The sequence below is a fragment of the Psittacula echo genome (genome assembly GCF_963264785.1).
Source record: "Psittacula echo genome assembly, chromosome: 8".
Lineage (NCBI taxonomy): Eukaryota > Metazoa > Chordata > Aves > Psittaciformes > Psittacidae > Psittacula > Psittacula echo.
In genome coordinates this window covers 10306665-10378088 of record NC_137744.1, presented here as the reverse complement: position 1 = coordinate 10378088, position 71424 = coordinate 10306665, and the positions used below count along the sequence as shown (strand labels likewise).

The window sequence follows — 71424 nt, the reverse complement described above, 5'->3', positions numbered from 1 at the left end:
GCGGTCGATGATAGCAGCACAGCGTCCCTCAGTGCTAAGGCCATGTGCTAAAGATAAGGATTATTTCTTCAATTACGCCACTGGGGAGCTCAGCACCAAGAAATCCCTGAGGCTGCAACCACAACAGCTTTAGAGCTGCAAACAGCCCCAAGCCATAGTATTTTTCTATGGACAGTGCTGTTTCACATGATGGGAGGCAGGTCTCTAGGGCACTCGAATGATGAGAAATAGTAGTGTGGATGTGGGAGCAGAAACAAAAACCCACAGAGCCACATCACTGCTGGGAAAATAGCACTGAGGGTGCAAAGTTAGAGAAGGGAATAACCTGAGTATAGCCCTGCTGTTAATGTGATGTTCATCAGGTGTGATGGGAGCTTGGGTGTAGAGGTTTCCCATCTGCGCTACTGTCCCTAGAGCGCTCCCTTCATCCTCTAGTCCAGGCTCGGGGCAAGCTTTTACTCCCCTAAAACCAGACTGTGTCAATGGAAAATGAGATCATGACTCCCTTGCTGGCGGGGTGGTGTGAAACAATGGTGATACAAAAGAAATAGTAATCTCTTTAGAGAAGAAAGGCCTGGTCTCGCTTGGCAGGTGTTATTTATTTCTCCTAGCACAGGGAGCAAGGAGCTGTGCCTGGACTCTCTGCTTGGCTTCCCGAGGTACTACTGTGACATTTTAATGATCTAATTCCCCTCAAAGGTGGCATTTTCACTTGTTCCCCTGACCTATCGCTGTATATCTGCTGTGAAACAAACTATCTGCTATCAGCCCTGACACCTCAGGCTCGGAGGAAAGGCAAGGCTGAGATACTAATGCGATGACTTCTCACACTGTTAGTCCTTGCGAGGGTGTAGCTGTCTGCTTTCTGCATGGGCTCTGGGGCCATGGGCTCTTTTGGAGTATGTCAGCATCACACCATTTACCTTTGCAGTTCCTGCCAGCACAGGCTATGGCTCAGGGTTCATCCATGTCATATTTCCTGGTCTGTTTACACTCTGCCTGCACAGCTAGAGGTGATGCTTATGCTGGTGTGACCCTTTTCTCTCTCTGTAGCATGTCTCTGCCGTGTTTGGAGGAATCGCACCAGGCTGGAGTGTTGTCTGGGATAGGCATGGCTTGGACAAGGTGACCTGCAGAGGATGTGGCTTGCAAGGTGCCCTGCCCCATAGCCTGGCTCTGATCTCTGTTCTCTGGAGATAAACTAGTTCATGCTGGTGTAAAATGTGTGCAATGAATAACACAACTACGGAAAAATAGTTTATGTAAAGCACTGATGTGGGAGAAGTTTCATAAGAGGTTTTCATACCTCAAAAAGGCCTTTTGTCAAAAATAGAAGCATTTTCTCTAAGAGAAAAAAAATCAAGTTCTTGCACAGAAAAAATCAAGTCTTACTTACTGTCATGCTAGCGCTGTTTCTAGCTGCCATGGAGACCTTTTCTTCGAGAGCAAGAGATGCTGTTGTGGTCCTTTTCCAAGCAGGACACAAACCAGGGGCAGCCCTTTCCAGAGTGACTGTGCTGGGGACATTTTCTTCCAACCACTGGAGCAACTGGCCCTGCAGCAAAGCCCATTGAGGACTGAGCTCTTTGGGAGGCTGGTTAGGGGACATGAAGAGGGGCTGCTGTGTAAGCCAGTCTGGTAGGAAATAGAGAGCCCATGGACAGGCAAGCTTCTGATGTGACCTGTAATGGAACAGAGATGTGAAACAGTTTATGGGGAAACATTCACCTCTGCCTTGAGACTGGGGCAAGTAAAAGCAGCTCGGGGGGTGTGTGTGCTGCTAAACTGCAGGTGTACACTGGCATCCAGCATCAGTGTTCTGGTTTCTTCCTCTGGGGAGGAAACAGATACAGCAAACCCCCCAAACTAGGTGAGGCACTGGTGCTTCCACTCCAAAGAGGCTACAGGGATGGGGAGAATCCAGGCAGAGAAACCAGGCCATGGAAGTCAATGCAAATGACTTTGATTGCAGAATTTCAAGCCCATTTGCTCTGTAGGAAGCAGGGATGTCAGCAGGGATAGTCAGTGAGAGGGGTGGGATCTCACAGCTTGCAAGATGAAATGAAGAATGTGGCAGATGCCTTTTATTTTTTTTCTAGCTTCAGAGAGCCCTTTGCAAGAAGCCCTTAGCATTGCTTCAATGAACCAAAAAGGAATGATTTCTATCTCCAGCCCCATACCCTTACCCTTTTCTCTTGTTGTAAGTGGCAGTACAATGGTCAGCGTTAGTACCATATCTGCCTGGTGATGGGGACAGGGAGTGATGGGCACCAGATAGGGCTGGTGATGGGGAGGCAGTGGAGCCCTGAAGAAGCACCTCTTCCTGGGGCACAGGGAGCCTTGGTGCACTGGTGACCCGCAGAGCCAACCAATGAAGCAGCAGAGCCCCTCCATGAGAAAGAGCCAGCAGTGTGGGAAGGGAGGCTGCTACCTCCAAGCAGGCTCCGTGCCCTGCAAACCGCCCCTGGGGAGAGCTTGCATGGGGAGAAGCTCCAGTTGTGTCAGTCATCATTTCTAGGAGCTTTTAAAAAGAAATCCCTTTGGGGCAGAGGCTCTATTTTCATTCAGAGCTGCATGTGAATGTGCCTTTGCTCTAGTTTCTCAGTGCCACTGTTGTTGTAGGTTAATTATCGTTAGTAATTAATCATCACCGCTCACAGAAAGACGTTTCCCTGCTGGTCAGGAGGTGCATGGAGCATTAACAGTTCTTTTTTTCCCCCTGCAAACACAGCTCCAGTTTGGCCCAGGGACTCGTCCATCCCCAACAGCTGCCTCAGAGCCTGGCAGACCCTTGGAAGGTGGTTGGGGGGAGTCTTGGTTGCTCTACCAGGTGGCTTTTTAGTTATTTACATATAATTTAAATACAGCTAGCTAAAGTCTCCCCATGCTTGTGCAAAGCGTTGTACAGGGTCTCCTAGGCTAAGTCTTTCCGACCTTTTCCTTCTTTTAGAAGTTTTCCAGATGCATCTGGAAAAAAATCAGTGATAACACAACAGTTTTCAAAGATGTAGATGGAAAAAACCAATAACTGTAGTCACTGCTTTCACTATCCTTAGAAAATGGAAGAGAAGGAAGGTGGAACTGGGATGCTTCTGTTAGGGCCACCCAGGGAAGGAGACACCCTGGGAGACCTGCTGGCCTTAGGGCCATGCAGACATGGGCAGAGCCATGAGGTCTCTTCCTGGTGGTGCCAACTCTAGCATTGGACTTGGATTCTGGGAAGGCACTCTTCATTAAGGACTGTAGTGATAGGACAAGGGGTGATGGGTTCAAACTTACACAGGGAAGTTCGGGTTAGATGTGAGGTAGAAGTTCTTTACTGTAAGGGTGCTGTGGCACTGGAACAGGTTGGCCAAAGAAGTGGTAAATGCTCCATCCCTGGCAGTGTTCAAGGCCAGCTTGGACAGAGCCTTAGGTGACATGGTCTAGTGTGAGGTGTCCCTGCCCATGGCAGGGGTTGGAACTGGGTGATCTTAAGGTCCTTTCCAAGCCTAAGTATTCTATGATTGGACTTCTCACAGCACTGTGGGTTGGGAGTTTTCCTTCTTGCAGCTCCTAAAGCAGGTCAGGCATATGGGATCATGGCATGAGCAAATTTGAGCTGGCTCGAGTTCAGGCTTATAAGGAACTCGGTTGCCTTTTTAGCTCAAACCAAATCCCAAACACAAATTATGGGAACCGGGCGCTTCCTGGCGCCTGCAGCTGCTCAGCAAAATTGACTTTTCCGTCAGCGCTGCCGCTCATAGCGCAAACCTGGCAGCTGAGCGCGGGGCCCGGCTGGAGCCCTGCGTTTGGATTCAACAAGAGTTCAGCCAACTCGGAGCGTTCCAGACTCAGCGAATTATCTTCTGACACACAAAAATGCGCTGGTTTATTGGGAAATTTCCGGCTGGCTCTAATTGGGACAGCTGTTAAGGTGGCAGTTTTCACAAGAACTAAGAGTCGCTTTCAGATGAGCACAGCTCTTAAAGCGGCTGCTGCTTTGATAGCTGCTCGTTGCCTTTCTTGTCTGATTATTGAGCTTAGTATCTCCCTGCAAGCTTAAAGAAAAATCCACTTTGCCTGTCTCCTCTTTCTTCTCTTCACCAAATATCTTCCGCTCCTCCTCCTCCTGCTTCAAGAAGACTTGGTTCAGATTTGACCCCGAATTTGAGCTTTGCAAAAATTAACGTGTGTAGCATTTCAGATTAAGAGAGTTTATCTCCCTCCTCCCCCGAGCTTCCCAGGATTCGCGAACACTGTTGGAAAGTCAAAGCAAACATTTGCCTTGTTGCTTTTAACATGGGAGATCCTGCCAAGAAAATTAACGGGGCCTATCTCCACAAAGGGAACAAGCTCATCTAGTTCTGATGGTGGTACTGAGATGTGCAGCTTTGCTGGCTTGCTGTAATGACTTGGGTTTTAATTTAATTGTTTTTCCTTTCTAATCCCACATACATTTTTTGCCACCAAAGCAAGGAAGTCGAATAAAACATCTGAAGGTTCCTAAATGGCTCATACAGTCCCAGAGCCTGTGAGCTGGAAATTTTATATCCCTAGGGAGCTGTAAGGGCTTGACAACAGCCCTTGATAAAACAATATTATGAGTCTTAGCTCAATCTGCTGGGAATTCTCACCAAACCTGCCTTGCCCACCATGTGACAATGGGAAGACCTGGATCTCCAGAAGTCCCTGGCTTTACAGTTCTTGCAGGAAGGATAAGAGCAGAGATGTGGCATCCCTGATTATAGCCCAATAGTCTGGGATGGTGGCAGCTGCTCTTGCCTGGGGACAGCAAAGTGTTCCCATGTCAGCCAGGGATGTGCTGGGCTTCCCATGGGAGTGGGGCTGGGATGTCCACTGCTCCCACTCTGCCCTTGGCCATCTCACTGCCCAGGAATCTTAATTTGTGCTGGAGTTTTACCACCAGTGTCGTTATTTCTCTCTCAAAGCTCTCTCCATGCTGGATACTTCATCACTGCTGAATTGCTTGAGCAATGGCTTGGAGCAATGACTTGATCCCCTTCATGCCAGCTCTGGACATGCATGGGGCTGGGGTTTCAGCAAGAGCAGCTCTCCAGGGAATACACATTGCAATATGGAAATTGCTGTGGAGCAGAGTGAGGGATGTATTAAACTTGGTTCAGATTGAATCAAAACATCTTTTTATTATTTATTTATTTTAATATGGCTTTCCAGTGAAACAGGAAAAATGAAAAAGATTCATCTTGTCATCCCAGTGTGTTGTTCAAACCAAAGCAGTGGCTCTTTTTCTAGCCTTTTTATTTAAAGGAATTCAAGTTTTAAACGAACAATGGTGTGCTGAAGTGGAAAAACTTGAAGCATTTAATTTAGAAAATGGATCGATGAAACATTTCGGCATTCTTAAGCAAAACATTTTATTTCAAAACAAGGTGAAGAAAAAGTGCTTGGGTTGCGGCTGTCCTTCCTTGGAGCGTGGCTTTGGCTTTGGTTTCCTTCTCACTTAAACTAATTGCCAAATTCTGCCCAAATTTGCCAATGGTTTAGACGCCTCAGATTGTTGTGTGTCAGATTTGTGGCTCATTTAAAACGAGAATCCTTTGACTCCAAATCACACATAAACAAGGAGAACCCTGACTTTTGGGTCCTGATGTGCAGTTTCCTGCAGCTAGCACTAGGAATGGCTACCTGGCAGCAGCACATCCTGTAATTCCCCTATAGGCAATCCCCAGTGGAGTACAGCTTGCTCCTGTTTGTAAATAGGCTGCCTGGAAACCCTACAGTGCCAATGCTGTCCCTCTGGGCTCTGTGCTAGCCCCTGTGCTGCTCCCTGGCCCATTCTCCTGGGAGAAGAGCCCAGCAGCCCCTCTGGGTTCCCAATCCCTCCTGGGGCAGGGAGAATCCCTTCTGCAGGACTTTGGGACCTATGGAATGCATACAGTGTCTTGCACCCAGTTGTTGACCAAAGTCCTGCCCTTGGGTGACAGAGAGAAGGAATTCAAATGGAGTGAAGTTTATATTTAGAGCCGGAGGATGCTCCTTCATCAGATTATGCCAGTTTTAAGTAGGTCACACGGGAGACCCAAGATCCAAGTCTCCTTCAAAGGCATCCGTCCGGCACTTATTATTCTAGGCATTTCCCTTTCACTCTGCCTTCCTTTCACAGCCCTGGCCCTTTGTCACTGCTTCTGGGCTGCATCAGCCCTTGCCATGCTTCCCAACACTTGCTCCTTTCATTGCCTTTCCTGGCCCTCATCCCCTTCTGGCTCCAATACAGCAGTGGGGACAGCAGTGGTCTCAGCCCTGTTATTAAGCTGGGGGGGTGCTTAAGGACACCCTTTTGGGATGCAGCCCAGCAGCTGTGGGCCAGAGGGGGGCTGCATGCATGGACCCTCCATGTCTGGTGTTTTAACCTGAACACAAATGTTTTTAGGTGAAAGCAAGCAATGAAAACCTCCAAAATGCAAAAGAATCTCCCAAACTTCCCCATTTAATCCTTTTATTCTGAGAAAATAATTGCCTGCCCTGATCAGCCTGCGAATGCCTTGCCTGCTCTGCCCAGCAGCATCAGCACCCAGGCATCCATTCCAGCCAGTTTCTCCTGTAATCAATCTTAATAATAAAGGCTCTGGGCACATACAGGACCCTTCCTGCATGTTTCAGGCTGCCTCACAAATGCACAATAAGAAGGAGATCAGCTCATGGGGTCTTGTTGCATGGCTCAGACATGTAACCCTGTCGCCTTCATTACCCAGAAAGACTTAAATCCCCCTCTCCTTCAGCATGGGCAGGTCTGACAGGGGCAAGGGGGTGGGTATGGAGCAGCCCCCGAGGCTGATCCTACAGCAGAGCACTTCAGTGTGTATTAAGTCATTTCTTGCCAGCTCACTGGGGCTATTTGAGTGCTCCTGATTACGGGCTTTGTAGGGTCTCCACAGGGATGTTGCACCTGGGAGGAGCTGGGCTTTGCTGCCATGGGAAGGAGCCCGTAGCCAGGATGGGCAGGTCAATGGTGCCTGTGTGATTCGGAGTGGGACCAAGGATGCTCTGGACCCAGAGCATCAGCTGCACTGGCACGTTCCCATTCCAGAATCACCAGCAAGTAATCCCAGCTTGTTTTTGCTGAGCCATTTTCTTTGCTCCCGGCCTATTCCATTTCCCAGCCCTCGGTGGAATTCCATTTTTTCCACATTCAAGGCCATCTCGGGGCTGATCACAAGAGAACGCTGAGTGCTTGTTTTTCATACTCTGACAGGTGCTATTTTGCTATTTGCTTGTGATGATTCAGGACATTTGCATCTCTTTGTCCTTAATTAAAAAGCACTTCACCCTTGCTGCAGGGGTATGGCAGATTTCTCTTGATCTATTCATTTGGGGGGACTTTTAATCAACAGATCCACTCTATTGGTGCGGGTGCATTTCTGACAGTGGAGTGAAGCTTAGCACAGGGTGGAGAGCTGTGTGGGTGTAATTATGGCTTGCTCTTTGAGGGGGGGGCTGAATTTGGCTGCTGTAGAAAGGCATTTTCTACCAGCCTCCTAGAAGACAGCAGTCCTCTGACCACCAAACGTACGGACAATGACAAAGGCAGAATTTGCTGCAGAGCCTGGAGCTGAGAGCCTGCAAGACAGGCTGCCCCCACTGTGCAGGACCCAATTTAGATCCCACTCTACTTACATGGACACAATGTGGTTCAGTTTATCTACATCTCTGCATTGTAATCCCTTCTGCAAACAGCCTGGGCTGGGCACATCCCTCTGCAGAGCATGGGGTGAAGGTGTGCGTGCTCAGTGTGCTGTGTTGGGGTGCATTTGGAGTATCCAGGGAAGATCCTTGGTCTCTTACACACACACACATCCTTTTGCAAGGCGAAAGAGCAGCGCCTTTCATCACTGGGACTTCTTTAATGGCAACATGTGCTGCTTTGGGCTGTCAGAGAGGCTGCAAGTACCTGTGAGCTGAGAAGGGGATTCAGCAGCAGAGACAAGTACATAGTCTGGAAGCAGCTTCCACTGCAAGAAACCCCCAGGCCTCAGGGGAGGATACGAGGAGAAGGGAGATGCCTCCATGCATGTCACTTTTATGAGGGCGAGAGGGTGCTGGCATAGGGCTGGCTGCAGGATGCTGCAAGGCAATCGGATCCAGAAGGGGTGAGGCAGCCCCAGGCTGGGTGGTGGGAGCAAGGTGCTGTGTTGCCCTGGCTCCTTACCCTCCCAGCCCAGGTGATGGCCAGCAAACACCCTGCCTGGATGTAGCCCAGTAGGGAAATGGGAATGGGCTTTGCCTTGGGGACCTAAGCCTGCCAAGGATGGGGTCCCAGGGGAAGGGGCCAACCCCTATAACTGCTTTCTGATATTCCAGCTTTAACTCCTCTGCCCTCTCACAAAATACCAGCCTAAAAAACAACTCCAGCAAGGCTCCCGCTGCTGTTCTCAGTATTTATCTGTTCCTCTTTTCCAGGCCGGAGCGTGAAGGCTCGTGGAAGCTTTGAAGATTATTTCTCTTCAGTTTTCTGAAGAGACTTCATCCTCCTCTTTTTATTTTACCTCCTTTCAACGCACCAGCCCGACTTCTCTGAGATTTAACAGCGACAAACAAGATTAAGGTTGGAGCTTAGTGAGTATTAGGAGATCTCTCAATCCTGATGCGCTGGCAATCACCAGATCCTAGTGCCAGCATCTCTCTTCCAGAGGGACGCTGTGTGTGCAGGCATTTCTGCTCTGATGACTTTGGGAGCACAGAAGCTGGAGGGCACCGAGTGTGAACCGCAGCTCAGAGTGTCGGCTTCTTTGCACTTCAGCTGCCACTGATTGCTTTCGGCAACCGGAGGGGCTGGATGAGGGGGGAGAAAACCGAGGGTGATGGTGGATGTTGGGCACTGTGACACCGGCTGTGTTCCTGGTCAGGGGCTGGTTTCCCACTCAATGAGGTGTGAGAGCTGTGCAGCTGGAAAGTATAATCCCAAAGAGGGGTACCTGAGTGAGGTTCACCGTGCCTAGCAGCCACAGCAGCACAGCCCGAGCTTGTGTGTGTGCAGCACAGGGTTGATCTAGGTCAGTGTTTCATGGGAGATCCTGGAGCTGAGGAAGGGGGCAGTGCTGGCATTTCTTCACGCGTGCAAGCAGAGGCATCATGGGTGCTCACAAGGCTGCGGAGGTGGAAAGGGTGCAAATGGCAGTACCAGCAGCAGAGAGCAGCTGGCTGCTGGATGTAGTAGCACTGGGAGAGCAGCTCTGCTCTGAGATGGACTTGAAGGGAGTCCTGGTGGCATGACCATGGGGGGCTCTCAGAGCAGCCATGGGGGCCAACTGCCCTGCTGTGTCACATCTGGGCCAAGCAGATATGGAAGGAGAGGCAGTGCTGCTGCTTCCCCCCATCTGGGAGTGGGTAATAGCAGCACAGAGGATGCTCTCTTCCCCGTAAATGAATGATGCTTTGGGCCAGAGGTGGAAGAGAAGCTGATGAGCTGCTTCAGGCACATAAAGATGTACCAAGCCTGTTCACCTCCCCAGTGAGCTTTTGCTAATGCAGCCTTGTTGGAGCGGCACCAGGGACCGCAGAGCTGCAGTCCCAAGCACTGCCTCCATAAAGCACAACAAAACCCAGCCCCTCCAAAATGTGTCCCTTGAGTTCAGGCACTTGAGGGAGAAGGGCATTTTCCCTCCTGCTGGGGAGACACCAGAGCTTCACAGGGGAGGAAAGCAGAGACCCTGGAAATGTCTTGTAGCTTCCAAGAAGGAAGGAGGTGTGAGAATATGGGCTTGCTGCAGGTATCTGTCCTGGGGCTTCAGAGTCAGTCCCATAACAGACAGCAAAGCAACATAGCTTATGTAATCCAAGATCATCTGGTACCTGCCACAGAAGGGATGCTCTGGGAGAAAAGCTTCTTTCATAGGTTCCTTCACTTGCCAACTGCTCTATGTCATCCTCAGGCAGACAAACACCAAACCACCAGGCAAACCGCAGAGCTGGGACAAGAAGGGTGCAGATCAGCTGCTGGAAACAGTTGTAATTGCAACAGCTAAACTTGACCACAGATGGGCAGTTGCCATTATTTACTGGTGTATAAACATTCCCCAACCAGTGAAGAGAGCAACTCCATACCTCTGGACAAAAATGCCTATATATATATATGGGTATAACTACAAGGCAACTTTGCCTCCCTCTCTCAGTCTCTTACATCCTGCTAGGGAGGCCAGTGGGTGGTGATGTGCCCTCATCTGTGCATTCAGAGCTGCAGTATGGAAAGGGTCAGGCAGGTCCATCCATGGGGTTTTTGGCTGTGAGCACCATCTTCTGCATGTGTAGGCTCTGCTCTGAATCCTGGCAGGAGAGAGCCCTGAGACTGTATTTCCAAGCCATTGATCACCTCTGGGAGGAATCACTGTTTGAGATACAGTTTGCATCCCAATGACAGCTTTTGTTGCCTCCATGACCTTCCTGTCTCCTTTTCCTCTCCCACGAGCCACCGTGGCGTGGGTTGACAAGGAGCTAGTGCGTCTCCGTCCAGAAGCAGCCACATTTCTACAGTGAAGAGAAGCAGCTGCTCCTGTTCCCGCAGCTGCATGTCCCCAAAGTTTGTGTCAGCAGTTAAACGGTATTTAAAATATGGATGTACTGCCTGGGAGTTATTCTGGGGATGACACACCAAACTGCCAGCTCATGGTCCTGTACTGGATGGATGACATCAGATGGCATAGCTGTGAATTCCATTTGAAATAGTATTGAAACACCTGGTGCTCAATTTGCTGAGATTTTCCCATTTTTTTGTCAAATGCTGCTAATTCTCTTCCCCTCCCCAACCTTTTCATAGAATCATAGAATAGTTAGGGTTGGAAAGGACCTTAAGATCATCCAGTTCCAACCCCTGCCATGAGCAGGGACACCTCACACTAAACCATGTCACCCAAGGCTCTGTCCAACCTGGCCTTGAACACTGCCAGGGACCGGAGCATTCACAACTTCCCTGGGCAACTCATTCCAGTGCCTCACCACCCTCTCAGTAAAGAACTTCCTCCTTATATCCAATCTAAACTTCCCCTGTTTAAGTTTAACCTGTTACCCCCGTCCTACCATTATAGCCCCTATGTATGTTTTGTTTTTTCCTTTTTCATTCCCTAGGAGGAATATTACATGTTAAACCCCGAGCTGGGGAGAGTGCCAGAAGAGCAGAAAGATAAAAACATGAGAAATGTCATCTTTCCCATATCCAGGATGACAGCGAGAAACATCCTGATGCACAGGATCAGCTCACCTATCAGCTTGGTGATCCCTTCCCACCAAGAAACTACTTCTGAAGAGGGACTATCCACAGTGGAAGGGATGTGGAGACTCCTTCAGGCCTGGCCTGACGTAGCAGCAGAGGATGAAAGTAAAGCTCTTGCTCCTGTCAACACTTTCGTCACCCTCTGGGACAGTTTGCACCAGCTCTTGCTGCGGCCCATGCTGTCCTCCCACACCCTTCATTCTCCTTGGGAAATGTTCACATCATGTTTGTTCAGGCTTCAAACACACTTTTTTTATCTGTTAGCACCACAAGTCCGCTCCAGCATCTAAAAACTAAACCGTGTCCTGCCTGCTTCATATATCATCGCTGTCCTTAAAGGTGGGAAGCCAGAGTCCAGCTGGAGCAGTTATTGATGCAGCATCTGCTGCTGTGCCCAGCCTGCCCAGTGAACCTGGAAAAGACAAAACCTTGGCTATGCTGAACAAATGCCTTGGTACAGAAAACAAATGTTTCTCCCATGCAGGACATGCCCCAGCTCAGAGAAAAGGATTGAGGCTTATACAGGGTTTTTCATTCTCCAAGTTGTCCACAGGGGCCCTGTATCCATCTGCTCCTTGAATGTCATTTACAGCTCCCATTCCAGACATGTCAGCATACTCAGTCCAAGGATGCCGCTGTAGGAGACTCACAGCCTGACCTTCTGCCAGAGTCCTCAGCTGTTCTGGGCAGGGGGAGGAGATCCATGGGAAACCTCAGCCCGTGAACCTGTGCTGCTCCCGGAGGATGCTCTGACTGTGTAACCGCACAAGCCCCGCATCGTTACCAGGAGGAGAGTGAGCATCAAGGGCAGCGGCTCTAACGGTGCTCTGTCCTCAGACAGATGACGTAGAGCAGTGATGGGAGGAGGGGAAGGTGAATTCACCTCCATGCAGCCCTTCAGAACTGTCTGCTGCATGGCCCTGGCTGGGGCTGCCTGCGGATACCCTGGCAGCTCCTTGTCCTGGCGTCCCCAGCTCTGCCAGCAGTGTGCTCAAGCCTGATCTGTTTCTGCAGAGCCCTATGGGATCTATCTCTGCCCAGGATCCTCCAGTCCCTGCTCCTCCAGCCCTTGAAAGATGTGTCTAAGGAGGAGTTTGCAAATGCCAAGAGCCTGAGTTTTCTCAGAAACGAGCTCCTGAACACTTGGGTTAATACTTTTCTCCACTTGTATCTATTTACCCTCCTATTTACCTATCTATATTACAGCACTCCTGACATTGCCCAGAAAATCAGTCTCCTTAGAGAGGGACATTCCTTGTCTTAGGCATTGCCTGAGGCAAGAAGCCAGCAGCTCCTTGCACAAGGAAGAGGAAGGCAGAGCTTTGCCTCCTGCCTTCATCTCACCAGTCACCAACACCGGAGCCGGCAGCACAGGTTTCATGACTGACAGTGCAAAGGAGCTTTGGAGGGAGCACAGTGACTTTCAGAAAGGGTTGCAGGTGTGCCCAGGCTCATAGAGGACTCTGGCTATAGATGGGCTCCCTCTGAAAGCACTGCCATCCTTGCAAGGTTTGGGACCGTGGGCCAGGGCTGGAATTGTCTCCTCGTGTCCCCGGGCTAAATTCTGCAGTGTGGACTGCAGGATCAAACCCCCATTTACTGTGGCAGCGTGGCCCCCTCAGGCTCTGAGCTCAGGAGGACTCTGTAAATAACAGGTTTTATTAGTTTGCTGGTTAAACTGAAATACCAGGGGACAAAAAGCACCTCGAATAAAACATTTCATCCCCTGTTTAAGTTAGGAGCATCCTATGACAGCAGATCTCAAAACAGATGTCTTTTCAAAGTGGAAAATAGGGGCTGTTTCCTCCCCAAACACTGGTGCAGGACATCTTCTCCTTTTTGGCATCTGGACTGAGAGTGGTTTTTCCTGGTCAGAATCATTAAACATGGATTTGAAATGGGTTTCTCCCAGACTGAGGCTATGATGCTGATTAATAAGGTTTTTGCTTGAAAAGCAGTGTGTAGATGAAGGAGAAGACCAGGGAGGACAGCTGCTTGGCTGTTCCCAGTGCATAAGAATGCCTGGAAGGTGTCCCCAGAACAGCATCACGAACGGATGTTGTGATTCCCTAATGCTGCTCAGACTATCTCCAGCTCTCCAAGCAGCAGCCCTCCCCACATCTCTCAGTTCTCAGGTAGCAGAAGGGGTGATCAAAAGAAATCGGTCCCCACATACCACTTCACATTCTGCGTCTTGAGGGGGAGCTGAGAGCACATATACGAACCCCTGGATATTCTGTGATCTGCTCATGACCAGAGTCCTTGACAGCTATGTCCTCCCTATGGCTCCTCTTGCACCTTTCCCAACTTCAGCTTCACCCGGATCCCTGAAGAACTTCTGGGATAGTCCGGTGGCTTGCTTTGAAGCTTAAAGGGCTCTTTTCACCTTCATTACTGCTTTGATATTCATTATTTACTCTTTTGACATGTGCTTCCTGTGAACTCAGCCATCCCAGAGCTGCCTTCTCTGCATGCAGTAAAGAAACCTAATCTGCAGCTGCTTCTTACAGGGAAATGCTGTCTCCGATGCCTGCAGCTGGCTCACACGGCTTTGAGGCTGCTCAGATCTCATGCTTGAGGGCTTAAGGTGATCATTGCAAGAATCAGCAAGGGAGAGCCTGCGGAGGAAGAGCCTTGAAAAATCACCCAGGTGTGCTGCTGATATTTGCTGCTTGGACTCCGCAGCACTCTTAGTCCCCACCGAGGCTGGCCCCGGCTATTAGGCACTGAATGTGTGGAGGGAACAGATATCTCGCTACCCTGCTGAGCTGAGCAAATGGGACAGTGGTTACCAGCATGCTGCAGATGGAGAGCAGGAAAGTGATTTGTCCATGTTCACATGAGGAAGGCTGTGACAGGGCTGTGACAGGACCATGAGGAAGAAAGTCAATTGCTCCCAGTCCCATTCCAGTCCAGAGGGATGACACCAAATCCCCATTTGTCACCAGCATTCCAAGACTCTCTGGAGGCATAGGACCAGGCCCATGAACAGGGGCTCCTCCAGCTCACGCTGTAACCAGATGGGGAAGGACAATTATTGGCACCTCATGTATCTGTCACAAAGTTTATTCCAAGCCACTGTCACCCCAAAGTAGCCGAGACGGACTCTTATTGCTGTTGACAAGTCAAATTCCAGCAGTGCAAAGAAACGCTTGGCACAAACCATGAGAGTAGAGCACGCCAGGCTGACCCCAGAGCCCACCCGCGCCCCCGGCTGTCCTGCAGCTCCTACCCATGCTCTGTCCCGGCTTTTTCTTGCGGGACAGCATCCCCAACAGGTGGGAAAGGACCCGCTCCCGGCTGCCTCTCCCTGTGCAGCTCAGCCCAGCGGGAGCTGACGCTTTGCATATTTTAACAATAATTACTCACTCTTTCCTTTTTTTTTTTTTTTTAAGGGAAAAACACCCACTGATGTGCATTAAAAAAAGCCACTATTAAGAGAAACCAAGCGCCTCGTTGCGCAGAGGGGGAGCGGGCGATGCTCGCTGACGGTGCCGGCTCCTCGGCAGCGGCGGATGCGCGGGTCTGACTCCGCCGTGCGGCCCCCGCCGCTGGCGCTCGGCCGTCGGGGGGGCGCGGGGGGAGCCGGCCCCTGCGCGGGGCGGTAGGACCGTGCGCCGGCCCCTCCCCGCCGGTGAAGAGATGCCCAACTTTCCCCTTCCTCCCCGCCGGCGCGGAGCGGGGCTCGGAGCGCGGAGCCGGGCGGGCGGCGGCGGGGCTGGAGCGCGGCGCAGCGGGCAGCGGGGGGGTCCCGCCGCCGCCCCCCGCCCGGCCCCGCGCTGAGCCCCGCCGGGGCAGGAGAAGCGCGGCCGCCGCCGTCGCCTCCCCGGGGCCGGTCCTCGCCTCGCCGAGATGCCCGGGACGGTGCTGCTGCTCTGCCTGGCCCTCGGGCCGGTCCTGCGCGCCAGGTGAGACCCCCCCGGGGACAGGGAGGCCCCTTCCCGCCTCAGTTTACCCGTCGGAGCAATGGGGGGGGAGGGGGCTGGGGACATAGCATCGATCCTCACGCCCCCCTTATGCCGCCCCCCCCCCCCCCCCCCCCCGATTCAGCGGGGGTTTGGGCACCTCTGTGCCCCCAGCTGCTCCTTCCAGCCGGCCCCAGGGCAGGATCAGGTCTATTCGCGGCAGCACCTACTGCCTGCGTATCCTTTGCACCCCAGGTCCCCTTCTCCGCATGCCGGGAATCAAGAGGACATCCCGTTTTCCACCCCGCCATCACCTCTCTGGCTGAATCCTGCAGGGGGCTGAGCCCCTTCTGGCGGTGCCCAGAGCAGGACCAGAGGGAGCTAAGCACCTCCTGAGGGCTCCATCCATCACCGGGGCATTTCCACGCAGAGTCGGGATGGGTGTAAAGGAGCTTGCATCCTTTTCCCTGCACTCCATCCCCTAGCACCCCTGAAGACCCTGCAGGGTTCGCAGCCTGGCAGGAGGAGGGCAGCACGGGTTCCTGCCTCACTCTACAGGTTGGCCTCGGGTCCCAGCTCCGGGTGCTGGCGGGATCCCGATGCCAGCCCGATGCCACCAGCGGAGCGTGGGGCAGGCAGGTGACAGCTCGCTCCCAGGGCCCGCAGTGCTTCCCTGTAAACAGCAATGAAAGGCCCCACGCGCAAGGGGGTTTTCAAGTTTCTTTTTCCCAGTTTTATTTTTACAATTCCCATCCCCACTGGTGAGTTTAAATGGCTAGGTGGGGAAAGAACATGCTGTCAGCAGATTGTTCCCCCCAGGGCTTGGGGGGGAGAGGGATTTTACTGGTTGAAGCTAATTGGCAGAATAAGCTGCCTTAAAGCCGATCAAATCCCATTACAAATGCAGTCAGGGACAGGGAGCATGAATCCTGCTTCCAACAGTCTGCTCTGCCAAGGCTTCCCGACCTCAGATGTGGGCAGAATGTCCATCCTTGCATGTCCATCTGGGTCTTGGCCTTCCCGGGGTTGAGGCAGCAAGAGCTGCCCCACGGTTTGTGCCCTGACACCCAATGTGCTGGTGCTGGGGGGCATTAAGCACCTAGAGACGGGGGTATGTGGTGGTCCCTGTTCCTGTGTCCTACCATCCCTGCAGCACACTGAGCACTGCGTTAGGAGAGGGTGAGTGGTAAGCTGCAAGATCACACGGAGGAGCTGTTAAGTCATGTATTCACATGCCCTTGAGCAGGGAGGTTTACTCCATGCCTGGCCCGGCTTCCCTTCTGCCCAGTCCCTTGTGTGTAGCTCTTCCCTGAGACCCACTTTGCCAGAGTCTGTGCATGCTGGGAGAGGTTGATGAAGCAGGAGAACAAGCCTGTGGGAGAAGAAGGAGAAAAGGAGCAAGTTATATCAGTCTTACTCTGCAGTCACTGCATTCTTCCTGGCTATAGCTTCAGGGAGTGAATCTTACCTGCCCTGTACTTAATGGTGGGTGCTGGGGTGAGGAGCCCGGTTCAGATGCTGCATATGTGTGTGAGCTCTTCTCCCACCCAGCACAAGCTGCAAGACCCATTCCCTGGTGCTGGAGTGGGCTGGATGCTTTGTGCCGGGTGACTCAGTGTCCCTGGACGGTCCCCCTACCACAGAACCAGGTTACCAGCATTTCCAGGGCACTGCCTCGGCTGGGACCAAGGCACTTAAGTGAGCCCTGAAGGCAGGATCCCTGCACAGCATCACACCACCAGAAAGCTGGGCTTGATAGATGGTTGAAAATGTGCAGGCTTGACCACTGGGGCTTCATGGAGCATGCTGTGAAAGGAGAGGTGCAAGAACATGTGAAATAGGTAGGGTACAGATTAGTGAGCCCCCATCCTTAAATCCTCTACCCGCTTCTAATTTAGAGTTATTTGCCTGAACATCCCTGTGCCTACCACCCTTGGAGCCATTGGGATGGACGGCTGGAAGGACACGTTAGCATGTGGTAATGGGACTGACCAGTGCTTTTCAACCATGGAAATGTTTTTCTTGCATTTTGTTGCTGTCTGTTCCTCCGGGGCAGGACAGGCTTTGAGCTGTGTTTGCAGAGGGGCTGGGCAATCACAGCCCAGTATCTGCATCCCTGGTATTTACCATTAACTTACTGGTCTCAGACTTCATTAATGCACCAGCTTGCAAGTAGTAGTGGGTATGCGTCTTGGTTAGGTATGTCTGAGTGGGCTCATGTCAAATGTTGTTCTTCCCCTCTTCCTGCCAAGGGAAACCAGTCAGACAGCCAGTGCACTGAGGGGATGGAGCCAGCCACCGGCTCTTCAGGTGGCTTTAACTTTGACCATCAGTGTGCTTGGAAACCTCAGCAAGAGGTTTGCTGGAGCAAAGCAGAATGGGGGAGGCGAGGCAGGCACTGTCCTGCTGTAATGCCAAGGGTTGCCCAAGGAGGGTTGTCCAACCTCATCCGTTCATGTGAGCGCATCTGAAAGGACACCTCCCTGCTGTGCAGGCCTCCTGCTCTGGGCACCAGCAGGAGCTGCCACAGCCCTGACCATGTGTGTCAGAGCAGGGGATTCCCCACTATGTCCCATCTCTGTCCTGCCTACCCCATGCCTATAGCTTCATCCCAGCCCCACGGCTGAGCAGGAGGGGATGTTGAAGGTGTGAGGTGGATGTTCTGACATTTCAGCAGTGGAGGTGAGGAGACGTGGGTCTGCCTTTCCTCCTGGCTGCATGGAGACATATGAGAACTGGCTGTTCCCTGTCACTGAGCCAGTCACTTTGTGACAGGAGACAATGCTGCCGGGCCAGCAAGTGTTCAGAGCACGCTGGGATCACTGCAGGTTTGCGCTGTGACATTTCCATTAGCAGCTGTGGGGGGACACGCACATGTCACCTTAATTCCTCTCCTCTGCAATAGCTCTTTGACTCTTCCCTTCTTGAAGTGGGGCCACTGGAAAGAGAGACTGGGGAGGAGGCAGAATCTCACATAGAGTGGCCTAAGAGTCACACTCCCGACCAGCAAGAGCTGATGTGCGGCTGTGTGAGCACAGACACCCAGCAAAAGCATGTTTTCTCCAGGAAAAGCTGGCTTGCTTATGCTAAGATGGCTTAGTATGGTTTAGTAGCCCAGGATTAGCTGCATTAGCAAAAAGCATATTTTTGGTAGTGTCACAGCATCTGTAGCAGGGATGTGACTCTCTGGAAATGCTACTCCAAGCCTTAGGGTGTTAATCAGTGACACTAAATGGGGTGAAGACAGAAGCCCAAGGTCAGAGTAACCAGCCTGGGTTTGTTCATCCCCACAGTGCGGTTTTGGACTCTCCTGTGGTCTTAGGGCTTGGAGTAACTGGGTTTTTGGGCAGGGAGACATGAGGAGCTCAGTGCCAGCAAGTGACCTGTCTTGGGCTGGCTTCAAGTAGGGTCAAGAGAACACTGAGACAAGGTTTCCATGTAGCCGTTCCTACTCTTGATAGAGGCATCTGCATCACCCCAAGCACCGGCAGCAAAGGGAAGCAGTTAGGACTGCTTCCCCTGCCCCAAGCTGGGCTGTGGGCACAGACACAGGTTTGCACCCCACAGGAGCGGGACCAGCCCCAGATTGCATCTCTGGGAGGGTGCAGCAGTGGTCCTCTGTGCCTCCTGCTGCTGCTGCTGGATGCCATGGAGCCATCAGCTCGGCTGCATTCCGAAGACATGAACACAGCACACAGCCAGGCGAGCCCGCACTGCCACGGCTCACATAGGGAAGCGCATCCTGACAGTGTTGCTAAGACTCCTTAAGCACCGTTAGAAAGTGCAGCGCAATCAGACGGGAAACAACAAGCTGATGTACCAGTACCTAATGTGCAGCGGCAGGCAGGCAGCTGCACGCAGCACAGCCCTTGTCGGGGTCACAGCCCAGCACCTCAAAGCTGGGGAGATGCAAAGAGTTTTAAAGTGGTTGTGAAAGCAAGTTTGAGCAGGGGTTTTCAAACAGAAGCACCTCATAAATTGGCTGCAATGTGTCAATTTAATGCTCTTTTTCCCCCTTCAAGTACCTTTCTCAGGCTTTGCATCCCCAGGCGCTGAAGGGAGTTGTGTATCCATGGTGCCTCATTGCACCTTGGAGCTGCGAGGCTCCAGCTGGGAAGTGTCAACACAATGGAAGCTCCTGCTGTGAGACCCTTTCTGGTGCTGGAGCGGGGGGACACGCTGACATGGCAGACAGCGAGGGGGGTGTCCTGGGTTTGGGAATGCTCAGCATTCTCTCCTATGTATGGCTGTGTCATTGTGGGGACAAGCTCATGAATGAGCTGCCCAGAGCAGCAGCAGGTGGTTAGAATTCCCCCTCATGACCATGTGGACCTAATTTAATTAGAGGGTTTCTTCATCAGGCGCTGTAGTGATAGGAGAAGGGGTGATGGGTTTAAACTGAAACAGAGGAAGTTAAGGTTAGATATAAGGAAGAAGTTCTGTACTGCGAGGGTAATGAGGTGCTGGTACAGGTTGCCTAAAGAAGTGATAAATGCTCCATCCCTGGCAGTTTTCAAGGCCAGGTTGGATGGAGTTTTGAGTAACAGGGTTTAGTGTGAGGTGTCCCTGCCCATGGCAGGGGGTTGGAACTGGATAGCTGTAAGATCCTTTCCAACCCAAACCATTCTGTGATTCTAAAAACTCCTTTAGGAGAAGGGAAGGGTGCAAAAGGTTTAGAGAGGGCAGATGTGAAAGGCAGTGGGAGAAGCTGTTGCTAAGTGGTTCAAAGGAGGATGCAAGCTTTCCTTGCCTGGGTTGGAACGAGAAGATCAGGAAGGTGGAGCACCTTTAAATGGGAGCTCAGGATAAATTAAAGGCTGGGGAGGAAGGGTTGGTGGGTACAGGGAATGGGTTGCGGCAGGTCTTGGCCTGAGGGCAGAGGAGTTTGCATAAGGCTTTAATTTCCAAGGATATGTGCTGAGCAGATGGCTGGTTTCCTGGCAAACCAGACATGCATGCTGCATGCTTAGTGGTTTTAGGACCTCTTTTCTCTGAAGTGCTTTTGTTGTAAGTGCATTGCACCCCCAAAATGCTGTTTGGTCACCATTGTCTTCATCAGAGGTGCAGGCAGAGCAGCTGAGGTATTTGGTGTTAGCAGGCAGCTCCAGGAGCAGGAGCTGCTGGCAGCAGGGTCCAGGCAAAGGTCCCAGGTGAGTTGTGTCTTCTTATCAGTATGGCTGAGAGGATCCCCCGAGGTCCTTATGTTCTGCATTCTAGCAGTGCTGCATCCTCCTCCTTTAGTGTCTCTCAAACCCAGCTGTGCCCCTACTCCCACAGAGCACTGAAGAGCTGCAACAGTGATGTTCTCTCTCCTTTGTGTCTCTGCTTCAGGTGTGAGAGCACAGAGGAATATGATTATGATTACCTCAGCATCAATAAAACCTGGGTCCTCACCCCCAAGGCACAGGAGACTGATGCCACGCAGATCCTCAACTCGCTGCTGAAGAACTATGACAACAAGCTGAGGCCTGACATTGGCAGTAAGTGTCCCCTGAAGGTCCCTCTGGTGACCTGGCCTGGCTGTGTCTTGTGTTTTCCATGCTTTTGTGGCTGCTGTAGTTGGGATTTTTGGTGGGATGAAGCCACGCTGATCCCAGATGCTCCCTTGGTCCTCAGCCCTTCACAAATAATCTCAGCCGCAGCTCACCATTACCTGTTTCATTTTGTTCACAGTCAAGCCCACGTTTATCGATGTGGATATCTACGTGAACAGCATCGGACCGGTGTCTGTCATCCAGATGGTGAGTGGGGCCGTTGCTGCATGGTCGCGGTATCACCACAGCTGGGAGGGCGGGATGTAGCTGGCCTGGCGCTGTTGGCAGGTTGTGTTGTACTGGCTGGACATGGTGTGAAGGTGATGTTGTCATGAGAAGAGGTGGAGTTGTTTCCCTTCCCTTGGGAAGAGGTGCTCTGACCTGCTGAGAAATGGAGCTACAAAGGTTTGACAGCCATCCCTGTTAGGAGCAAAGGCCTTGAAGTGCTCAGCAACATTACCGTACTCATGAGCTCAGGAAGAAGGATAATGATGCTCTGTGGTCCCCACTGGCAAAGTGTGGACAGAACCTCTCCTGCTTGGGAAGTGCGTGGGCACCCGGATGCCTGGGGCAAGTTGCACTACCTTGGGTGAGCCAGTGTGGTGGTGGCTGGGAAGGGGAGCAGCGCTTCCCAGGAGGACTGAAATAGGTACCTGGAGATGGTTTCCATGGCAATGGTCTGATGGTGTGAAGCTTGGATGCCCAGGCCTGGCCTGCAGTGCTGGGGAGCAGCACACAGGGTGCCTCAGGTCTCACAGCTCTTCTCCAGCACACAGCACCTTAGATTGATGTCACCATGACTGTGACAGTTTTTACTTATGGCTTGGGACCCCATGGCATTGGGAGCTGCAGAAACACTTGGTCTGAAGAGCTCCCAGGCCATGCACTGAAAAGCAACTGTTGATTATTTTATTCACACAATATTTATGATGCTACTCACAGGAAACTTACATTATTATTTCCCTGTGAAGTCGTTTTCAAACAAACATGATTGCTTTTAGAAGACTTCTTTGGCCCACTGGGCAGTGGGGTGGAGAGGACAGGAGAGGTACAGCCAGGACAATTTAGCTTTTCTTTTCTGTCAGTGCAAAGCAGAGCAGAAACGAAACCAGCCCCCTGGAAAAGGAAGTTCTCAGGATGGGCACATTATTTTTCGTTTCCTAAGTAGAAAATTTCCACTGAGCAAAGCCCTCTGGGTATGGAGGTGTTGTAGGTGCAGGACCTCTTCTGCTCCAGGGAGCCTTTTGAAGCAGCCCTTCTGACCAGCCACGTCTGAGCATGTGCCTCTGAGGAGCATGTACATCTGAGCAGCATGTGCTCATAAGCCACCAGATGGGTACCTGGCTGGGTGCACAATGAGAAACCATCAGGAGGCCCAGCACGAATGGCCTCAACCACAGCCCAAGCCGTGTGGATATCATCCCTGGTTGTCAGCAGATACCACAAGCTCTTTCCATCCCCTCTGGGTGTGTGGACACAAAGCCACAGCAACGTAAGAGCAGCAGTGCAGGGGGAAGGGTGCAGGATGTACCCACGTCCCTGGCCATTGCTGTGCCTGGAGGTAGAGCATAAGAGTTTTGTTATAGGTGGCTGTCCTGTCTGCTCTGCACTGACCAAGCAAACCATGCAAAACCACAGTGTACATCCTCGTTCCTTCTTTTTCCCTCTCATCCACTTACTTTTCCCCTTCCTACCCCTGCTGGAAGTTCTGCTCTCCTCCCTGTTGCAGGATCACATGTACTAGCAATAGAGTGTCTTATAAAATCCATTCTTGCATCCAGAGTTCATCTCCTGCTAAAAGGAGATACCAGGCACTGCTACTAGTCTGGTTTCCTAAGAAACATATCTTACGCCGTGGTGATGGATACATCCATCCCAATCTCCCAGGTTTTTAGATCTACCAAGCTAATACAAGCTATATATGGCTGCAGGTATAGGAGCTTCAGGCATACTCAGCTTTTCAGTGTTACTGTGCAAAGAGGATGCAGGGCAGTAACAACAGCCATCCCCAGCAAGGAGAAGAGCTGTTGTGTGAACTCAACACTTACGAGACATCAGAGAATCCTGGGAGAGTGCTGCTCAAGGCATTCCTGACTGTTCCTAGAGCAGCTCAGCCCATGTGGTTGGATCTTTCTAAGCATCAGCAGAAGTTTCACACTTCATGAAGTGGGGCTCCACAACTGCACAGGATCCCAAGGGCTCCCAGTGCTCTTAAAGCAAGCCAGGCATGTGAAGGCAGGACTGGCAATTGGAATTGCCTATATCTGCTGAGGAAGCTGCTGCCACAGGGCTAATCTGCACATCTGCAGCCTCCCCACGTGAGGAAGGGATTGCCATTCGTGGGGAATGGCATGGTGAGGAGCTGCTCAGGTAGGGGGGGAAACCACTTGGTGTAGAGACAGTTAAGGGACTTTATGGCATCATTCATAACTGGCTGCACTGTCTCTCTGAAATGCCCAGATGCTACTGGCTGCATCCCAACAGTCACTAGTGATCTGAAGACACCTCTATATGACTCTCCAAGTAGATTCTCTATGGACACTTCTCCTCTTCTTCCCTTCCCTACCTTACCACTCCTTGGGCAACTTCCTAAACTTGAATCTGTGATGCCCTTAGTCTTTAAAACCTTTCTCCCTGAGATGCTGGGCTGATACTATAAGTACTGAGGACAACTACACCCAGGTCTTGTAGCCTTGGATGGCAGCTTTCTGCCATCTGTACTCTGAATACCTCCCCCTGCTCATGAAAGAGGCTGCATCTTGCTATAGTGTCTCCTGAAGCAAGAGAAAGGGGCTGTGGCAACACTGTCATGGTGTCACCTCTAGATTTGTCTGCTTCACCCACTTGTTTTGTGTTTATTTGCTTTTCCATGCTGATACAATGAATTAACTCATTCTGTGGGTTGTGCCAGCTGCTGGCAGGCTGGCATCAAACCTAAGGTACAGGTTGTCTGCTGGGGATGTCATTCCCATTTTGCCTCTTTTTATGTAGCTTCTTCCAATCTGAAGAAGCTCTGCCTTCTCTCAGCTATCGGGCCCATCCCACATGCCTGATCTTTCTTTATTCCCATATGCATCCTGAGGAAATGGACCTATCTGAGGGAAGGAACCAGCTAGATCTCTCCTGAGCCCATGGTGAAATTTCTCTCTGCCACAGATAGAGAGGCTCATGTAGGCTGGAAGCTCGCTGGAGGGGAAATGTCCCACTGATCTCTTTTAGGTGCATTATGATGATAGCATCTTATGTAGATATTTCTCTTTCACATAGCCAGGATATGTAGAAGATAAAATCCTAGTTCTGCTTTTAAATACAGCAGCATTACTGCATCTATCAGCTTGGACCAGCATGGTCTGTGTAATCTGAAGCGGAGGTCTATAGCATGGGCTGACATGCTGGTGGCTGTAACTTAAGCAATGTAGTTTGAATGCTGGTGTCCTGTGATCTTCTGCTCACTCCTCAAATGGTTAACTACTCACCACACCACTGCCTTCAGCCTGCTGATGCTCTGTCAGGGATTGGAAGTTGGCCCTGCATAGCCACTGCTCAACCTCCAAATGATAAATCACGTCAGGATACAAAACTGATTCCAGTCCTTAAAAATGAATAGGTGATTTGAAAATGTCCTGTGACGGGTGTGAATTCAGCATCCCCTCATCAATCATCTGTCACAAATAACATGAACATTCAGGAGCTGAAAGAAGGCAGGCAAGTTTGAAGGGGGGAGAAATGTAAAGTGATTTCCCGTATCATTTGTAGACCAGAATGGCAGTCTTGTTCTCCATTAAGGTAGCTGAGCAAATTTACGTTCTCTTCTCCCTGGGGAAAGGACCTCCTGTGCTCTGCCAGTCAAAATGTGGCAGTAACCAGAAATGAAGCTAGGAGATAGGTAAATGATAGGGAGTGGGATGGGGCTTGGTTGAAAGAGGATGGGCTGAGAGGGAAACAGTGCAGAGAAGTGGGACCATCAGGTCTGACAGCTGTTTGCTCCTGATGCTGCATGGGCTCAGAGTCCCTCCCTATCATCATGAACCTGTTATCTTTGGGTGGGATTGGGACACTTGGTGCTTCTCAAGCTGGTGGGAAGCTCTGTTTACACCATCAGGGAAAGGATGTGCTTGGCCATGAGCCCTTCCAGAGCCGCCTGCTGCTTCTGGGTGCCAGCCAGCAGCACCTCAAGCCAAATGACTTATCACCCACAGCACCGCAGCTTTCCAAGCTGTGTCACAGATCTGGATGCCCAATTAGATTCCCATTAACATACTGTTTAGGTGCCCTTGGTTTATCACTGAGCTGAGCCTGCTGCAATGAACCACCTTGGTTCTCTTGTCGTGTCTGTGGGGAGGGCTGTGGCAGCAGGGACCCACTGAGGAGACTTTGGGTTCACATTTTTTTGCTGACTGGCTCTTTGCTGGAGGAATTTCCTCCTAGTTTTGTTTTGTAATGGCTTTATTGCTATAGATTATAGTGTTAACGGGTGTCAAGGGCACCTAGAGTTCTGGGTCACCTTCCTTTAGGGATGCTTAACTCTCAGGAAATGATGGCAGCTACTGGGGCTGAGTGTCTTTCACTCCTGTGGATGTCCATGAAGTGACCATGAGAGCCAGCATGGATGGGAGTGGAAAAAGTGCTTCTGTTCTGAGCTCAGAGATAGAGCCAGTCCTGCCCAGAGATTCCTCCTTGAGGTCAGAGCTGAATGTCCTTTTCTTCCTTTCGTGCACCAAGCCAAGCGTGAGGCTTGAGGAGTTTAACACCGAGAATGTAGCCCAAACACTATGGTAGCCTCCTGACCAAACTGAATGGAGACACGCCATTATCCAGGGACCTGCTGCCTTACCTGCTTCAGCTGTCTGGGGTCAGAGGCAGTGTAGTCAGGGTCAGTTTAGGTACTGGAGACTCCTCTCTTTGGTATATGTGAGGTTAACACCTTGTGTGCCAAATCCTGTAGCATAACTCAATGATAGCTCTTTTGCTGGGATTGTGCATCACCCCAACCCCATTCCTTACAGGTGATGAAAATAGAAAGAGCAAAATTGGCCTCCATCATTCACCAGGGGCTCGATTCTGCTGCCTCTGAGGTGCAGTGATTTCCAGCAAGCAGGGCTAAGCTCCTACCCCCCTCATTGCAGCAAATTATTTTCTTATTTCTGGCTGTGAGCAGGGGACTGCAACCCCAAGAGGGTGATAGTCCAAATCCGTGTTGAATATTCCCCCCTCCCCTCTTTAGGAAGGAGATGCTGCACACAATTAAATTCATAATGCTGTGCCTGGCTGCATTAGTTACCATGCAACACGCTAACAAAATTGAGGATGAAGAACATATTTTGCCACGTCTGTAGTACTGCAGAGTAGATTGAATAGATTTACATGTGAGGTGCATTTGTGAAAACACTGTGAAAAAGGGGGAGGGAAGGAAAGGGGAAATGTTTATTCGTTATCAGCTGATGAATAATTAATTTACAAACGTTGTCTTGTTAAGTATAAATTAAATCCTCATTTGACACACTTTATAATTTAGAAGTATAAGCCCAGCATGAATGAAAAGAACTCCCCACTGACTGCTTTCATGTAAAACCCGAGGAGCCAGGGAGGGAGGTTTGCCTTTCAGAGTTAAAGCTGACAAGGGTGAGTGGAGAGCAAGGGAGCTGCTGTGGCAAAGCCAGCCTGGGGACCTGGGGCACTTCATCGTTGCTTTGGGGTGCTCTTTGTGCAGGGATGTCTTAGCGGGGCAGGGAGGCAGTGGCTGTGGGCACAACCCTCTTCCAAGGATTGCTTCCTCCCCACTCAGAGCTGCTGAACTGCAGCTCTTTAGGTAAAATCCCCGTCAATGTCCCGTTACCAGTGGGCAGCGAGCCGGCAGCTGCCTGTGAATGGCTGAGCTATCCCAGCAGCAGGGGCCAAGATCCCCAGGAGAGGAGCCAGGTTCCACTGAAGCTGTACAGGGCTGAGCCACCTTTGTGGAGAGCACAATTTGAGGCATCTCCACATGGAAGTGAAGCTGTATCCCGCATACTGGTGACTGTGCTTTGTTGGAAGGCATTAGTGTGGGAGTCACAGCGGGAAGCCTTGGGTTACAGCCGTGGTGTCCTGCTGCAAGGCTTGGGTTAATATCTTCGTTTCTTCTTAATAGATGGGGCAACCGAGACCGGTAATAATTGTCTGGCTCTGAGGAATACTTAAGTCCTGATTATACTTAGCTTTGGCTGCTTTGGAATAAGTAGGAAGGAAATGAAAGTGGCACATTTTTAAAAATGCTTGAATATGTTTCTCTGGAGCACAAGATAAGCCTATAGGTAAGGAAATTTGTTACCTTCCCCCCTCCCCTTCTTCCCCGATGATAGGCTCCAGCAGTTGCACAGCACTTCTCAACTGAAAGGACTTCAAAATGCTTCACAAATCATCTGTCTAGGAGGCAATGGCCCAGATGCACCCACTTCTAGGCTGCACTGCAATGCCTGAAGCACGCCACAAGTCTCTGCCAAGGACTGTGTGCTCTTCTTGGCCTGCCTGGTGTGCAGCAAGAGTTGGTCATCAGCATGAATCTAGTGAGGCTGCATAAGACACATGCTCTTGTAATGAGCTAGGTCGAGGTTTGGTCCCTGATAAAGATGTGTATCGCACAAATGTAAAGTGTTGGGAAATGGGTATTGCTCACTAAGGGCACCAGTGCTTTTTCTGGCCATTAGTTTCCATGCCTGAGTGATGGCTCAGCACTGCTGGAGCTGATGGTGCATGTATAATGTCTTCACAAATACTCATTTGCTTGGAGAGTGCTCCTATCTCCTGATTCCTTGATGTTCAAGGATCATTCCTGTGTGCCCAAGTGCTAGGAGAGAGCCTGTCCCTCACGTTGCTGCTCGTGTTGGCGTGACGGTGAGGTCGGGCACACGGCGAAGGGCAGTGCCTGTCCTGTAGCCATCATTTGTCATTGCCTTCAGAAACAAAATAAATCAGGAGGCCGCTGAGGAATAGCACCAGTCATCTGTGAGTTGTGGGACAAAGCACGAACCACAACGGAAGGTCTAACAAGATAAATGAGTTGCTCTCATCCTGACTGTATCCCAGGAGCTTCTGCAAGTTTTGGGGTCTGCTTCCAAACTGGGAAAGGGCTCATTTATTCACCATGAATAATTCAACCAGCTCATTTTATTATCCAGAACTTACACTAATCCCCTACAGATATTTTCTGTGTGTCATCCATGTTGGTATTTTATTTATAGGCTGTTTATTGTGCGGGAAACACGAGGAGCCTGTTATCGGTGCAGATGAACAAAACGCTGGGGTTTTGTCTTTAAAATTGGGAGCTACATAAAATATGAAAATCTGGACAGCAGCGTCCTGGGGAGAAAAGTGCTTTTCTTCAGAAGCATTTCTGGAGAGCAAAGCCCTAAAGTTAATGAACATCCATGCTCACAGCCTGACACTAAATGTGGCTGCATTCGGTCAGGTTTCTTATGCTACAGCATCAGTCCTGGCACACAGGTGCTCCACACAGCTTGGGCAGCCTCTGGCCCTCCAGCAACAGGGGACAAATCAACACTCATAATGAAGGAAGCAGCTCCTGTAGTTCCTTCACGGATCTGATTTCCGGCCTTCTGCTGGCGGGAATGGCTCAATCCCGCATTCATTTTGTGCCAGCCTTTGGAGAAAACTCCCATTTCTTCAGCCAGGCTGAATGCAGAGGGGTTGGTTTTTTGCCCTGAACCCTTGCAGGCGTGCTTACTGTCAGTGCTTCCCGAGGAGCTGATGTGCTCACCATGTCCAGCTTGAGAATGTTGTAACTCACCCTTGCCCACATAAAGCCTTTTCTAATGCAGATCGTGACCACAGCAACTATGCTTGGTCTCCCCTTCCAGAGGTGTGTGCCAGCAATTAGATTTCTGGTTGTTAATGGTCCATGATGACAGTTTCCCAGCGACCAGGAGTCCCTCCTTACTGGACCAGGCTGCAGGGACATTCCCTGCCTGGGCAGCCGAGGCAGCGAACAGCTCTCTCTTGGTTTGGTAGGAGCTTTGCCCTCTGGCAGGGCATTAAAAGAGGCTTTCCTGTGATGCACATGAATGGGTGGTGGGAATGCAACCTTGCCCATCACACACTGGTAGGGATGTGCCTGGGAGATGCAGGCTGAGGCTTGGAGCTGCAGTGTTCAGCTGCATCTTGTGCGGAAGAGCATGGATGCAGCCACATCCATCACAAGCACGCTAGCTCACGGAGTTGCTTTGTGGTCCTCAATGGTCCCACTCCTCCATAGAGAGGCATGTGTGCATGCACAGGGAAGGAAGCATGTGTTTGATTCAGATACTGATCTGTGCTCTGAACCTCATTAAATTGATTCTTCCAAGTCAAAGGGAAAGCACTATTGTGTCAGATTTGAAAGATATAGGCTCTGAGCTGTACCAATAGTTTTCACTTGACAGGCTGAATTATTCTTAAGGCAGAGTTGATTTATTTGAACCGAAGGCTTTAGATCTCTCCACAGGAGAGGTCTGGATATTTCAGGTGTGTGAGAGCCAAGTCAAAGAGCTGGTCAGTGGCCAGGGTTTCTGGTCTAGGATGAACAGACAGCATTGTAGAGGAGGGAGCCTCACTGTTCCCTCCCAGTTGAGACAAACAGCCAAAATTCTTCCACATTTCTGCAAGAAAATGGGTCTAGAGACAATCAAAATATTTATGTTTAGCATCATCAGATTGTTTTGATTTGCTTTTCATGCAGTGATAAATCCTATCCTATAAGTAAAGCATGAAAATGAGCATTTGAAAATAAAAGTCAAAATGAAGCGAGTCAAAGAGATAAGGGTAAAGCAAAAAATGCTTTATGAGCTTATAGAAGAAATGTGTCTGAATGAAATGATGAGCTTGAGGAAATTCATTTTAGGTTTGGCGAATTTTAATATATTTTCAACAAAACTTCCTTTTTTCATTCCAGTAGAAATCAGTTCTCTTTATTTCCTGAAACCAACATCTCCCGTAAAAGGCTGATGTGAAATATGCTAGAAATGTGTTGTGAAATGGAGACCATTTCTCAGAATTCGGTGGCACTGGGTAACCAGAGGCAATATGCTTCAAGGACCTCTTCATGCCTTGATGTTAAAGGCTGAATATTCAGACTATTACATCCCATCTCCGTGCACAGGAAGGGTTTAATTGCCCATGATACAAATTGCAAGCGAGCAGCAGTGGAGCAGTGATACTGCCAGCCGGAGCCTCCCCATGCACCAGGGCTGGTCAGGATGAGGCAGCGCTTTTCCTCTCCTCTCTGCAACCGCATGCATCTCCCCTGTGCCTCTGCACCTTCAGCTTGGTGTCTGTTGTGCTGGTAGGAGGTACATGTTAGGGGCAACAAGTGGGTAGTTAGGTAGATCTTCACATCATGTGCCTCACAGTGGTCGGCAGCAACCCATCCTTCCCTGCTGTAGGTTTGCTGATGCTGCAGCCATTTCATACCAGCGCTGCTGAGACAGACCCCATCAATTCCCAATGCAACAGCTTCTCAAAGCCCCAAGGAAATCATGCTGGCTGTATGGGGCACGGTGTCTGGTCAGGGCTTTGGGTTTGCTGTGTGCTGGTAGCATGGAGGTGATGGTAGCTGGGGACCTTGGTATAAGACTTGCTTGTCCATCTTCATGTCCAGAAGGCTTTGCTGTGAGGATTCCTGTGGTTGTGCTGTGACCTGCAGTTAGCTGGAAATGGCTCTAACCATCTGATGAGCTTTGCTCAACAGGAGAACTGCAGGCAGTGATAGTGGCTCACCCACAGGCAGATGCACATGGGATGTGTGAACCAAAACACTTGTGTGGGTGGTGAAACACCTTGTCTCCATGTGATGGGGAACAGGGAGGTCAGGGTGGGGACTTTGCAAATGCTGTGAGCCTTGTTTCTGATACTTCCCCCCAGTCTGCTTCTGTTTCCCTCCAGCTTTGCCAGTGTACCTGTTACACCTCCCACACCGGACCTGTGCCCCTTGGTCTGCCATTCTCCTCCACAGAAACCCAAAGCCACCTTAGTAGTGTAGTGAGGACACGTGGGGTAGAGAAGTGGGAAAAGCCTGTGGGAGTTAGGTTGGTTGTTCTTACAGCCACAGGGAGAGGTAGGAGGATTATGTTGAGGTGATAACTAGCTGATCTTCTCTTCATTTGCTCCTTGAAAAGAAAAGCTGAAAGCAAAGAGAACTGTAATATTCAAGACAACTATTTCCTTTCATGATCTGGCACTGGTAGACTGACAGACCTGTCCAGAGCTTGCAGCCTTAGTTCGTCACATGGATCTGTGCCCTGTGAGAAGGCACAATGGACCCTGGTTGTCCCTGCCACAACAAAGAGCCACAGTGGTGACATGGCTTGGAGCAGTGTGCCACAGGCATTTGCGGAGTAAATCTCACCAGGAGGCCTGGGGAGAGAGGGTCCCTGCAGAGAAGGCAGGGGATGGAAGCAGTGGGAATGGGATGTCGGGCACCCAGTTTGCACTACAAGGGAGGAGTAAGCCATTGTGTGAAGCCAAGCTGCTCATGACTGGATGTTAGCTCTGCGTGCAGCTTCCTGCAAGCTTCACTCCAGTTCTGCAGCAGCAAGGTTGGGGCTGTTTAGACACTGCTCCTCTCCCACTGGAGCAGTAGGAGTGGAGGTGAAAACATCTCAGCATTGCTGCTATCACAAAAAGCCAAAGGCAGGTCCAAGTGCTGGGGTTTGGCAAGGAGCAGCAGAGAATGGGCTGTCCAGCTCACGGAAACTTTGGACTAAGCTCAAGAGCCAAAATTGATCACTTCTTATGAATGATTTTGGGTTATACAAGCTCTGCCAGTGCATTTCTTATGTCTTATACCCAAACACGTCCTAAAGCCATCTATGAGAGCTGGGGAAGGTGGAGTGGTTGAGTTTTAAAGGAGGCATCTGCAGTAGGCTGGGTCTCCACAAAACGGCTGGGGGCTGGGAACAAAGGCTGGGAATACCAGCCTCCCCTTCTGAGGAGGTTCTTCTTTTGCAGCCGCCTGTCTGCTATGGAATGCGGGCAGCACAGAGCAGCAGAGCTCTGCAGGCCCTGCTTGCCTGGCGGCTGGTGTCCTGGCTTCCAAATGACCATCGCTCTTGGGATGTGTGGATGTATGCCTGGAAAGGAGAACCAGCTGGCCTGGTGTCCCTTCTGTAACTGCAGTCCAGCTTGTTTTGCCTTTCAAATAGCCAGCGGGGGAGACAGAAAGAAATTGTTCTTTCTCTGTAGCCTGATTCTTTCCTCCCAGCTGCTTTCCTCAGCCTGGTACTCCCTTGAAATCTCATTAGGGCTCAGCTGTGATTCTGTGGTGGCTTGAGAAGAACTGCGAAAGGAAAAACAAAATGAAGCGGGGAGAAGGAGCTAAATCAAGGAACTGGCAGGGCAGGAAGGGGAAGCTGGCAAGCACAGCAAGGGGGCATGAGAGACAACGTGAAATAAGTTTCCTTGGAAGAGTCAGTGGAGCAGAGTACTCTGTCTCCATCTCCTCCTCATGGAGGAGGGCATGTATTTAGGAGAAGGCTGTAGTGATTTTCCTGCTCCTTATACTCTGTGACTGGCCACTGTAGGAGCCTCTTGGGACAGAGGGATACTGCCTGACATTGTTGGCCCATTCTTAACCCCTCTAGTTCTGCATCCTGCTTTGCCATGCCATGAAATTCCTGCACTGGAAGGAAGCTTCTGGCTCTGATCCATACAGAAAGCATAGCTCCTATAGTTCCCTGTGTTGGCCACCCTCTCCTTCCTGTCTTGATCTCAAAGCACAACTTCTACAGCAATTTCTTCATCACTAAGGCTCAAGTGGAAGGGATTTTGTCTTTGTAAGACAGTTAGCATCCATCTGAGACCACTGGACACATTTCAGTCCATAGAGAGAGGCAGTCCCTGCCCTGAAGAGATCCTTACTAGGCAAAGCAAAGTCCCATAGGAAGGTGGGATGAGGGTGGGAAATTATATGGGGACAAGCTGCCCATCCCAGACACCTCTTCCCTGGAATGTTTAGGACTGGACGCTGGGATTCATGGGATCTCCTACCTCCCTCTGATTGGTAGAGGGGAGCTGCAGCAGCTGCTCTCCCAGTCCTGGGCAGTATTAGATTGTCCATGCCAGTTCATTTTAATCATGGTGGGTGCCACGGGAATGGGAAATGCAATTAAAGAAGTTCCAGCTTCTCATCTGAATCTGGTTGAGCTGTCCTGGAGGAGCAATCTTGGGGGTTAATGCATGCAGTGAGAAGGTTTGTCTTTTTCTTTTTGTGCTGCCAAACACCCCATGAGCTTAAAGGACAAATTAACAAGAGCACCTGCCTGAAGTGCTATGTATTCACTTCTAGTTATCCTATGTGCTTCTGTCCTCACCTCTTCTCTTCCCCTGCCTGCTCTCTTCTTCTGGCACAAAGTTGCTTCAAGCCCAACATCACAGGGAGCATTTAAGCATTTAGCAGTAAAGTTTGACGTGGAAACAAGATTTTGGACAAGGGTGGCTTTGCTCTGCAAGCAGCCCAGGCATTTTATAGAGATCATGGTAACTGGGCTGCATCCTTGTTTACATCAGACTTTCCACTCAGGGCATGTCTTGTCCTGAGAGTGGTGAAAAACTAAGCTAAAAGGAGGCAGCTCCTTCCCTGTGGTGCTTTGCATAATACTTCATTGAAGTGTTCAGTACCTTCCCTTTTAATTAATTCTGCCCCATCTGTATACATCCTGTACCTACACCTCTGCCTTCTTAGTAATAACCTTGTTGGGGTCAGTGCAGACAGATTGTGCTTCTATAAACAAGAGCCTGGCTGATGCCATGTCTCCATTCAAGGTCTTTCCTTGATCCTTTGGGTAATGACTGTTAATCAGCTGCTGAAACACACACATTCAGGTCAGGTGCTCCTGGGGCTCACAGTAAGAGGCTGCATGTGCCAGGGCACCACAGCAATCAGCCTCCACCTCAGGATGGGATCAGGCATGAGCAGATGTGCGTGTGAATGGGCGGGTAGAGATTTCAGGAGCCAGTACTTGGCTTTGAAAGCCCTGTCCAGTTCCTGCCTGCAGACCCCAAAGGTGAGCAAGCCGTGATTGGAGACTTTGCACTCGACAGAGCAGTATGTACAGCAAGTCTTGTTTGAAGGCTCCTGGCACAAGCACAGAACGTGGTGATGGGTTTTAACAGCAAGTTTGTATTGTAAAAAGAACATTGTTTCAGCTGAGATTCCCTGGGCAGAGGTGAAAAACACTGAGACAAGGACAGCGCTGCTGATGTTGCTGCAGAAGTGAAACAGATGGGAAGTTCAGTGTGTCACCTTGAAAACACGGATCATCAGAGCTCTGCTCCTCTTCTCCTTGTGAGCTCCCCTAGCCACTCTGGCATCATGTCCAGAAAGCTGCCTGGGGTCTGATTTAGATAGAGGAGAGCCTTCAAAACGTAATGAAACTTAGATTCTCATTCTTTTGCTCTTTGTGTTGGGGAGACAGCTCAGAGCAGGGACACGGAGGCATCCACAAGCGAGGTGTCTCACTCACAGGAGAAGCTTGATGCTGCCCAGCTGGTCTCTGAAGTGGTCAGTGTCAGGTGTCAGCATATGCTGTTTGTTAGTACACGTCCTCTCTGCTTGCTGCCTTTGGAGAGTGCTTGCACATGTCATGCTAGAAGCATGTTTCTGCCCTCAAGCTGTAGGGACAAGAAGTGGTGCATCAGATTTGAAGAGTATTGTAAAACAAGGTTATTTTATTTAGTTTATTTATTCCGCCTGGAGAGTGTCTCCTGACTTTTTGCTATTACTGAGAGTGTTCCCTGGGACATGGAGCTCCAGGGATTTGCCAGGATGTTTGCATGCTGGGAGGGATGTGTGGGATGCTGTGGAGAGGAAGATGCTCACCTGTGCAGGGATATAGAGTTGTTGAATGCAGTTCTGTCTGAAGGGGGGATGATTGGGCTGACCCCTGTATTGCAGAAGAGGGAGACTGAAGGAGAAGCTTCCTGGCTTGCCTTGGGCTGCATGGAGCCTCCTATCAGCCCCTGAAATACACCCTATTCCTGGGTCCCTTCCAGTAACTCCTGAGGTCTCACTGACCTGCAGCATCCCAAAGAGCTTGCCTGTAATGGTCCTTTTGCTTAGCTCTGTGATTGACAGCATAGATCCATAAGATTCACATCAGCCCACACGGAATGCTGGCCATACTTCTGAGGAAAGCAGCCTGCTTCACTGTACTGCAGCGAGGGATTTGCTTGGAAGTGCAGAGGAAAGGGACTATATGAATAAAACCAAAATCAGAACAATGAAAGCCAGAATGAGACTGGCTGGGACATAACCTCTCACTGTTATTTAGGATTTTTCCAAACTCTCTCTCCAGCGGAAAAAAATAGAGGAACGTGTTTCCAGGTTCTGTCTTCCCTATTTGGACGTTTTCTTGTTGCTGTTGAATACAAGTGAAGCTGTAAAAGAACACCCTTAAATCCTTAATTTTATCCTATTTTAGGAAAACATTTAAGACATCTTCATCTCATGGCTTTGCTTCTCTCTTGGGCATTTGTCAGAAAGCTGAGCTCTTACAGAACACAGAGGAAGAAGCTCCTAGATAGAAAGAGAGGAGCCATGGGGTACCAATTCCTCTGTATCCCACTAAAGGCATGCTTGAGAAGGGTCAGCTGAATGGCACATGCATTGAGCCATTTGAAAAGGTTCTTGTGGTAGTGCACAACTCCATTTTTTGGTGTACAAGGTAACCTGAAAATACAGACAGCTGATTTCAAGCTGTGTCATGCTAACGCTGTGAGTTTAAGCTGTTAGTCTGAAATTGGGTAGCCCTTACTCATCTGAACCCAGGGTAGAAATTAGTCTAGAGTCCCTGGGGCCAAATCCAACTGGAAATACTGGTTGATTCCCAATATGTGTGCACATACAGAGGTAAGAGAAGAGGCTCAGGAAGGAGCGAACTGGGGCCAGACTGGATGTTCTGGCTGTATTTGGATGTCAGGAATGGAATGGGTGCTCTGGGGCTGTGAAGGTTAGGGCGGAGTGGCTGAGGTGACCCACGGAGCACGGCTTAGGGCAGCACGCTGAGAACACTGGCCAGCTCCAAACTCTCTTGTGCTGGGGACTGGCTGATTTCTGAACCTGTTCATTTTCCTTTGGATAGAAAATTTGGGGGTTTTCTTTGAAATGACTTTTCACATGGAAATTGCATGGCTTTTTACTTAAACTATGGCTTTAAAAATGAAAGGGTTTGTGAGTGCAGTAAAATCTTTTTGTTGTTGCTTTATTTCTTTTCTTCCAAGATGAAATATTCTTGTCAACTCCACATCCCTTTATTTCCCACAAATGCTTTTTTGCAGGACAGGTTTTTTCCATTAAGTGTTTTCAGATCTTGCCTTTTTTTTGGAATTGGGTTTCCACCAGCATCCATGCTGCCCACATGAGGAAAATGAGGACTGAGCAGTGATGTGTAGCAGTGCTGTGTGATGACAGTAACCAAGGGGACGAGCAGGGACATGCTGAAAGGCTGAGCTGGGCACGAACCCGTACAGCTAGCACCAGAACTGGATGAAGTCACATAGAATCATAGAATGGTTAGGGCTGGAAAGGACCTTAAGATCATGATAGTATTTAGGATAGGCAGTGATTGCCTTATGGGTAGTTTGATTCATCATTCTGTGACTGAAATTTGATGTAAAACTACACGCATGCCAACATGCGTGTGCTACCCCACGTGTGATCCAAATGGCACAACCTAACTGAAGAGTGATTCCTCTTATTTCGTTAGCTCCTTCTGGTTGAAAACACTAAAAAAGCCCGTGCTTTGACAGAGAAGTTAACAACCCCCATGTGCTGCGCAGCAGATGGTACTGTAGTGTTGGAGGCGTATTTTACAATAACCTTTTTCTACACAGGGAAATTGAGGTATTGAGAAGTCTCTTTCTGATGCCTGAGAATGAATCAGGGGCAGACAGAAACTACAGGGGTGCAGGAAGCAAGTTTTAGGGGCTGAGCTCATCCTGCCAAGTTTCAGCTATTCAGCCTTGATCCGCCTGGACTCTTGTAAGGTCAGTAAGAGTGAAGCACTTCCAGAAGACAACTTGGACTGCATCATATTGGGATCTCCCTCCAGAAGTATGACCACAGGGAACCCATGGTCAAACGCCTCCTATTTTAATCAGATATCAACACCTAAGTGGAATCTGGTTAATGCTCGGAGAAAGGTCTGAGCACTTTGCTCCCCCTGCAGAGCCACAGTCGTGCAAGGTTCCCCAGCATCAATGCAAACCTCACCTGGGGCAAGCAGTGCTAAAGTCTTCAGGAACTGGTTTAAACCCAGCCAGCAACCAAGCACCACACACAAACAGTGATGGGGGAGAGAACTGGAAGGGTAAAAGTGCTCCCAAAGGCTGGAGCATTCTTATATAAATCTTGCCTCAGATAATTCTGAATGAAAATACATTTGTAAATGCCAACATTTCCCAATGGGTTCCTCATATACAGGCAAGGGAGCCAGCTCAGCTACTAAGTTCTTCCTCATGAATAGCTGTGCTAATAATAGCCTCTGAAATTAGATCAAACACCAGGACAGTGACAATAACAGCTCAGGTTTTTCAGAAGAGCTGAATGACTTGTGCACTACACCTTTTGTAAAGGCTGGCTATGAATGGCACAAGAAGAGCTCTTTAATGCTCATCCCTTCTGAAAATCTCTGCTTGACAACAAATACTAAACCCCTGGGATAGCTGACCCTCCACTCTCCCAAAACATTAGCACTGGCTATCCCAGCGCTGAATAGTGAACTTCCCAGCAGGACATCTAACCTGAGCAGCCACCCCAGAAGCAAGAGCTCACAAATGACTCCAGTCAGGAGTTAGAAATTGATAGTGGCATCTAACATGGATTTATAATTGCATTTTTGGTTGCTTTCTTCTACTACAGAGCTACTGCTTAGGAGGAGCGATATAAGCTCGTACTGGCTCAAACAGGGTTTTCAGGGGTGGGGGAGAATATGTCAAATGTTATTTTAGCCCCAACAGCTGGAAGCTGGCAAGGAAAAGAAAACAGCCCCAAGCAGAATAAAGTCAGGCCTCCCCATATATGTAATTTTCTTAGGCTGTCATTACCCCATCTTGTCCCTGCTGTGCCAATGCTTATTTGCCCATCTGCGGGCTCTATTTCAGTGTTTCACAGCCCATCCATGCCTTCATCACCACATACCCTACATCCAAGCAATACCTAGTGCGATCCAGAGCACTCAGATGTTGGAATGGGCTCTTCCCACCTCCTGCCCTGGGGCAGTGGCTATGCTTGTGCACTTGGCTTTGGGGGCTGTTGCTATCCTTGCTCAGTCTCCTCATGTCTGTTTTGAATGAACTGCAGGGGCAATGCCATCACTTTGGACATGCTGCATCTGTCTGCATTTAGAGATATGTGAGGACCTCATCCCTGTCACCTTTGCTCATCCCTGTGTCTAACCAGGGTGAAGGATCAGCCCAGAGAGAGACTCGGCCGCCTGATGGCAAATGTTCTTTTCTCGTGAGCTCATTCCTATGCAAGGGACGTTTTTGGTACCAATCACTCATCGCCGGTTGGCTGACAATGGAGCGAGGGGGAGGAAAGTGAAGTGGGGTGTCATAAGCTGCCCTGCTCTGCCTGCCCCAGCAGGACAAGCTGTCCAAGGGAGCGCGCTAAGAGCACAGCATCTATTTTAGCAGCATGTTTGAGGAGTCGGCTCTGAACCAGCAGCAAGGGCAGCAGAGGGAGGGTGTGCTGCAGTCATAAAAATTCCACCAAGATAAATCAATAGAGGGAGGAGGAGAATGAGAGGGAGAGATGGCAAAGTCAGACATTGTTCATCTCTGTCCCCAGGAGAGAGGGAGATAATGCCTTTGTGGTCATGAGGGTTTAACAGGAGCAAAAGGGAGCAAAGCCCAGGTTGGGGAGGAGCTGGCAGGAGCAGGTGACAGTGTTTACGATGGGCTGGTGGAAGTGGACTTGGGGGTCTGGTTCAGTCAGGCACTGAGTGCCACACAGGCTCCTGTATGACACTAATTAGCACCTTCTCAGGCAGGTTGAGAAAGAGGGTAAGGAGCAAATTGGCTTGCAGCAGCAAGCAGCAGAACGCTGGGTTAATAAGGTGGACTGCTGCCAGCCCAATCCGGGCAGAAGCTGCCTCTCAGACATGCTAGTTAGGGGTGAGCTTGGACACCCTCTCCCACTAAAACCAAAGGTCCTCATCTTGTGGAAACTCCGTGTTCTGTCTGCAAAAGAACATGGTGCAACCTTGGTCAAGCTTTTGAACAGGTTGCACCAGGAGCTGGGTCCACAGCAGCCCCTGCCCCAGCTTCCTTTTCTAATCTTCAGCAAGGAGTATCTGCCCAGGAGCCCATAGTGCCCTGGTTTTCTATATAAACCATTTACAGTCTAAGTCCTGCAGTAAGGGATGGATTCTTATTAGGTTTATGCACAACACTACTATTGCTATATGTACAAATTAGGTGTATGGAGCACTCCTGGGCTGTGTCCTAATAACTAACAGAAAGAGCTGTCTGCTTGCCTTCTCTGGTAAGGTGGCAAGCAGCTTTCCTTGCCTGTGTTTGAAGGGTGTAGCCAAACTTAGGGTTGGATTCAGCCTACATCTACACTGTCCCTTCATGCCTCTGCTTAAAAGGAGTGTTTGGCTTGAGTTGTCCATCAAGAGGAAGCCGAGGCCCTTGTTTGTATGGTCTTGGTTTTCTAGCCATGGATCAGGCGAAACGTGCTATGGCTCAGCACACCAGTCAATACACAGGTCTTTCCATGTGTGCCATGGATGTCCTGACCCTGAGCTAAAGATGAGCCTAGAAAGGTGTCAGTTGTCACTAAAACCTTCTCTGAGGCTTAAAAAGCAGATATTCTGACTGTAACTCCAGAATGGTGCTACAGAGCAGAGAACAGGGCTATGCTTTGCCTGAATCCCTCTCAGAAAGACACATTCTTCCTTCTCTTTCACAGGAATACACCATTGATATCTTCTTTGCTCAGACATGGTATGACCGGCGTCTTCGTTTCAACAGCACTCTGAAGGCCCTCACGCTCAACACCAATATGGTGAGCCGCATCTGGATCCCAGATACCTTTTTTAGGAACTCCAAGCGGGCTGATTCCCACTGGATAACCACTCCTAATCAGCTCCTTCGCATCTGGAATGACGGAAAAGTGCTCTACACGCTCAGGTACATCCAGCAGGCGCTGTAGCTGGCTGCTGAGGTGAGGGAACAAGGAGCTGGTCAAAGCAGAGCAGGTTTCCAGGTGGCCTGTGACAGAGTAGTGGGGATGTGTCTCACAGTGCTGATGGCAGTAGATGTGCAGTACTGGTTGCAGAATGGGCGTCCTCTTCCCAGGATGAGGGCTTTCAAAAAATCAAACTATTTTTCCATATAATGCCTAAAAAAAAGTTAAAACTACAAATGGTTTCCTAAACCAAAGTCCTTTAAATGTTAATGTTGGTCAGTCCATCTATTTCATTCTGATAATAAACATTTAGCTTTTGTTCCCACAGATTCTCACTCCCATAAATGAATCTCAAAAACTTACCAAATAAAAAAGGCTTTTTGAATGTGAAAATTAGATGTTTTTTCTCACTTTAGAAATACCCAAACATATGTTTTGTTTTGGTGCTGTGTTGAAATGTTCCTGCAAACAGACTGATCTTCAACAAATTAGTGTTTCTCTCTCAAGGAAGCGAGAATCCCTCTGTCACATTGTGGTGTTGGAATCAAACTACCTTCAACACAAAATCTCAGCCTCCTTCTCTCTCGCTTCCTCTCTCAGGCTGACGATCGAGGCTGAATGTCTGCTCCAGCTGCAGAATTTCCCAATGGACACTCACTCCTGCCCTTTGGTTTTTTCCAGTTGTGAGTATACATGTATTGTTTAAATAGTTTTAGAAGGCAAGTAGAAAAACCTCACTAGCATAGAACTCTTTCAGGAAGACCATCCTCCCTCTTCCACCTAATCTGTATGACTCTCTTCTTGGACCATTACCCACCATGCCCTGAAGCCTCCTCCCGCTCCTGGGCTAGCAGAGCCTGTCTTCAGGGACAGATTCACAGCACCTCTGAGTTTCCCTTAATTTGGGTGGAAAGTTAAGGGTGATTATTCCACTGATCTTCTGATCATTCTAGATAAATGGCACCCGTTCTGCCTTGCATCTTCTCCCTTTCTCCCACCCTCTGAGTTGACAGCTTGGCTTTTCAGACCTCAACTCAGAGCCTCAGACCTCCCCTCCTAGTCCCCACTTGTCTATTAGCATTAGCAGAAAGGGCTGTTGATGTTGGCACATCCCCACTGATAATTTTGCAGGGAGCCTTTCTGTACCAAGAGATTCCTGTCCTCACTCGTTGCTTGGAAAACTGGTTTAGTCATCTTAGCTCGGGTTCGCCTCTCCCGCTTCCCCTGCCACTGAAGAGATGTAGCTCACACGGCTCTGAAGTGCCTCAGAGAGAGGCAGCATGCTGAGGAGATATCATCCCCTCATCTCCCACCATCCCTCGTTCTTTGCTAATTAACGGTACATGCCCCACATGCTTGATAATTAGAAACACACTTTTATTTGGCTGCCAAACTCTCGCTCCTTCCCTACTCTGAAGAACTCTTTCGTAGGTGTCAAGGTCCCTGCTTCACAGTAGGTTTGTTTCTTTGCCAAGAAAACCAGAGCCAGGAGAAGCCATGAAGCAGCCTGCAGGAGCCAGGTCCCCTTCTCCATGGAGAATGCACCCTTCCTTTTCCATACATAGATCAATTTCTAGGGTGAGAGATACAGAGATAGTCAGAGCAGTCACAGCCGTGCTACCTCCCTTGTTGGCAGCTTTGTATTCCTGGTGTACTCATGCTTGAGAAAGGAAGGTAGTCATGAGGAGCAGTGAAGGTCCAACAAACATCAGAAATACCTGCTGAAATTCCAGTAAGCTGGAAGGGTATGATGAAGTCTTTCACTGATGTCCTCATGCTTTTCCCAGATGGATACCCACGCGAGGAGATCGTCTATCGCTGGAGACGCTACTCCATTGAGGTCTCTGACCAGCGCACTTGGAGGCTCTACCAGTTTGACTTCACTGGCCTGAGGAACACCTCAGAAGTTCTCAGGACTGGGGCAGGTGAGGCAAAGGGAGCCAGCCCACAGAAAACACCAGTGTGGTGGAGACCTCATGGGAGGGAAAGGAGTCATCAGACAGCTCCACAGTGGTGGGGAAGGAAGGTCACAATGACACAGTTAGAGAAATGTAAGGGTGAAGGGATGGACCTTTGCTTGAGGGAGCAGATGTGCTGGAGGTGAAGGGTGAGGGGAAGACAAAGCAGCACTAGGACAAAGCTACTGACATCTGTGAACTGTGACAATGCTGATGTGAATGAAGCTATCTCTAACCGAAAGGTCAGGAGGGAGAGGAGGCGGAGCTCTCTTCCTGCAGTTTGTGCATACTGTATGATCTCTGGGTGATGCTTATAATCAGAACAAGGGTGGAGAAATCAGAACTTTCCCCCTGTAAAATTGTGTGGGGTGAAGAACACCCAAGTTATGCTTGAAGAGATGGAAAAAGGCTGCATGTGTGAAGAAACCCAGGAATGGAGGCCCTCTGGCTCCTTCTTCTCATAGTAGCTCACATCCCCACTCCTTTCCACAGACAACAGAGGAAAGCTTCTTTGGATTCCTGCAGACGGGATCAGTTCATATGTTTTAAGCCCTCTGAAGCAGCCAGTTGAGGTAGTGCTGCAGAAAGCTGCTGTTGCCAGCACCAGCAGCCAGCCTCTAACCAGGGTAGAAAAGGCAGCACAAACCAGGACAAGAAGTGATGCAGTCAAAGTGTCTTAAATGCACCAGTGTCTGTCTGATGTTTGTAGTTCTCTTTTCTCGTAATTGCTTGCAAGCTCCATCTTAACCCTGGAGTGTCAGGTGGCTTTTTTCCAGTACTCACTAGGAGTCTCTGAAAAAGAGGGAGAACCTCGGCTGTAAGTTGCCAAATGAGCAATTAGGATGTACAGCACCACATGCCTTTTCCAGGGACAGAACTAGAGTCTCAATGGAAGTGATTGAAGGACTCCTCCTTTGTTACAGCTCAGGTAGATAGTTAGTGAGCCAGGCCGTGTAGCCTGTTACAGCTAAATAGCTTCAATCGAAAAGAAACCTTCACAGCAATCAGCTGAAGATGAATACTCGCTGTAGTTTCTTCCCTGAAACTTTTCCAGTCTGTTTTTCAGTGTGCTTGGACACACAGCCAGGGCTGTACAAAGGCAGCCTGGTGGCCACATAGCCAGGCAGCCAGTTGGGTAATCACAAACTCAGCTCTTACATTAGTCACAAAGACATTAAGTCAGACAGCTACAGAGCCAGACAGGTAGCTGTAGAGTCCATTAGCCATAAAACCAGCCAGCCACAATGCTGGAGAGTCACTAAACCTACCGAGCCAGCCACACCGCTGCCCATGGAGCTCACAACCTGGGCAGCCACAAAGCCAGTCACAAAACCAGCTGGCCAGGCAGTTAAAACTGCAAGAAATCCTTATCCAAAACACTCCAAATTCTGAAACTTTGCTGATTTTTGAGTTTTAGGAAGGCACGTTGTGATTCCAATGTCTCTGTTACTTTTTCCTAGGGGAGTATATGGTGATGACAGTTTCTTTTGACCTAAGTAGACGTATGGGTTACTTTGCCATTCAGACCTACATTCCCTGCATCCTGACTGTTGTTCTTTCCTGGGTTTCCTTCTGGATCAAGAGAGACTCTACGCCAGCCAGGACATCTCTGGGTAAGAGACAGGTTGTTGCCTGTCTGATGCTTGTTGAACTCTGCAAGGCTTGCAGACAGTGTTGAGGTCAAAAAACTCCTTAAGCACTTTTCTGTGCCATTTTCTGGCATCATTCAGCTTACTGGAGGATAGTCCATTCTTCCATCTTTGTCTGTGTAACACTGTCCTCAGGCTCAACCAAATCTCCAGCTGTGCTAGCTTGGGCTACTGGATTATTTCAGGGTAGCGCAACACTCTCATATCTCAATCTGAGACCTGAACACAGCCTTTTCCAAGTTGACAATGTGGTATTCTCATGTACCAAAAAGGAGAGGGAAGGGGTGAGCTGTGCCATTGCGGTGCTGGTCAAAGGGCTCCTGTCACATGTGTGCATTCTGCATTTCCTCAACCCTTTTCAAGGGGTCAGTGTAGGACCAGTGACATGAAGGTTGTAGGGTAATGAACAAAGTTGCTCAGCTGTACCCACAGAGTCCCAGGCTCTGGCAGGATGTGGCAGCCCTGTAGGTACAGCCTTTCTCTGTCAGTCACGCCACAGTGGGAGTCCAGGATGTGGCAACAGCTCTGCCTGTTGTTTAGATTTTCTCAGCAACCTGCGGTGGCTCTTTGAGGCAGGAAAATGCTTATGTTGATTGAATCCTGCTCTGATAGGCACTAGAGAGGTCTTTACGAACATTAAATGCACTTCGGCTGTCAAGCTCTGCTTCCCAATGCTATCCTTCCCATCAGCCCCACTGACTTTCCCTTCAATAGCATTCCCAGCCCTGTCTGCAAGCCTCTGAGGGGAGGGAGGGAAGAGGAGAGGCGAGGGCTATCAGCATCAGGCAGGGCTATTCAGAATCCATCCATTCTGACCATCTCTCCCTGCCTCCCTACCAAAATCAATTTATTTGGTGGCCATGGATAGAGCAGGAAGAGGAATGGAGTGTCATTTCCAATGGAGATGAGGGAATGCTATAGTCTGTGGCTGGGAAAGGAATGAACAGCAAGAGGCAAAATGTTCTGTGCAGCTGACACCACTATGGTGGCTGACTCAAAAAACAAAGGCAAGTTTTCCCAGGGGGGGCCATCTCTACGAGAAGGGACCTCAGCACATCAAGAGCGATGTATTCTCTCCAGAGTCCCTGCTATCCTTAATACAAATGATCCTCAGTATGTTTCAAACCCGCCAGTCTATATTAAGGAGATGTAAACTGGACCAGTTCCATTGGCATTTCAATATATGAGAAGTCACATCACATCTGCTAACGCAAATACAGAAGGAAAATATGTAAATCTCTTGTTATGCTGCCACCCTGAGCCATTGGGCTGACCCAGGAAAGGGTGGCAGGTTGGTTTAGATGAATGCTAGAGAAGGAGGAACAGGAACTGGTCCTGTTCCACATCCTAAAAAGCAGTGGATGATGGATCATGGTACCAGCAGCGGATATTTTGTTCTATGAGCATTACTGCTGCAGCGAAAAAACAATTCCAAGCCCCATTCAAGTAGAAAGAGATTCCTTATCATCTCCTCCCCACTTGCTCTCTACATCAAGAAATTAATAGATTGTGAAGAGCTGCCTCTGAAGTGACAAGTAGGTTGAAAGCTTATGGGTAAGAATTAGAGACCAAGGAGAGAAAAGGATTCTTGTGACTGGAGTTTACTACATTACCCTCCCATTATCAAAGCTTCCTTTCCTGTGTACAATCTTAAGCAGAGTCCGAGATCCCCACTCCTTTACCAGTCCATATTGGTGGCCTGTGTGACACTTGGGTTTTGAACAGCTTTTCTTCCATAGAGCATTGTTAGAGGGAGCCTCAAGACCTGAGTCTTTCTGAGCAGAGCAAAAACGGGACCAAACAACCAGTGGAATTTCTGTCACACAGAAGAGTGTAAATGGGGATGTTTGGGGAGAGTTGGATGCAGGTAGAAGACAGAAGTGCTCCTCTTTATTACTAAAACCATCTCTTTTCTCTTTTAGGTATCACAACTGTGTTGACGATGACCACCCTGAGTACCATCTCCCGCAAGCACCTTCCCCGTGTTTCCTACATCACAGCCATGGACCTCTTTGTCTCTGTGTGCTTCATCTTCGTCTTTGCAGCTCTCATGGAGTATGCTACACTTAACTACCTGGTGGGAAACAAGAAACCAGTTGAGCACAACAACAGGAAAGCCAGGCTGGTAGGTCAAAGGGGCCAGCAGAGGTGGGTGCTGTTAGAACCCCAAGCTATTTAGAAATGTCCCTCCTCAGCCTGCATGGAAATTGCTGATCTGGTTTAATGCCTGACCCACACTGTTTATAAGGTCCTCGGACCACTCTGTGGGCTAGGTCTGAGCCCCTGAAAGATGAGACACAACTAGAAAAAGCAGCTGATGCTCCCTTAGACAAGAAGGTCCCTGTCAGAGCCAGAAACCTCTTCAAAATTGCTGTAGAGCTTATCGGTATAGTTTATGATAACTCACATAACCAAATGTAAATGTCCGCTTTAAGACAGGGTGATCCACGTTCTTCTCTTTATACTGCTACACAGAGGTGCAGAAGTACACTTTCTTTTATGGTCTGTACCCTGGAAGACCTGAGTATAGGAATAGTGAACACTGTGTTCATCATCCTCTCGAGATCTACCCAAGCTCATGGCAGGGACTTCTGACACATCACCTGAAACAGGCTTCTGAATTGAGACAGAACTGAAACCAAAGACAGTCTCATTGCCCAGCATGGGTGGAGAGGACTCTTCTCTGAGGCTGATTATACACCTCTTCTCCTGGGCCAAGAGGTTATGAGTACATGCTGCCTTTCCCCAGCAACTTACAGCAACCAGAAGACACATCTGGACTGTGTGCTGTGTCCTCAGAGACAATGAGCTCAGGGGAATGGGGAAAGAGGCTAGCATGGCTGAAACCAAACAGGTCCTGTTTCTGCACTGACTGTTAGCGGCAGAGGTGGAAAAACAGAGCAATTAGATCTTTGCTGACTAAGGCGATGCCCTAGGGTGCCAGGGAGGAAAATCACAGTCATGCAGGTAGCTGCTAGTCTCCACAGTAGGCCAAGGTGGTGACTTACAACCAGGTGCATTGGACAGCACCTATGCTATGAACTGACCTATTGCCAAGTGGAGGGGTTTGGATGTCTAGAACAGGTTTTCTTACCTTTTTCTTCCCTTTAATTCACCTACTCCCCCCCCATTACAGCCGCCTACCTGTGCACAGGTGATGCCATCCTTTACCACCATCAACATCAACAACATCATGCACTGGCCCGCAGAGATCGAAGATGATGAGGATGAAGACCCTGGTTCCCCATGCTTGGAGGGAAAGGAATGTGAGAGATTCTTCTGCTGCATTGAGGACTGTCAGACAGGAATGTGGCGGGAGGGAAGGGTTCGTATTCACATCTCCCGCCTGGACTCCTACTCCCGTGTATTTTTCCCCACCGCCTTCCTGCTCTTCAACATTGTCTACTGGATTGCCTATCTCTATCTCTAGCTGTTCTTTGTCGTCAGCTGGAATGGACTGGAGACCAGCAAGATGGGCTTCTCAAGGAGCATAGAGAACATCTCTTCCATTGTAGTTGATTGTCAGTCTGAACAATCCAACCTGGTGATTCCCTCTTCCTGCTCTCATCTCTTCTGAGAAGAACAGACAGCATTTTTTTAGCCTTCTAACATACGTTTTTAGAGAATCTACCCTTCCCCAAGAACCCTTTCTCCAGCACCACCAGCATTTTACTCCTTGTAAAATTGCCCAAAACCATCCTGTTCCCACATCAAAAATTAGGGATTTTGTCAAAAGCAAAAACCTTAATTTGTTTAATTTTCCCATCCAACCCATGGGAAATGATGGCAAACGGAGTTTTCTGTATAGTTATTTAGACTGCAAAGGAAATAAAGTAGATCTCACAGCTTCTGCACCACTTCCTCCAGAACAGACTTTGTGAAGTACTAGAGGCTTGGGAAGGGCAGAAGGAAGGAAGTGTCTAAGAAGGCAGCAATACAGCTTTTCCACAGTGGCTGAGCTTGGCTAAAATGTTTTGAACCTTCCCAGGAAGCTGACAGTGACACTTGCATGGATGGAGCGGCTGTGAGTCTCCCCGTAGAATATCGCATTCCTTATGGATCACTCCACTTGTTGTACTAAGGGGCACCCAAGGCATCCACCCAGTCAGGCGTTGCTGTTTCTCGTCAGATGGTGGTAAAAAGCTCTTCACAAGTTTGGAAGGCCCATCTGCCTTACTGGAGCAGACTCTTCAGGGCACACAGTGACATTCTGCTTTGTGATCAGGACTCTGAGCACGCGATGCAGCTTACCTTGGGCATAGCCAAAAGAGGGAGAAAGTCCCTATGCTAAAAAGACCAGAACTAGTCTTGCGAGCCTGTTGTGACATAGCTTTCTTTTGCCTGTTTCATGTGAACTAGGCCTTATTGCACCATGTGTCATAGAAGGGCAGTGCTCTCTTTCACTGGTTGAAACCATCAGATCTCTGCTTGGTAGCAGCTGCTAACCTGAGAAAGGGGTAATAGAAAAGAGAATCTGATCTGCTACCAGTGCTGCACCTATCAGTGGTGGGGAGAGAGAGCGTTCCTGCAGCTCCAATGTGTTTCCTTATGTCTGTTTTGTTTTTCCATAATTACATAAAAAACCAGACCACTAAACTGAATGGCTCTTCCCAGCTGCATCAATACTTCACCATTTTCTGTCTAAAATCAGGAAATGGAGCAAGTCGCCCTCGTAGATTTCAGGAAGGTCATAGTGAGATGGTTCCTTATGGTCCATTGTAAAGGGATAGAGAAATGCATAACACCATCTCAACTGGGAAGAAACTGCATAATGTAAAAGAGGAAACTCAGGCCCAAGGTCCATAATGTGTAAATCGGCTACCCCCCACCATTTATACCAACTGCTGATGTGGGCCACAGCATGACCGAGAAGCAATATGCCATTAATAGTTAGTGTGTAAATTACAAACAAAACACTCTTTTTAAAACCATCAGGTTTTAGAAACGATTAGTACTTCAAAGGCTTGCCACAAGAAGAAAGCCAGCATGGCTGCAGAGACACGTTAGTTAGCAGAGACAAGTTAGGAATGGCTGGCTCACTGGACAGCTTACAGAGGTAGGAGGTTTTACATGTTCTTAGAGAGCAATTTGATCTCATTTAAAGATGCATTTTGACACTGTTAAATGTGAGCTGGATAATGAAGTGTCATGTTTAATTCATTCATAAATACAGCCTTACCTTAGTTCCAGAGGAACAGGTAGAGCACCTAATTAAGTATACAGTAGTACAGCACTCAGCTAAGTCTAACCTAATGGGGTCAGACCAGCATAGCTCTGGAAGGGGAAACTGTGCTTGTCTAACCTGTTACAGTTCTTCTTTTAAAATACCAAGTAAGAGACAAAGGTTATCCAGAAGCATAATTTACTTAGCTGCTCCGACAGCTTTTGAAAGGATGAGAAGGAATTATGGCGGGTGGTTCTAACTAAGGAAATTGATTTAGCAAAAGAATTGTTAAGGAGGTTCTAATTAGAGGAAATTAACTAAGGAGAGGGGGAAAAAGAATTGTTAAGGCGGCTCTAATTAGAGGAAATTAATGTTTTAGAGAGAAAGACACAGAGAGGGAGAAGTCTAAGAAAAGAATCAAAACAACTTCCAGACAAGGAGAGCTGCCGGGTGACAGCGCCGACTCCCAGCCAAGCAGGTTGATGTTCTGCTCCTGATAGCAAAGCTCTATTAGATGTAGCAACAGAAAAGCCTCCTATGACTCAACCACACATCAACAGGGAGCTGGATTAAACAGGGTCCTGTGATCTCTGCGGGGAGCCAAAAGGAAAGAGCATCCTAGATTAAAACTGGCTCACGTGACAGATGCTGAGTGAAGCGAGTCTTCACATGTCAGAAGGCAGCTGGTAGCATGTGTGTGGGACAGGGCACCCTGGTGGCAAACCAGAGTCTGTGCCAAATATGCTCATTAACAGAACAGTGGTATAAAAGGTGTGCTGGCAATGCAGGCTGCAGTGAGCACAGGCAGCAAAACGTGGAAGGGGAGCATCTGAGAAAGGGATGAAGGAAGGGAAAATTTAACATCCATGTGCAAAGGAGTCCAAGCATCTGCAATTCACTGTAGCTTTGAAGCACTTGAGAGCCTTGAAGGACACAGATGATCATCATGGGGACCAGAGGACAGACTTCAGCAGCTTGTTGACATTAGGCACTTTACAGAATCAGCCAGGAGAGAAGCAAGTTGGACAAGAGCCCTAAAAGGATGACAGGGACTTGGGCAAAGTAGACTTGAAAAATTGTAAGATTTCACCAAAAAAAAAGATAAAGCCGACACACACCTAGGTAATTTAACCAATGACAGAGGATTTGACAGGGGAAAATAGTGTAGTGTGGGTGGGAGCACAAGGAAGCTGATTACTAAGGCTGGGGAAGGAGGAGGGAGGGGGCTTTTTGGCTTAGGGAAATCTGTGCCCATCATAAATAACTTAATAAATAAAGGCATGCACAAATCAATCATGTTTTTAAGTTTCTACAGTATCTCAAAAAAAGGAAAGTTAAGAAAAGCCAGAAAGAAAAATCCACCTTTTTTTTTGGAATTACTTTGCAAAGTCCAGGCTCCTCAAAATAAGGTTTCCCTGCTCATAGCAGGGAATCCAGGGTACAAAGACATCCAGTAGCTGTGTGTGGCCCTGCTCATCAGGGCAGTAGGAGCTGAGCCCACTGTTCCCCTCCTAGACCAGCATAGATCACTTACCTTTCCCAACATGTTGTCTTTTCTGCCATCACACTGGAGTGGGTTGTGGACCTGTTTCACACATGACAAGTTTCCTTGCTGGTGGCCAGAGAGCGCTTGATGCTGGCTATCATGGCTAATCCTGTAGCAGAAGAACATACATCCCAAGTAAGTTAGTGAACTTTGCTGTGTGGTCAGTTCCACTTCTTGCTGGACAATCATCTCTACAGCTTCCAGGATGAAGTGGATAATGAACTCATCTGCCATATCTGCCTTTAGGCTCTGCTATGGACACCCCCTTGGACATACATACTGTTTCAAATGCCTTGAAAATTTCATGCAGGAGTATAATTTTTTTCCTGTGGATTGGAAAAAACTCCAGCTTTTTAGTACGAATCCTGTTGGCTAAGCTGATTGTCTTCTGTCCTTTCAAGGCAGAGTGTCAGTCAATGAAGAGGTGTGAACTAAAAGCTCAGCTGCATAAGAATTAGTTCTCCTGGTTTCAAGAAATACAAATTTGAATTACAGTGGAAAAAGAATCCCATTTCCAAAGGGAAAAAACACTCCCTACCGAGGTGGAGACAAACACACCCAAAGATCCAGAGATACCAATGAAGGATCGTCACTTGTGGCAGAAAACTCTGCAGAGCCTGGACTGGTTAATCTAGCTTTTGAGGAGACTGAAGAAGACCTTCCTCAGAGAGGATGGATCTGGACAGGCTGGATCAATAGGGGAGGCCAACTGTATGAGATTCAACAAGGCAAAGTGCTGAGTCCTGCGCCTGTATCACAACAACCTCACGCAAGGCTACAGGCTTGGGGCAGGGTGCCTGGAAAGGTGCTCAGTGGAAAAGGACCTGGGGGTGTTTGTCAACCACCAGCTGAACATGAGCAGCTTGTGCCCAAGTGGCCAGGAAGCCACCAGCATCCTGGCCTGTATCAGCAGCAGTGTGGCAGCAGGGCCAGGGCAGGGATTGTGCCCCTGTACTGGGCACTGGTGAGGCTGCACCTCGAATCCTGTGTTCAGTTCTGGGCCCCTCACTACAAGAGAGACATTGAGGTGCTGGAGCGGGGCCAGAGGAGATCCAAGAAGCTGATGAAGTATCTGGAGCGCAAGCCTTATGAGGAGCAGCTGAGGGACCTGGGGGTGTTTAGTCTGGAGAAAAGGAGGCTGAAAGGAGACCTTATTGCTCTCTACAGTTACCTGAAAGGAGGTTGTTGCAACAGGACAAGAGGAAAGGGCCATAAGTTGCACCAGAGGAGGTTTAAATTGGATATTAGGAAAAATTTCTTCACCAAAGGGTTATGAAGCACTGGAACAGGCTGCCCAGGGCAGTGGCTGAGTCACCATCCCTGGAGGTATTTAAAAGACGTGTGCATGTGGCACTTGGGGACATGGCTTAGTGGTGGACTTGACAGTGTTTGGTTTACAGTTGGACTGGATGATCTTAAGGGTCTTTTCCAACCTAAATGATTCAATGATTCTAACATCTAGGTAATGATGGGGACTAGAAATTATGACTTCAGCATTTATGTTTTATGGTTTTTTTTGGAAGATGAAAGGAAGTCAGGAAAAAGGTTGATTTCTCATTTCTTTGTCTCCAGTTCCTACCTTTCACCCCCCAAATTATGCTGTGTAAGGGACCGTTTTTAGACTGTATGCTCTTCAGGGCAGGGACTCTCTTATTGTGTGTTTGTACAGGGACTAGCACACTAGGGCTTGATCCTTAACTGAGATTTCTGGATGCTACTTATTATAGATAATAAACAACAGTATGGACTACCTGTCTTAACCCCATGTCTATCTCCATGTAAGAAGGCTAAAAAGTGTCCCCCCCATGCCTGTCTTGATGGGGTTACTGTGGCTGGTTAATATTTTTATTTCCTCTGAAAAAATATCTTGTTAGAAAGTGGGGGAAAAATGGTATTTTTGGGGTGCGTGGAGGATTTTTTTTAGGGAAGACAGAAGTGGCTTCAAATCAACACTGCTCAGAAGGTGTCCCTATCATTTAAAATCATTGTTTCTAATGCAAGAGGAGACCTTGCTTGGCCCTCAGTTTGTTGCCGTTGTCAAGAAAACACCCCAGTGTTTTGGGGTGGTGGTATTAATGTTTGGTGACTTTATTTTGGCGTTTCCACTCCCCATCATAATGCTGGTGACTTCTGGCATGATCATAACCAAAAGGACAACCCCAGCTCTGAAGAAGGTCTCCCTCAAGAGCCACTCAGCCTCGTGTCCTCGAACTGCATGGAAAAGTAAAGGGCAGCAGTGCCTGCACAGCTGCTGAATCCAGTCCTAAGCCCACATGGCCACCATGTATGTGACACTTTGCTCCTTTGAGAAGCATTCATTAGTCATGCCTGATGTGCTATAGAAATTAACTTAGGAGAGAGACAAAACATCTCTCCTTCAGCCACCACTCCCTCAAGCCTTGAAACTCCATTAAAATCTCCCTGAAACATCCGATTTACCAAGGGAAGAAGGAAAGGGAGCATTGATGCTAATGAAGGAGCCTCCTCCCAACCACTGAAACCCCCACAAGATCACTCTAACACACACAGCATCACATCAGTCCCACCTGGGGAGGCCTCTGACTGACAACATGGAGTAGGGCTGAGCCACCTCCAAGAGTTATTTCCTCTCATTAATCTTTCTTTCAGGGCTTGTTCTACGCGTTTTGGTCACCCCTGGTTCTCCGGACACATGAGGGCCCATGTCACTGACAGGTGCCCATCCTGGGTCAGCTTCAACCACGCAGGGTAGCAACAGACACCACACCCCCGTCACCATGGAAACCATTATGCCGGCATTCAAACTATAAACCCATCATTTTTCTATCATGGTTTTTCCCCTCGTTTCTTTCCCCACTTTTGAGTGCCCACAGGAGGTGTTATTCCTATGTGAGGCAAAGTGAGGGCGGGCGCTAGTTCCTAAGTCGTTACTTTTTATATTCCTAAAAATACACTCATTGTAATTTATCTTCCACTTAATGCCTCAGATTCATAGGCTTTGGGAAGACGGAATTTAAGGAAAATGAGCATGGCCAAAACTGTTTCAAGCTCTGCACCACAGGGCAAGAAGGGAGACATAACCATTGTGCCCAGTGCGGTGGGGATGGCATCAGATTGGGTGAGGAAACCCCGGCACCCAGGGGAAATGCCCTATTGCCTGCAGATCTTCAATAAAGAACTGTGTTTGGGGGGCAAAAAAGTTGTGTTTGGGGTTATTTTTAAGGATTGTGCAAAAGAAAATTGACTCAGTTTTCCATCAGAGGAATCTCAGGTCTTTCTAGTTGGGTTTTGTTGTTGTTGCTGATTCTTTATATGGCTGCCTCACAGGATTTTACCCCTCTCTCCCTTTTCTTCTGCTTCTTCCCACATCTTCCAAAAAAGTAAATAACCGAGTCCAGGCCTCATCTATCCCAGCCACACTTCTGGTACCATCTGAGCCCACATGACAATAAAACACTGCAGGATGGAAGAGAGCAACCGAAGCCTTAATAGTTGCTGTAAGCAGGTCGGCATAGCAACATCTCCAGAGAGAACTCTCCATGGGGTCATTTCTATTCACTTTAAAGCCCACTTGGGCTGCTAGATTGGTATAAAATGGACTCAGAAAGGCTGTTAATTAGGATTAGCAGCTTCAGGAACATCAAGCCACAGTGCTCCAAGCTGAGCCATTTATCTGAGAGAACTCAGGCCTCTTAACTGCCTTCTTGAACCAAGGCACAGGATACCATATGTCAAAGCAGATAGCTTTGAAATCAGATGGCAGAGCCACCCAGTCATCTATGAGAGAAGGTTCCTACCTCCAGCTGCTGAATGACACTTCAGTAGCTCTTCTGCAATCAGATCACCCTTCGCTGGACTCAAATGGTTGGCAGATCCGAGATGCACCAGCCAGCTGTACAGGAGCAGGGGAGAAGGCACAGACCCATCTCATCAATACAAGTTGCACGTGGTATGAAATCCACAGGGCATATGGTGGGTACCCCTGGGTGATACATATCCCATAACAGGTCTGTAGGGCTCCAAGAGGGAACAACCACTGCAAACAAGAGATGACACGGAGATGGGTGTCAGCATGCTCTTTCAAGGCCACTCACAGAATCCATGGAAAAACAAGGTAGTGACTTATGTTTCACAGCTGCTGGGATACAGTTTTTATTCTATTGCTGCAAGCTTCCTGCCCTTCATCAGTCTGCAGCATGAAAGGCTAAGGAAGGTGGTAAGTCCTTTGTGGGTAGCAGTGACACGAAAGCCAGCTTCGCATTAGCTTCTCTCACACACATGAGCAAAACAGGCTGTAAGGAAAGGCTGCGTCTTTGCCAGGCTGCCATTGGGCTGATTTGCATCTCCTATGCTACTGACCCTGAAAAACCTCCTAAGGCACTATTTTCTGACACTTCCCCTTTCAAAATGCCAGGTGAAACACAGATGTGTCCCTCACATCATTCTGCTTCTCCTGGTGTTTTCATCTCCTCAGGGTGAAACACTACCTGGATCAGAGCTGAGATGAAGGCAAAACTTCCCATCTAGGAGTGGAGTATGAGCTTCCCTTCATACATCATTCTTCCTGAAGAAATACATTAGGTCTGGTCAAAGAAATACCTGCGGCAGCAATTCAGACATTCACACTACAATCTGCTTCTCAAGACCATGCAGTTGAGGGCTGCTGGCAGACATGCTTTTAGCTGTGTCCATCATAAAAGGAAAAGCCTTTTACCATATTGACAGACAGACCGACCAGGTTCAGACAGATCTGAAATAAACTTTAAGGCAGAACTGCACCTACACTCTTCTCCCATGTTTACCATAGAAATTCCCAGTAGCTTCAAAGAATATACACGGCAGCAAAGACTCACCGGGCCAGAAAAACAGAAATCCCTACCCAAGAGTTTACAGCATCTTGAAAACGGTAGGTACCTGCTTTTGTCTTAGCCATGATGGAGATCTATTGCTCGTCTCCAGGAAATGTCCTTCGCTAACCAACCCTTCTATCACAGAGCTTCAGCCAGCCCCAACAGTGTCCAACAGAGATCAACAGCTCAAGTGAAGAAGTCAAGACAACGTGTGAGAAGAAAAGGCTGAAGAAAGAATTTATAAGTTAGATCTATCACACCTCAAAAGAATATATACAGTGCTAGGTGACTAAATCTGTGAGTAAGACCGTATGTTCATGGTTTTGCCAAGCAGGTAGGATCATAGAATAGTTTAGGTTGGAAGGAACCTTTAAAGGTCATCTAGTCCAACCCACCTGCGATGAGCAGGGACATCTACTAGATCAGGTTGCTCAGAGCCCCATCCAAACTGATCTTGAATGTTCCAAGGGGTGAGACTTCTACAGCCTCTCTGTGCAACCTGTGCCAGTGTTTCACCACCCTCATCATAAAACATTTCTTCCTTGTATCTAGTCTGAATCTACCCTCCTTTAGTTTAAAACCATTACCATTTGTCCTATTTTGATAATAAACCAAAAAGCAAAAGGAACCACACAGCTCTTGTGGAACCATCTCAAAGTCCCTGCATGCCTCCTCTGCCCAGCACCACTGGGTTATGAAAACCTAAAAGCCAAGTGGAGAAATATGCCGAGCTCATTTAAGCATTTCCCATTAGTTTTCCAAGATTTCTCAACATTCTGCTTCTCAATATATTCATCTGGCAGCAAATCGTAGCTGAGGGAAAAGCAACTCTCCCTGAGCCATCCAGAGAACACAAAGCGACAAAGCAAAATCATAACAGACAGGGAAACTTCTTGTGAGTCATCATCTTCCCTCTCACTTTCCAACGTTGCTGATAGGCCTGGGATTGTTCCATGCAGTCTGGAACCAGAAGGTACCTACTCCTGCTGCAGGCGTAAATCACTTCACTCCAGAGAGGAGAGGATTTTTAAACACAGCAAGACTTTTGCTTTCATTTTAAATTAAGTAAAAGAGAAAACCAGCAACTGCATCTTTGTAGCTCTCTACTTAGGCACCTTGAACATGCTTTTCTGAGACTGATGGACCAGTTACATCAAATGCATGTAATAAAATACCTATCCTCTTCCCAAAACACTCCCCATCGTGCCCAACATGACATCCCCCCCCAAAAAAAAACCCAACAAACAAACCAACAAAAAAACCCAGCAAACCAAACAAAATAAACCATAGTGGATTCATCAAAGAGAACACAAAAGCAGCTGTGATCAGTGCAAAACCAGCCAGGGTGGCTACATAAATATGAAGTCAAAGGAAAGGAAAACAGCCTAACGTCTGTAGAACAGAGAGCATGTTTTTGTCAGATCTTCAGATCCATATGTCCAAATTGCAAGACAGTGATTTTGCTGTATCCTACCACATATTTCAAATGACGGCTTCATCACCAACTTCCATGGCTCAAAAAGAAGATGAAAACTTGCTCGAGGCTGATACATTTTAAAGAACCATTTCTGATTTCTGTAGCCAAATTTTCAGAACAAATGCATTTGTCCTTGAGATAAGTTTTATTTGATCTGCATTGATATTCACAAAGTAACCCACTTCTCCCTGTCTGAAGAGACTGAAATGTTTGCTACAGAGACTTCATATAAGCCATTAATACATGTTGCTGGGTTTAGGGGTGATAGGGTTACCATTCCATGTGGACTGCAGGTAGCCAACATTTCTACAGTGTTTAGGACCTGAATTTAAATTCAGAACCAGTGCATATGTTTATATTAAGGGGAAACTGGGCAGGTTGAAACATAGGTCAGCATATTTTTAATAGTGGTTTACTCAATGTGTTCTTCATCTTCCAGGGAACCTCAGAATTTGGTCTAAGGGGAGGTCCACACAGGGCCAGCATACATCATCTGAGGAGGATTTGCTCCTCCACCTCCTTAGTGCAAAGAGACTTCAGGCTTGCGTAAGGGAGTTACTTGTTGGCTACTACAGCTCCCCCAGTTATTACAGCCCTCAGACTTCAAGAATTAGAACCAAGCAGATTTGATGTTGGATTAATTTCAGTGATACATCGAGGGGTTGCTGTGTGAACATCATTATCACACTCCATAACGTGAGTCTGTATAGCCATAAAAAGCAAGACCACCAAGAACTGTCACCTCTAAAGCTGAACTAGCAGCATAAAATTTTGTTCCATGCTACACAGTCTTGTAACGAAGTTTTGGTTGATCTTATAGAACCACAGCTCACAGCTACCCGCCCTTCACTAGCTGAAGCAATAGAAGCATCTCGTTTGGAACTCTTGGGATCCAGAAGTACAGAAAGCTTGAGTCCACATACAACATCCCACTGATGAAAACTGATACAAAGCAGTGAGGCCCAGGCATGGCTCTCCAGAAAGGGAACTCCATGAGAATTCCAGCTTGTCCCTGGTGCCTGCCACTTTCTTTCTGTTCCGTGATTTATCGTATTTAAGCTACTGCCCTTGCAAACTGGAAATCTTTATTTAGTGATGTGCAGAAACCATCCAAATGTACAGGAGGTTGCTGGCCCTCTTTGTTCCATAAGCCACATCCACGCACAAAACCACACTTTTTGCCAACAACTATGTCCTTTGAAACCAGCTTTTACATACTGATTGTGCAGGTTCCTCTCCAGGGAAGAGGTTGTGTCAGCAGCTCTTGATAACACTGCATCAGGAGAGACCTGTAGTGTTGCACACAGTGTTTGTTCAGGCTGGAGCACTGGACTGTATGAGACATGCTGGTTTTCACCATCTTAGACCAGCCAGAGAGCCAGGAGTTCTACAGAGGGAAGCAAGAGTGAATCAGCTTAAAAGAGCAGAAATGGCTGATTTTTACAGGAAGAAAAAGGAAGAGCAGAATAAGAGTTTAAAAGATGTTTTGCCCCCAAAGGCAGCTGTTGCATGCAAATAAAGCATCTGCTCTCACACGGAGTCCATGACTTTGGATGGAGAAAAAAACCCAAACTCAATAATATAAAACGTATCAGAATGTTTCTCACTGTGATCAGATTTTAGAGCAAAGCCAGAGCTCTCCTCAGAAGATCAGACTCTTTGTAGGCTGCTTAAAACAGACTCTGTGAAGATGAAGCACAAGGACCTGACTTTCAAGCCAGTGAAGTGCCTACTGACCCCAAGCTACGTTTACCAGCTTGCTGCAATATTTCCCAGCCCAGCCAGAGCAAGTCAGCGGCTCCTACCCAGCCTTGCTGCATGGGGGCAGTTGAGAATTGTTCCAAAGATCTCTGGTACCTGGGACCAGGTCTTCTTTCCCAGTGATCATAGTACTCGCCTGCACTGTACCCCAGGGGAAATAACTTTATCCCTATGCTGTATTCAGATGTCCTGCTATAGATTAACCTCAAAGGGTCTAAACTGAAGAGATAGGTAGTCCAAGAATAGCACTAGCCCCATCCTCCATACAAATGGTATCTAACTTCTCTGGGGCAGCCAGGATACGGCCAAGCCTTCCCCGAGCCTGAGATGGGACAAGGGTTCATAGCTGGACCTGCTCAGTGCCTACTTTCCTCATCTCAGGGACTGCTGCATTGTAAAGGCAGATTATTAAAGTGCTAAATTTATTTTAGCTATAACTGGGAAAAGTAATCACAGCAAATGCAACAGCTCAGGAGGAATCAGAGTAGGATTAGACATTTATATGAATAAGAATAGCTTCTCCACTTCCACTTGCTGTGATAAAAATAATAAGAATCTCAGATTCCATGCTCCAGGGCAGAAGCTTAATCTCTGAACAAGGTGTTAGAAAGAAATTTCCTCTCCCCATAGTAGTCCTCAACTGTCCAGGCCACAGCATAGGGTTTAGTAGTGTCTAGGAGCCACTGCTAGAGACAAAGCTGGCTGAAAGCCCATGATGGGCTTGCTCAGGAGGCGCTGCACCAGGGAGAGAGCGAGGTGGGTTGCAGTGCATCAGGCATAAGTGAAACAAGACCATCACTCCCTTTTCTTTTTGCATTTCTTTGCTAAGCCTCAGTCCCTGACAATCAGTGAGTTCCTGCACTGGGTTCCAGGGATCTCATTGCTTTTTTGGGTTTGTTTCTGTGTAGGGCCCTTGCCTCCCTTGCCCCCACGCAATCTGAGCTGTTAAGCTATAATGGCCTTAGCCCCAGCTGATTAATAAACTGGCTTGGGACTGCTGATCTCTTTGGACCATTAAACCTTTCCCCAGCGACTAGTCATTAATCCCCCAAAGAGTCATTCTAGACGAGGTTGTTGTCAGCCACACCAATCCTATTTAAGGCCTCAATTTGCAGCAGAAAGGAGCGGGGAAAGGAGGGGACAGTCTCTATTTGTCAGGCAGCACCATCTGTTCCCCCAGGTTACAGACAGCTCCAGCAGCCTCTGTATGCCACAGCTTAGTGTTTCCACTCAGGTGAGGGCTGTCACTGTGCTGCACAGACACCAAAGAGCAAGACAGTACCGCACCAGACATCTGGGGTATTAAACAGGACCAGGAGATAAAGCCAACATTTGTTTCCTTAATTGATGCCTTTGGCTGGGGCCGGAAGGCATCATAGCATACGGTTAGGGTAGGAGTATCTGCTGCATCAATTTCAGCAGAGATGCTTTCAAACAAGCATGTTTAGGACATGAACTACCCAGAGCATTATTACATATAGGCCTGAGCAAGTGCCCTCGTTTTCTTAGCTTCTGTTTGTAATCCCGATGACTTTATTACTAAAACAGTTCACATCTTCAGCCAGAAGACTGGATTTACCTTAATGACGACTCTGGAAATGCAATGACACGCATTTTGGCAACCCTGGCCATAGCCACCCCCTCACTCTTTCAGCCTCTTCCCCCATTGTCAGCACACTAATCCTGATTATCTCTCCTTAGCTCCTCTAGGAATTTTTTATATCCTTCAATCTCATTACCATGAGCCATACTTAAGGGCTTGAAGGAGGATGGTGACAGATGTTGAACTGCACCCTCCAAACAGAATGCAGCATAGAAATCACATCTGCAAAACCACAGTCAAATGTTTCTGGGTTTTCACCTAAAAACTCACAGCTGTTTTTTCCCTTCCCTGTCTCACCTAAGTTACAGCTTTTGGACTCTGGATTTTCTGTCTATGTGAGGTTTTGAACGAGTGGTGCATGTTTAGGGGGAGGTTTTATAGACATGAGGTCATATAAGGCCATTAGCTGGAACCAAGCTACATCTGTAGCTCCACATAGAGCAAATTGTGTCCCAATGTGGTCTATGCTACTGCATATTGAACTGTTGTTAATGGTCTGCTGGAGCAGTCACAGAAGGGATGGGAGTGAGGGATAATGCAAGTACACAACTTTTGCTATGGACAACAGTTACCTTCTGCAGGTAGCTGTGTCAAGGACGGCTGCTGTTGAAGCCCGCTCTTCAGACAACATCAGAGAAAACAGCTTCAAAGTTTGAATTGGTAGCTTGACTTCTCTGTGATGCTACTGCTCCTGCAGAGTGTCCGAAAGAGGCAATGAGAGGGCAAACCCCTGGCACTAGGACAGCTTGGAAGAGGACAATGTTCATCCTCTGCCAAAGAGCCGGTCAGTGCTATGCGCATTAGACTTCCCATGTGTCAGTGCCACTGCTGCTTTGTGTCTCTGTGCTTCTGCTGGCAGCTGTAATTTAGAAATGACCATACCAGTTCTGTGCAAGACTTCTTATACCATTAAATGTCGTACAAGCAAAACTTTTACACGTTCTCATCAGAGGTCCTGCTTCTTTACTACTAGCACAGTGCACGGCTTGCATGAGTCCATCACCAGATTAATGTGAACGTGAGTCCAGAAATCATTTTGGCTGTAGCAAAGGCTTGGCTGGTGTTGAACACATCAAGTTATAACCAACAACGTGTGGACTCCATGGGGAGTGGGGGAAAAAGAAACCAGGGACACACACATGAAAAACACATCACTCAGGCTGCTTTTAAATGATTAATGCTATGCACAGGGAAAGGTTTTTCAGCTTTCAAATCTTCACATGATTATATAAACCTTAACTCATCTCAGCTACCGAGGACTTGTGCTTGTTTGTGGGCACTAATAGCTGCTGCAGTGTTGTAGTTAGAGCAGAGAATGAGGAGTCCCATGGGGAAATGGAGGAAAGCCCACATTGCTCGAGTCATTTAAACATTCAGGGAGATAAAACACTGCAGAGAAGTTCTGGACGGAGCAGTGCTTGGGGAACAGAGGGGTTACAGCCACCACAAGTTTCTGCCTCTCTTGGGTCCATGCAACTGATTATGCTTATTAATTATTTAGGATGCTACAGTAACAATTAGTGCAATAACCATCTCAGCCACTGGAATAGCCCCTTCCAACCCCTAGAGATCTTACAGGACCTCACACGTTCCCATGCAGTCTCTTGCCTCACTGCCTGTGGTCTTAGATTCCCTATTGCACCTTTGAGAAAGCCAAGCCTGGTGGTGCCAGAACGGAGAAAGGACCACACCAGTCAGGGTCCCACTACCCTGCAGGTGAATGAACAAGGGCCTGGGGTGGAGGGTGATGGAAGCTGCTCCCACAGTGGATGCTAGCAGAGGGAACATGGTTTGGATGCTGTGGCTTTCCTGGGAAGACCCACTGGGTGCCAGCATAGAGTGAGGAAGAGCCCTGAGGGCCGGCTAAACCAAAGCTTCTCTGGGCATGATGGGGAACTGTGGTGTGATCCTGCTGGCCCTGTTCCTCAGACCCCTCTTGGGCACCTGTCAAAGAACTTGCATGTGACCCCAAATTCATCCCCAGAGAATAATCAGCTCCCATTTTTGTGCTGGTGACTCTCACAGCGTGCCTCAGGAGTGCTCATATTTGCAGTGATTTCTCACTCTGTCCTTCCTTCTGTGGGCATCATGAGCCAAGAGACACCTGAGGACTGAGGATGCTGTACTGATGCCAGAGGTTTTGCTTCATCTCAGGGCCCTGTAAGCAACTGCGTTACTCAGCAACGTCGTTACTGGTCACTTCCCATCCACAGCCTTCCACCTCCATCCACCCATCGGGTGAGCTCAGAGGACAGGAATTTCCCAGCTCCCTCCCAGCTCCTTTCCTTCCCATCGTGTCAAGTGGCACCTCACGTATAAGGACTTAACTCAGCCGAAAATTAACATGCATCACAAAATCCTGAAGAAAACCCATCAGACCCACACCATCAAACAAGTAACTCTGAAAACCAAGAATTATCTCTCCTTCATATCCAGCCTCTCCTGCCTCCCCCAGGCAAGTCCCAACTGCTGCTCACAGCATTCGCTATGCGACCCATGCTGCCGCATCACCCAGGCTCCCGGGGGCTGGCGTAATGGGGAAGTGTCAGAGATTAGAGACAAGAGAGCAGCGACTGCAATATAAAAGCAAACTGAATAATTAAAGAGAGAAGCTGCTCCTCGCAGAGAACAAAATGAAAGAGTTGTGTGATTTGAGCAGAAGTGACCTTTACACTTCATTACAAGGAGGTGGCGTCCTCATAGGGTTATTAATATTTCCAGCTGAATTAGCTTGGGTTAAAAATGGCTCAAAGGAATGAAGAGGGAGAGGGAGTGTATGCACAGAAGTATATCATCCTGTCTTTTCTCCTCCTCTTTGCATTCAACCTTCTTTATAACTTGTTGACTTGAAAGCAGAAGGACTGTGTGGCCAACAGGAACAAGGCTTCACTAGAAAGGGTGAGACCTGCAGGATGACCTGGCCGAGAGATATTCCCTCCTCACTGGCTGTGCTTCAGCAAGAAGCCTGTGTGATGCCTTTGTGGCTCTTTCTCTGTGTTCTCATCTAGGGCACAGAGCACGTCTTCATTCACCAAGCTGCAAACACATCACGGGACTGATGTTCAGGTGGTTTTAAGACAGCAGTGGAGCTCAGTGCTGCTGCTGTTCAGACCATATGGAGTCCTTATGATCTCTTAGGGCACTGCAGGTCTCACATGTGGTCTCATGATTATTGTTCATCTCCCCTGGGCTGACTGATTCCCCTTCCCACTGCCCACAAAACATCTTCCCTCTCTCATCAATGGGGAAATGGACAACTCTGCCCAGCAAACTTTACTCCAACAAACTGTGAGGACATTTACACCCTGAAACAACGAACACACGTTCATCTTCCCTCCCAAATGCAGACAAAGCCAAGGTCTTCACTAAGATTATTTTAGCAGAGGACAGATGATAAACATACCACAGAGAGCAGAGCTGCTTTGATGCTGTACCTTCATACACACACTGTTTTCTCCCAAAGTGCACACAGAAAAGGATCTTTACTTCGGTGTGTCCCAGCATACACAAGCCCACACAGCCTTACAAAAGCATGACTGTCAATAACGTGTCAAAGCACTGGGTGAACTAAATAAGCAAAGCTGAACTCGGGGATCTGAACCTAAATCCAAGCTGCAATTTTGCTGCTAAAAGCCTCAAGGTGTACACGGTTGTACTTTTTGCTCAGATCACTCAGTCTCATATGAGTCCCACCAGTGACTTTGCAGATGCAGAAGGGCTTCTACCTTGATAACACACCCAGGTACCTGGCTGCTTCTCCACAAGTCTGACCTGAACAATTTCTTTCAGTGCCTCTCCCTGACCAGCAGTAACAGACACCAGGAAAACCCACCCTAACAAAGAAAAAGAAGGAAATGTGAAGGCAGGTACACATCTATAAGGAATGAGGCTGCTGCGGTGGAGCCTGCAATCAGTCTCATGGGCTGCATCATCATGGGCTGCATCCCTGGAGGCACAGCAGATCACCTCCCCCTGCTCCACTTGTGGAGGGGTCCTTGCAAATTTAATGCAAAACCCCATATTAAAAAGAGAGTTTAAGCTTTTGAGGCAATCATGAAATGGACACAGTGGCAGTTGCTGCTTCTCTAGTGGCTGCTGAATCACAGCCCCTCACTTATTTATAGGCCTCCCTAGGGTGCTTGCAGCCGGGTTGATGACAAATGCCAATGAACATCTACTCTCACTCCCACAAGGAGTTGTTATCCTGGCTGTAATGAAGATGCAGAACAACGAAACACATCATCAGCTGTGCCAGACAGTTGTAGGGGAGGCAGAAAGAGGACCTGAGACACTGACCAGCTCCTCCAGCATCGTCTGAGCATTGCTCCCAGCAAATGCACAGGTTCCACTCTCTCACCCTACAAGATGAAGCTGATGTCCATTACTAAGCCCACAGTTTTTGATGCTGTCTTCACTCTGACAAAAGGCTATGCTGTTATGACCGCAGAAAACAAGACACTGACACACAGACAAAGCCGAGGACTTACCCGAGTCTGAACTGAGCAGGGAAACATCCCAGGGATGGAGGCCAAGATGCTGATGTTCCAGATGGAGGAGCAGGAGATACTGAGACCCAAAGAACAGCCAAACTTTTCCCCTTTTTGCTGGAGACCATTGCACACAGGCCAGGCTGTGAACAGTTCTGAGGGCAAGAAGGAGAAAATTTAGTCTTAATCTGGCCTTGGTGCTAAGAGAACTCATAAATGTGAAGGATGGGGAAGGCTGGGTCAAGGAGGTACAAATACCTTCCAGGGACAGTGAAGGTAACCTGTACTACCCTTCTGTCCATAAGAGCATCCCTCACAGGTAATCTCTGTCTGGGCTGTGATCCAGAAGGAAGAGACAATTTCCCTCACTGTAGTGCCAGGGAGCTCTCTCTGGGTGCATCCTCAAACTCTGGTGCTGTACAGCTGGTAAAGGCAGGAGTCAGACCGCAGGATCACCGTTATCAGCGATGATTCACAGGCCATAGAGATCACAGCTTGCCTGGTAGATGTCATCGGGACCTGGCAGTCAAGGAAAAGCATCTTATTTATAAACTGGGATGAGTTACCATTGCTGAGGTATAGCCCACATGGGAGCTGCTGCCTGCTCTGCGGAACAGAATGACTCTTTAGATGATAGACGAGGCTACAGGACCCTTCCACAGGGCTCATTAGGTGGGAAAGGGCTACCTGGTCAGGGTGTAAAGAGCCCTTTCTCTTACAGACAGACCAGGGCTGGGCCTCTCTTCCGAAGGCTTCCTGGTGCTGGCTGACATTGTGCTGCTGTGGCTGGGTTCTTATTCAAGTCATCACTCACACATTAAATCTGAAGTGGCTGTTTGGTCTAGACATGTTTTTCACACTGAGAAAGCAATGGGTTTTACAGGAAACACCCATGGACAAATCCAGATGGACCCAGGAAGACAGTGAGGGGCTCTGCGATGGAAGCTTGGATCCTGTGGCATTGTCTCCAGGATGAAAATCTTTGAGGTCTGGTTTAGGGTTGAGCTTGCAGTGAGGCCAACAAGACTCCTGATAAAGTCTCTCCCATGACTCTTCAGTTCCATGATGTCTTTAAGTTCACTGTTCCAAATTTAGGTGGAATTAGTTGACGGCACAACGTGTTATTGAAGCAGGAGCTGGAGTTAGGTAGGCAGAAAGGTCATCTCCATTGTGTTTGCTTTGTTTCAACTTTCTTTAGCCAAACCGGTGACTCATCTGAAAGGACTCAAGGTAGCAGCAGTCCCCAGCAGCTGGCTGAGATCCACTGGGAAACACAGCTATGGAGCAGGGGAGAGAAAAATAGAGGGAAGGGTTAGGAAGAGGAGACAGGAGGTGCAGACGACCCCTTGTTCATCTCAACAAACAAGTCCCACTTTAACTCCGCTAACACAGAAAACAGGAACAGCAGTAGCTCATCATCTGAAGACTGTGACATGAAATTTATCTTTTTCCCTTGCTTTCACAGCAATTTTGCACTGTTTGATAGCTGATGTGCATATCCAAATTCATGCAGCCCTACCATCCCTCTCTCTCCCTGCCTACTCGCTCTCACCCACGCTCCTTCCGCATGTGACTCAGGATGAAAAGGGATTTAGAAAGATGCAGGGAACGTTTACAAGCCTCCCACCATTTCGCCCTCAGCCTGGATGGCTACATTAGAACCTCCAGATTGCATTTAGTGGCCAGGCTGGTCAGCATTTGGGATGCATCCCTGGGACAGGCATTTCTTCTGTCTCCAGCACAGACAGGCACTGAGCAAAGCCGCTTTGGTGATTACTGTTGGCTGGAAGTTGCAAGGCTGGATTTGCTTTAGGACAAAGCAAGTTTCCTGACTTCTTGATGCCTTGTCCATAGGCTGCATTGCAATATCCAAGAGTGGTCACTGCAGGAGACCTCCTGAATATGGTCCCCAATAAGGAGGTACCCTGCTCACATCAGGCAACGTAGGAGGGTAAGAGATATACAGATCTGCCACATTTAAGAGAGCCATAGCCTGTCCCATTCAGGAGCACCAGTAAAATCATAACTGTGTAAATGTCTGTGGCTGTTCTGAGCTGGCTGAATGAGGTGTGAATACTTGAGCCTGTGAACTCTCCAGCAAAACATCCAGTGCATGAGGGCTCTGGTGCAGGTTCCACCAGCACAAAACTAGCAGCAAAAACTCCCCAAGCAGCAACTGTCAGGGACTGACAGGGGACAAGCAAACCAGATTTGGGTGACAAACTAAAGCTATTCTCCCCCTTTAACACGGCTGCTGAGCAGCCTTTTAGGGGAGAGCGTCACCACTAACATCATCCTGTTTCTATGGAGACCAGATTAACAGAGTGGCTGGGAGAAGCTGCACTCCTAATCTCCCCCAGAGAAAAGAGCTTGCTGATACAAGAGACTTTTAAACATCTTTAATCCAAACTCGAGGTTCTCCTTTCCATACTCTAATCCTGCTAGAGGTTACCAGCCCCCTTTTAACCCTAGGGTTACTAGCTCCTTTTAATCCCTTTATGAGAGCAGTGCAATAGCATCAAGCAGTGCAGTTACCCACAGCCTCTGCAGTCCTTTGCTAAAATTAAGTCTTCCCCCTCTCTCTGCACAAGTTTGGCTGTCTAAAAAATAACATTTAAATACCCCCACCCAGCATGTGCAACTGGCCTGCAAAATGATGTCTGCATTGTTGCACTCAGCCTGCTTTCTGGTGATGGACCTGGATGCTGCGGATAGAGATGGAGGCACTGCCTCCATCAACAAGATCCAGCTGCTGCCTTGTGTATTGCATTGTATTGATTTTCTTCCCCTGAGTTTTGCACCCCAGGTAAGAGCAAGGGAGCACCCGATAGTTTGCCCAGTGGAACAGACACACTGCAGTTGCAGTTTTACCTAAAGACTTGCTGATAACGAGTTCCACAAAACCATGTGTGACCACCGTCACTACAAATAAGTTCCTTGCTATACCTGTAGGCTCTCCACATCCCATTCCATGAGGACAGTAATGCAGCATGGTGGGAACACAGCAGCAGGCAGTCACCTACAGCCACCCTGCCTGGACCTCCATGCTCTGTCTTGTCTGTGGGAGGCTTTGTGGGCCTCAGACCAAGGCAAGGTCTGGGGGACTGGAGTCCAAAGCAATCTCCAGCTTAAGAAGTCTAAACCTCTAATGAGAGGTCAGTGTTGGAATAGCAAGGGCTTCTGGATTTGGACTGTGGATCTCAGCATATATGGGGCAGGAAATCCTCCTTCCCAAGCCATAACCCTCCCCAGAGGAACATCCAGACCCCAAATATAATTCTACTTTGGGAGGTGGGAACACAGTTACCATGATTCCTACTTCTAGCAGCCCTGCCAATTTAAGTACTGCAGAATGAGGTCTGCTTCCCCTCCACATCTTGTTGGCTTTGTCGGTCCTTTTCCTGATGACAACACCAAATACTTCAAGAGTTCACCTCAGCCTCCCTGCTCCAAGGCACTGCAGATGTGGCTCATACACTGCTCTAGCTGTGCTGAGCCGTGTGGAACTGCTCTGGCTGCTGAGCTGAACAAGACACTGAAGGCTCTGCCTCCTTCCTGTTGCCTCTAGAGGTTAAAAGGCATTTAACTACTTGATTTTTCTTGCCTTTACCCAAAAACCTTGTCAGGAGGCTCCTGACGCGGTCTGACAGTGCCAGAATGAGGCATAAGGAGGGAGTGCGACCAGGAAAGTTTAATTCAATCTCAATTTCATTCCTGCTCCCTTTGCCAGAGGAGTCAATGATGTTCTGCACATCTGGAGGCATAGTTACAGGTTTGCACAGCCTTGTCCCAGAGGGTTAAAGCTTGTGAGTCACCTGTACTACAAGGTCTCATACAAGATCTCACTTAACTCAGCCCCGTGCACCTCCCCTGAGATCCTGCATATGCTGAGCTTTCTCTTTGCAGACAATACACATCCAAGCCCAAAGCTTCCCAAAAGCAGAGCTCTCACAGGCACAACATGCCCCTGGAAAGGGCCAGGCCTCAGCACATCTGTGTCCTACAGCTGTGGCAATGAAGGGTTGTTTTCCTCTCCAGGCCCTGGAAGCACATCCCTGAAGCAGCAGGCTGCTCCTGATGAGCATCTCTGATTTCAGATGAGAGCTCTGCTGTGGGTTAGAGCTGGTGTGTGGGATAAGAGGGAGTAAAATTAAACACGGGATATTTTGGGACAGGGTTTACTGCATCTATTTCCATGGTCCTCCTTTCACTGAAGGGTCCTTGCAGTTTAGTTCATGGCTGTGCATGGCGACTGGAGTTCAGCAGAAGTAAAGCAAGGAGTAACTGGAAGCAGGGTGCTGCAGAGGCTGTATTTATAGCACCTGCACCTACAGATTATTATTATTCTTTATGGTTGGCCAGATAATGGGCCCTTGGGCTCTGCCTCACATCCACAGCCACCCTGTGTCACACAACCAAGGCTATTTCATCTCAACATACCCCCAAACTCCTCAGTCTCACCCCTGCAGCTGATGTCTCTGAACACACGATGGCCAGAACAGAAGAATGTTATTATTATTATTGTCGTTTCTGTGCAAACAGGTTGTCCTGTCATCACCAAGGCCATGTCTAGAGGCACGGAAGACCATAATCAAGGACTTCCAGGAAGAACGATCTTCATGATAGTGTCTGCTGGAGCCAGCACCGCCTTGAATCTGCCCCTCACCCTGTCAGCTTGGGGCTGTGGAGAGAGCATGGTAGGGAAGGAGCTGGCCTGAGCACACCACACAGGCAGAGGAGATGGAAACTGCCTTCCTATCTACAGCTTTCAGGCACAGGCAGGGTTGCGGATGTGCTCAAGGTGCTCAGGAAGGGCACTTTAGAAGCTTCCTCCCACAGCTGGAAGCTCCCTCCCAGCTGGATGCTGGGGGACAGCAAGCAGGGACCAGCTTTGCTGACTCTGCCTCTGCTGTCGGGCCCGATGTGTCTTCAGCAGGGTCTGTCATATTCCACTACTGTGGCTTGTTTTTGCTGGGGGGCAAGAGCTCAGCAATGAACAGGGGACCGGGAGGAGGGAAACGGGAAGAAGAGGGGGCAGATGAGATAAAGAGGTGGTGTGAGGATAATGAAGGAGGACAGCTGGCCTAGAAACTCACGGCAAGACAAAAACTGGAACTAATGCCAAAGCGCGAGGATCCTGCTGAGCCCAGGGAGAGTGGCACCAGCTCCTGCTGTGGCTCCGTGTACGGGTGGTCACTACCCTTCATGCCAGCATGGTTTATAGCCAAGGAAAAGCAGGTGGCTGCATGGCTTTTCCTATGAGCATGACAGGGGTGGCTGTTCCATCTGCATTGCACTATGCTTGCAGCAGTCAACTGACATGGGCCATACCAAGCCTCTGAGTGCCTGTGGGATGCAAACAGGGCTGCAGTGGACCAGCAGGGATTTGTCTTGGCCTTTGTACTCCAGTCTTTCCCTTCCATTGTCATTATCTTAGGTCCTCAACCCCACCAAAGGGGCTGGGCAAGAGTATTAATACTGCACTAAACCCTGGGAGCTCTGGGAAGGCCAGAGATGAGGGACTGCCACACTCTCAGCAGGTCTACAGGAAGCACTGAAGCAACACACCAGTCACTGAAGCAACTGAGGCTAAAGGATTATTTATCATTCAGGTCTGCTGATGCACCACAGCACAAGAGGCAGGAACACCATAAACCTCTTTGATAGCAAAGAAACCATGAAGTGCACCCTGCCGACCTGAACAGGATCTCGCAGGAGGTCTGAGCCTGAGCAGAGAGGTGAACCTGTGTCTCTCAGCTCAGTGTTTCTCCTGTGCAAATGAGAACAGCACATAAACACCCAGCACTGGTGTTTTCACAGATGGCATCAGCAAGTTAAGTCATTTCCCAAGGTCTCAAACAAAGATGGAGGGAAAGTTAGAACAGGAGGAAACATGGGACCAGGGAGCAGCCTGTGCCCTCCAGGTTGACAGAAGAAGCAGGGAGTGGGATAGGGATGGCAACTAACACAGAAACCAGAGCATCGCTTTTATTCCCTTCCAGCCACCCTGTCCACAGACTTCTCCCCCAAAACAGGAAAAGCAGCTCAGGCTTAATCCTTCCCCCCAGCTATTCACACCCTCCCTTCAGTACCTGGAGCCTGACTGGAGAAGTGAAAACAGCCGCTACAAAGTCAAAGCTAAGTGGCAGCTTCCCATTTAACCAGCTCTAATTGCCAGCTGAGCAGACGGTTAATCTCCGAGAGCGTGCTGCGATCCGGGTGTTGCTGAGTCCCTGTAATTGCTTAAGAGCTGCCATCGAGGATGCTGGGAATCAGGCAATTATTCTCCCTAGTTTCTTTTTTTTTCCCCCCTCAGTTTTGTGAATTAGCAAAGAGCTTTTTTTTTTTTGCCCAAAAGCAGCCAGCACAGGATTTCTCAGCAGTTCAGTAGGGATGAAGAGATTAGATCTGGGCTGGCTAATCCTATGTGGGCAGAAAGAAGAAGGGGGGATAGCAGTGGGGATCCCACTGTCAGCTGGGCTCACCATGGGGATACAGGGTCACTGTAAAACCCTTCAGTATCACTGCTCTGGAAGTGAAGGGGAGGGAAGGTTGCAGTCACAGGTGATGCCTCGAACAGAATTCATCCCAGCAAGCCAGTGCTGGCCCTGAGTACAAATCACATCCAATTTCCAGCTCCTCAATGGCTCTATTGAGTAATAAATCAGCTCTTTGTCCAAGCTGGCTGAAACACTCCTGCTTGCACAGTTGTCTTATTCAGTGCTGAGAAGCTGAAGTCTCCTTGCCAAGGCCATCAGGCTGGGGAGAGTCAACCACCCAAATCCCTTCAGATCCCAGCAGTAAAAAATGAAACAATAACATGCCAAAAACCACAAGACAGAAAGAAAGTCCCTGAACTGCAGATCACCTGCACATGTCCATTTGTTCTGCAGTTTTTCTGCACTCTGGAGGAGATGATGCAGTGATATCCAGTGAGTATGATGAGCTCCCAGCAAACAGCCAGGCCTCTGTCTAATTCAATGCTGACCTACACATACAGGTAACAGGGCTCAGCTCCCAGCTCTTGGTTATCTTTGCAGCTATTTAAAGTCTAGTTTCCCCTCTAGACACTTCATGGCCATCCCTTAGATGCCAATTTCAGGTCCCAGCATATCAAACTTCTTT

At 48.7% G+C, this 71424-nt stretch overlaps 1 protein-coding gene across 1 annotated transcript; it reads left to right on the top strand.

Moving 5' to 3' along the window:
• Positions 1-15079: 15079 nt before the first annotated feature.
• LOC308224686 (gamma-aminobutyric acid receptor subunit gamma-4) lies at positions 15080-46862 on the top strand (the record flags this gene model as incomplete). Its single annotated transcript, XM_080624854.1, has 9 exons — positions 15080-15135; positions 20464-20612; positions 20806-20873; positions 39607-39827; positions 40426-40508; positions 41613-41750; positions 43244-43396; positions 45355-45557; positions 46569-46862. The coding sequence occupies 9 exons, from the start codon at positions 15080-15082 to the stop codon at positions 46860-46862; spliced, it is 1365 nt and encodes a 454-aa protein (XP_080480980.1).
• Between the last annotated feature and the right edge of the window lie 24562 nt (positions 46863-71424).